The sequence below is a fragment of the Elephas maximus genome, chromosome 13 (assembly GCF_024166365.1).
Source record: "Elephas maximus indicus isolate mEleMax1 chromosome 13, mEleMax1 primary haplotype, whole genome shotgun sequence".
Lineage (NCBI taxonomy): Eukaryota > Metazoa > Chordata > Mammalia > Proboscidea > Elephantidae > Elephas > Elephas maximus.
In genome coordinates, this window is record NC_064831.1 from 41,588,722 (window position 1) to 41,660,810 (window position 72,089).

The 72,089-nt window shown below is 38.4% G+C and overlaps 1 protein-coding gene across 2 annotated transcripts; it reads right to left on the reverse strand.

Annotated features, from left to right (window-relative positions):
• Window positions 1-2,570: 2,570 nt before the first annotated feature.
• On the reverse strand, window positions 2,571-44,929 carry USP38 (ubiquitin specific peptidase 38). 2 transcript variants are annotated; one of them, XM_049905780.1, is made up of 10 exons: window positions 43,762-44,928; window positions 42,084-42,219; window positions 34,357-34,486; window positions 29,492-29,593; window positions 25,171-25,329; window positions 23,023-23,216; window positions 16,182-16,275; window positions 12,373-12,479; window positions 9,822-11,187; window positions 2,573-4,484 (listed from the first exon to the last, which is right to left on the reverse strand). In XM_049905780.1, the coding sequence occupies exons 1-10, from the start codon at window positions 44,441-44,443 to the stop codon at window positions 4,323-4,325; spliced, it is 3,132 nt and encodes a 1,043-aa protein (XP_049761737.1). In that variant the 5' UTR covers window positions 44,444-44,928; the 3' UTR covers window positions 2,573-4,322. The 2 variants fall into 2 exon arrangements, with proteins under 2 accessions (XP_049761738.1, XP_049761737.1); XM_049905781.1 differs by lacking the exons at window positions 16,182-16,275; window positions 23,023-23,216; window positions 25,171-25,329 and having other exon boundaries at window positions 2,571-4,484; window positions 43,762-44,929.
• Window positions 44,930-72,089: the final 27,160 nt, after the last annotated feature.

Consider the following 72,089-nt stretch of genomic DNA (forward strand, 5'->3'; position numbering starts at 1 on the left):
AAGACTTGGGTTAAAATCCCAGTTCTGATTTTACCAGCTGCATGATTCGGAGCAAATTCATTAGCCCAAATATTTCCTTTATCCATAAAGGGTAAGGAAGGAGATGGGTATGAGCTCACTTACAGGGCTCGCCTGAGATAAAAAAACATATAGCCAGTCTGCCAGCATCTGGCACATACTAGACACTCAACAAATACTAGCCCCCCTGGATAAAAGCCCTAGCCCAGATCACAGACAGCCCAGGCTGTGCATTAAAATCACCTAAGGAGCTTCAGAAACTACCCATGATCATTCCTACATAATTGGTCTGGGGTGGGGCCTGGACAAGGGATTTATTTTTTTTAAAGCTCTCCAAGTGACTCTAATGTGGATATAAGGTTGAGAGCTGCTAATTCAACCAGAGAATGCTAGCCTCATGCCTCTGAAATCCAGGTGTGTGTTTTTGTGTCTAGCACACAAAGTAAAATATGAAAACATTAGATCTATGAAGAATAAAACAACTGCATGACTAACACAGAGACACTGATGAGCACTGGCAACATACTTGGCTGACTTCTTAGGTTCTATTTTTAATGTTATATCCACACTGGTTATGTAACATTGAGGCTAAAGGTTTTATATAACATATCCCTTTTGAATTTGTAAAACCCAATGGGTGATTTTATTAAAATTTTTTATTTTCATTTCAAAATTATTTCTATAGCAATTTCTTTTCATATAGGGAAGCTGTAAGTTTACCAATTTAAAGTAGCTTCTAAAAATTTTTTTAATAGCATGCTGTTTGAGTTGTTGCATTTTATATAAATATCCTCCATCTATTTATAGTAATCCTCGAGGTTAACTCACTTCTAAAAAGGGCTCAATGAGAAAATTAACTTAGTAAAACAAAAATAAAGCTAACACTTCAAAGACATGAGTCTGTAAATGCTTAAGGATATATACATATGGATATATAAAGGGAAAGGAAGACCAACCAACCCAGGGTGGCACAGACAGTTAAATGCTCCACTACTAGCTTAAAGGTTGGCGGTTCAAATCCACCAGAGGCGCCTCAGAAGAAAGGCCTAACAATCTGCTTCTAAAAGGTCACAGGCTTGAAAATCCTATGGGGCAGTTCTACTCTGCACACATGGGGTTGCCGTGAGCTGCAATGAACTCAACAGCAACTAACAACTACGTTTATGTTTTAGACTTACTTTAAAGCTCCACTGGAATAACTTTTAATTCAAATTTCCTTGCTGTTGCACTTTAACATCTTATTTACAAATACAAAAGCACATTAGCTTAACCTCACTCCTCCAGAGGATGTTGCTGAATAAATAGTCAGTTAACAATTCTGATAAGTTTCTATAAAATGTAAAAAACCTACAGTTCTCTACTTCAGGGATGTTTAGTTTTAGAAAACTAAACTTTTTAGGAAAAAAAACTGGGTCAAAGGCTATACAAAATGTAGCATTCTTATAAGATACTACATATAAACACACAGAATCATTTCAACCCTCTCTTGTACGAGGCCCGCTGAGTTTCTTTTTTTTAAAGGCAGTATATGAAAAGAAGATAAGTACTTTTATAAATAACATTCATTACCATTAAAAGAAAAAACCAAATGAGAAAACAACACTCAAGACTTACTTCTGAAACATTTTTGTTCTTCTCAGATCTAATATTATATAGGCTTTCTAAACCTGTCACAAGGACCCTCAATCTGCTAGGCATCAGGAGGAACCTTTATCTCTAAAGCCAATGAATTCTCCTGGCATCTTAACTTATGGAGACAAAGTCAAGGATCCCTAGCCCAGTGCTGTTGGGCTTCTCTGATGCCAGAATGGAGAATGAGCTAGATTTCCTCCTACAACTTGAGATACGTACATGCCACGAGTCAGAGCTGCACAGGCATCTACTTGTGGACAGGTTACAAGGCTTGCATGACGATGTCACATATATTTCCTTCCTTGTATATCTCTCTTGCAAAAATTCTACTTTTCTCATTGTGTCAACAATAATCTTTGAATGGAACAGACCTGGATTTCCGGCTTTTGTCGGCAGAGAACCCTGATGTGCTCCTAATGCAGCAACAAATAACTTCGCTTAAAATTCTCACCTTGGACTGAACTTAAGAGAAACAACGAGAGGACTCTAGTCAGTCTTAGCGCAGAACCCCTCGTCACATTGGCAAGAGGCAAAGGAAAGAGTATCAGGGTCAGAAATACAGGAGAAAGAAGGCCCTAGTATGACAATTAAATACATCTGTACGATAGTTACTGAATTGAGTGAACTCATCAGAGCAATCATACTGACTACCTTATTAAAAAGTTCTGTTGGATGGCTTTTTGAATGAAGATTCTGATTATTCTGGTTCCACATCTTCCTCTAGGTATAAATACTGTCAATTCAGCAAATAATTAATGCTCTAATTTCAAGACTTTGGTAATGTCATCAAGTTACATTTTGAATAGTCTCAGTATTATATAACTAGAATGTCAACTTATCATTTTTAAAATTTAATGCATATTACCTTGACACATAAATCCTTGAATGACTTCATATTCATAGATAAAACAGAGTTGTAGGTTTAATAGTCTTTTAAGAAGTTCCTATTAATATCTTAGTCTAAAATCAATCCATCATCCACCCAGTATTAAATGACTTCACTAATTTCAATACATGCTAAGACTGATATAATCTGATTATAAATCATTACTGAGCCAAAAGATTAACTGTGTACACAGGGTAGCTTAGAGATTTTCCATTAGAACAAGAGGAAGTATAAGGGAAAGAAAGTGTGATTAAAACCCTTCTTGTTCACTCATTTATAGAGAAGTACTGATTAATTCTGCAAAAAATTTCCAGCTTTTAAATAACCTATCAGTTTTCCTAATTTTCCTAGTGACTGGAAACAGGTTAAGAGCAGGAGACGGTGGAATAAAGATGAGGAGCTTCTAACTATTGTCATAAAAGCCTGGGAAAAAGACAAAACCCAAAAAAAAAAAAAAAAATTCCTTCCTTAAAATGTTTTCAAAATAAATGAGACCAATCTTCAGAACAACACAGCAACTGTAGATAAGTTACAATCTTCAGGAAGAAGGATAACTGGTGTAACTCTTGAACGCTGTGTAATCCAGACCCAAGGGAAATAAGAGATTTTTGGTTTCCTGGCAAAAGAAAAAGTTGGATGGTAGGCTCTGGCATTTCAAGATTTTATCTGAAACTAAGAAATAGAAGCAACAGTGCAAAACATATGAGAGTCCCACAAAGCCAAAAAGTACCACTCTAAAAATAGGATATCAGTGTTTAATATTCTGGGCACTGTTTAAGTAACAAAATCAAAAAAGATTTTTTACTCAACTGGGTTCATTTACCCTGAATTCTTTTAAGAGTTAAAAATGAACAATCACACTTATTCAGAACCACCAGTTTTTACTTCTGGGAAATCTAGTATCTTCCAAAAAGTTACAATTTTAATCTTAACACAAAAAAATTACTTCCTAACATTTCATTTTTTTAAAAAAACTTTTCTGCGGCCAAAGATTCCTATATATTTTTGAATTACAGTACTGCAAGGCACATACAGAACTCACCTCCTTCAAAACACACAGAAGATATACTCCCTGAAATAGGATTTTAAAATTCTGCAACAATTAGAAATACTACAAAGTTAGCCATTTTTATGTAAAAATGTTGCTCTTACAGGATCATGCACCTTTCTTAAAATCAATTCTGCACATAAGTATGTTTGTTTTTAAACATTTGTACTTCAGATGCAGATACAGTGATACTGAAGACAGCACTAAACAAAAACCTGACAAGTACTACAGCTTGATAAATTTCATGTTATTGCCTGCACTAGAGACTTTATCATCTCTAGTATTTTCAAAGACTTGAATTTACTAATGGGTAACTACACGCGAAATAATTTCTTTAAAAAAAACATTTCTCTCACCTCTAATATCAATTCTTTTATAAAGGATGCTAAATGAATTGTATCTTTCATTCAGTAAAACTTAGGATAGAATCACTTGTACACCTCTATTAAATTGAATGCAGCTTAATTAGGGACCAAGTACATATTTTCCTCTGAAAATTTTTGGTCAAGCATGTCTAACCCTAAGAGAAAATGGAATTTTAAGAGGTAGATTTTTTTCCCATGATGCATTTTGTGAATAAATGTATTGTCAAGAAAATAAAAACAAGCACTGAGTGTGTTTTCTTAAAGTATAAGGGTCTAATAAAAAGAAAAATAAAAGGTATTTGTTACAGTCTGACATTTTAACAGTCATAGTATGGGATGTTTTGTGATCAGTGCATTTTGGACTCTTTCAGGATCAAAATACGAGTCGGCCAACTGTATTGAATCCTCCACCACCCCCTCCACCAGTTGGTCCACAGCTTCCTGGAGGGTCATTGTCATCAAATCCATTGGGCCGAAATGAACAGGAGGCAGAAGCAGCTTGTAGAGCCCGGGCTCGAGCATTCAACTCTTGTTCCTAAAATTAAAAAATAATTTTAATAAAATTAAAATACTACATACAATGGATGGAATGTAACACCTACAAAAATATTTTTAAAATGCCCCAAACCTTAATAAGGATCCTTCAAAACTCAATAACTTAAAATGCTGACCATACTTCTTGTTAGGTACCACTGAGTCAATTCTGACTCACAGTGACCCTATATACAACAGAAGGAAACACTGCCTGGTCCTCACAATTGTTGCTATGTTTGAGCCCATTGCTGCAGCCACTGTGTCAACTGAGGGTCTTTCTCTTTTTCACTGACCCTCTATTTTACCAAGCATGATGTCCTTCTCGAGGGACTGATCCCTCCTGTTAACATGTCCAAAGTTCATGGGATGAAGTCTCGTCATCCTCCCTTCTAAGGAGCATTCTAGCTGTACTTCTTTTAAGACAGATTTGTTTTTTCTTCTGGCAGTCCGGGGTATTTTCATTACTCTTCTCCAAACACCATAATTTAAAGGCATCAATTCTTCTTCCACCTCCCTTATTCACTGTCAAGCTTTCACATGCATATGAAGCGATTAAAAATACCATGGCTTGGGTCAGGTGCACCTTAGTCCTCACAGTGACATCTTTGCTTTTTAACACTTTAAAGAGGTCTTTGTAGCAGATATGCCCAATGAAATCCATCATTTGATTTCTTGACTGCTGCTTCCATGGGTGTTGATTGTGGATCCAACTAAAATGAAATCCCCGACTTCAATCTTTTCTCTGTTTTTCAAGATGTTGCTTATTGGTCCAGTTGTGAGGATTTTTGTTTTATGTTGAGGTGCAAACCATACTCAAGGCTGTAGTCTTTGACCTTCATCAGCAAGTGTTTCAAGCCCTTTTTGCTTTCAGCAAGTAAGGCTGTGTCATCTGCATATATCAAGATTGTTAATGAGTCTTCCCCCAATCCTGATGTTGTGTTCTTGACAGGATCCAGCTTCTGGAAGTATTTGCTCAGCATCTAGATTAAGTATGGTAAAAGGATACAACTCAAGGCTTGATTTTTTTTTTTTTCGATTCTTTCAGCTCAAGAAATGCGTGTTCTTCCCTTTCGGTTTTCTAACTCCAGGTCTTCGCACATTTCATTATAATACTTTGTCTTCTCAAGCAGCCCTTTGGAATCTTCCAATCAACTCTTTTACTTCATCATTACTTCTACTTGCTTTAGCTACTCAATGCTAAAGAACAAGCTTCAGAGTCTCTTCTGACATCCATTTTGGTCCTTCCTTCCCATCTTTTTAATGACCTCTTGCTTTCTTCATGTATGATGTCCTTGATGTTATCCCACAACTCGTTTGGCCTTTGGTCATTAGCGTTCAATGAATCAAATCTATTCTTGGGATGGCCTCTAAATTCAGGTGGGATATACTCATGATCCTACTTTGGCTCTAGTGGGCTTGTTTTAATTTTCTTCCGCTTCAACTTGAACTTGCATATGAACAACTGATGGTCTGTTCATCAGCTGGCCCTGGTCTCGTTCTGACTGATGATACTGAGCTTCTCCATGTCTCTTTCCACAGATGTAGCTGATTTGATTCTTGTGTATCCCATCTGGCAAGGTCCACCTATGTATTTGCTGTTTATGTTCTTGAAAAAAGCTATTTGCAATGAATAAGCCCTTCTTGGTCTTACAAAATTCTATCATGCACTCTCCAGTGTCATGTCTATCACCAAGGCCATATTTTCCAAATACTGAACCTTCTTCGTTTCCAACTTTGGCATTCTAATTGCCAGTAATCATCAATGCATTTTATTTGCATGTTCAGTCAATTTCAGACTGTGGAAGCTGGTAAAAACCTTCAGTTTCCTCATCTTTGGCATTAGTGGTTAGGGTGGAAATCTGAATAATAATCGTAGTAACTGGTCTTCCTTGGAGGGATATATTTATCCTATCACTCACAGCACTGTACTTTCGGGCAGATTTGAAATGTTCTTTTTGAGATGAACGTGACACCATTCCTCTTCAATTTGGCATTGCCAACGTAGTAGGCTATACGATTATCTGATTCAAAATGGCCAACCCTGGTCCATTTTGGCTCACTAACGCCTAGGATATCTTTATGTGTTCCATTTCATTTTTGACAACTTCTAATTTTCCTAGATTCATTCTTCGTACATTCCACATTCCAATTATTAATGGATATTTGTAGCTGTTTGTTCTCATTTGGAGTCGTGCCACAACAGTAAATGAAGGTCCCAGAAGTTTTAATCCACATCATTACGGTCGACTCTATTTGAGGAGGCAGCTCCCTCCCAGCTGTATTTGGAGTGCCTTCCAACCTTAGGGGCTCATCTTTTGGCACTATCTCAGACAATGTTCTGCTGTTATTCATAACGTTTTCACTGGCCCATTTTTTTTAGAAGTAGATTGCCAGGTCCTTCTTTTTACTCTGTTAACTCCTCTGAAACTCATCCACCATGGGTGGCCCCGCTGGTATTTGAAATACTGGTGGCATAGCTTCCAGAATCACAGCAACATGAAAGGCACCATGATACAGCAAACTGACAATGAGTAGTGGTGACCACATTAATCCTTATCAAAGTCTACGAGGGTACGTAATCATTTTACAGAGAAAACAAGATAGAGAGCAAAATCCTGGTTTAGCTGTATAGAAATACAGATCCTGAAAGTTATTCTGCTTCTTTATCCTCACTTTACAGATGACGAAACTGAAGTCCTGAAGTCATAAAATTTCTCTGCTGAAAATACTGCAGCTCCTTTAACACACATAAATAGAGGCATGGGTTTCTTTATTAATACACATATTAAAAATGTAGAATACTAAGGTTACTATGATGGATTATCTACTCTCTATCAACTGGGGTGATTTTGGAAGTGGGCGATTATAGTAAAAGTTCTCAACACTGGAAAAAGTGTGGATTTCTCTCTGCCCTTTCCTTAAAACGATTCCTAGTAAATAAAAGGCAGATCTAAAAAATACTGTGAAGTAAAATGAAGTCTCTCTCTTTGTCATACAACTTAAAACTTTTCCCAAGCAGATTATCAGAACTTTTATAAGGAATAAGTTATATTCATTTATGTGTCTGGACCATATTAGGTGCTCGATAAATCTTAATGACCTCAGAGTAGAAGGCTATTAGCCAAAAACAAACAAACAAAAAACCTAGTTGCTGTCAGGTGATTACAACTCATGGCTACCCCATGTGTTTTAGAGTAGAACTGTGCTCATAGAGTTTTCAATGGCTGTGAACTTTTGGGAGTAGATTGCCAAGCCTTCTTCCGAAGCACTTCTGAACAAATTCAAATTACCAATCTTTTGGTTAGCAGCTGAATGCGTACCTGTTTTTGCCATCCAGGGTCTCAGAAGATTATTACGTAGGAACAAATGTGAATAAATAATGGCAGATTCATTCGGCAAAGTATTAAACTGAATGCTTAAAACTGAGGGCCCACAAACTCCTTAAAAGAACGTGGAAAATATTCTGGCACGTGCCCATTATTTCTGGGAGAGGGTCTGTAACTTTCAAATGGGGTCACTAAACCAAAAAGATCTAAAAGTTACTGGTAACAGCATAACCCTTAATTTCTCAGGCAAAATCACCCTGAAAAACAAAACCTGTGCTGTACCCAATTTTTCAACTAAAAGTCCAGATACTTTGTTCCATCTGAGAAGCTAATCCTATTCTATAATTTCTAGCTAAATTTTTTAGTTAACCATTCTTCCCTTCACAAAATGCTGTTTTTCATCATGGTGAAAAAAAAAATTCTGGCTTACCCTGACTTCTATCCTTCACAGAATGGACACCTTACTTCTCAGTAGCACACAGTGACTGCTGTGTGACCCTCGTATACACAAATGATATGGAAACATGTACCTTTATGGCTGAAAGAGACTTCAGATAATAAATTCTCGTATGAAATGGCCTAATTAATTAATCTCTGAAAAGCTTACAGAAGCTTTTAAAACTTAATTTTCAGGATATTTCAAGAATCATGAAGATTAACAAGTGCTTATCTGATATCTAGCAAGAAGGGCATGGTTAAATACATTCTATTTTTATTACCTCAACCATAAGCCATCTAACCAGATGTTAGTCTTGGATAGCGAATCAGTTCTAACAAATACTCTGCATTTCTAATTTTTTCCTGTAAAGTTTGTTTTCACGTGTCACTCGTGAACATCGCTATACTCCTTTAAAAATGTATTGTGTATCAATCTTTGAATATTTTATAATACAGTAAATTTGTTAATTTTTGAGATATATCCCTTCTAAAGATCAGTACTATAGTGACCATTTCTTCTGATTCTATCTGAATCTTTTAGTTTTGTGACTTTCAAACACAAAATTTTTAAGTACTGCAACTCATAAAATCACGCAACTTGTTAATATACCTATAAATTCCTTTCCTACAATTCCATTTACAATTTATTGCTGATGCCTTATATTGACAGCTAGTTGACAGATTTCAAGGAAAAATAATTTCAGAAAGATCTTCATTACCTCTAATGTAATAAAATCACTAACTGCTTGTAAAAAGTATATTTATGAGTGAATCCATGTCATAAAAACTTTTACTCCATAGCTTTTATTTACTAATTGTTCTAGTATTGCCTTGGCTTTATTTCCCAGATACTCAAACAATACAAATATCCTGTCCTTCAGTATTCTACGTTTTAGTGCCCTTTATCTTATCTATCTGAATGCCAGTAAATAAGTCTTAAAATTTTTTATACAAAGGTCTGGAAGGAATAAACACCATATTTAATAGCTGTCTACCCTGGTAGGTGGGACTGAGGGCAAGAGGGAGATTACTTCCACTTTTTCCCCCCTTCAAGGCTTCTATATTGTATGATTTTTTAATGAGTGCATCTTTTGAAACTAAAAACAACAAAAAAGGTCTTCTATATTGCATTTACAGGAGCCCTAGTGGCACAATGGTTAAGTACTTGGCTGTTACCTGAAGGGTCAGCGCGGTTCAAACCCACCAACCAATCCAAGGGAGAAAGATGTGGCAGTAGGTTTCTGTAAAGTTTACAGCCTTGGAAAGCCTATGGGGCTGTTCTACTCTGTCCCATAGGGTTCCTATGAGTCAGAATAGACTCGACGGCAATAGGCTTGATTTACATTGCATTTATCTGCTTCTTTTCATAATGGATTCAAACATTAGAAAATAAGAATTTAATTATATATGATCAGCCCATTTCATATAAAGTCAGACTCATTTTAGAATTACTGCTCTGTATATTTCTAGGAAATGTAGATATTAAGTTGCATCAGAATTAGGGCACTCATTTAAGCACCTGTCAATTCTTTAAATACTCTGTACAAATGAGGACGCATGTATTCTCAACTTACCTGTAAATAGAGTTTATTATCTTTTGTTATAGCATCCATAAGTTCTTTCTGCAGAGGTGGGTCTCCATTTACCCAGAGTCCACTAGTTGTATTATTACCACTTAAACCATTAGTGTTGTTCTGTTTTTTATACAAAAGCACATAAGCTGTGTCCTTTGGAAACCTACTTGTAATTTTCTGGACAGACTGAAATGAGGTAAACGTCACTCTGCTGTCATTAAATAAAAACCACTCTTTTGACATTTCCTTATTTTCCAAATTCTGTTCAATAATTGCAGTGGGGCTATCTTTCCCCAATAAATGACTCTGGGGGGATGCTAAAGCCAGAGTTTCAGACTGGTGGTGGCACATCTGGTATGAAGAGTCTGTACCTGTGATGTTTCTTGCATAAGAATAGTAATGCCCACTTTCAGAGGATATGCCAGAGTGAACCACCACAGAATTTAGTAGATAGGGCACCAATTTTGGACAACAAGCTTCTTCAGTCCCAGAAGGCTTTAATTTTTTAGCAAGGTTCTCCCTAGTATCAGTGAAGTCAACATCTATAGACCAGCTTTCTGACAATGAAGAGAGAGTAGTAGTTCTTTTAACTGGCAACTCCAAAATCAGTGGTAGTGACACATTGTCTAAAATTTTTCTTCTCACATGATACTTCTGATCATATGAAAATCTCAGGAGAGTAAGAATAAGATACTCAGGTTCCTCCGTGATTTGCATAGTTTTCTCAGCGTTCTGCAGAGAGGCACAGTTTTCACAATAATATTGGTTGTCACCAGTAAGAATCTCTGGAGCTAAAAAATAATTTAGTAAGTCAGTCACGGAAGGTGTGGTTTCACCTCCTGGTTTCTGAGATACATCTTTATTAACAAGAATCTTGCTAGACTCATTAGGGACAGAAGTGTTTTCAGTACAGCGAAGCTCATGAGGAAGACTGTCTATAGTTCTTTCATTTACAACTGAGTCACAGACAAAAGCAGCTGCTGCTGGATTATAAACTACTGGTTCTTCTGACGGACCAGACACACTGGCTTGCATCAGACCATCATTGAGTGCATTAGGTGATGATACTGGTTCTTGAAAAGACAAGTGTTCCATAGAAGAGGAAGGACAAAAAGCAAGTGAAAGATCTGTGAAGGCTTCCACTTTTTGTGAGGTACTCCTACAGTTCAAGCAACATATGTGAGTTTGTAGTTTCCCGCCAAACATTTTTTCTATTAAAGTCTTCTCACCATCACTTGTGCAAGGTGTCTCTGTTAGTAGAGCTGCCTTACTAGCTACTTCTTGTAAGAAAGTTTCACTACACCCCAGACTTTCAGAAGGCTTGTGTGAGGACTGAACTTTCAAGATCTTCTCTTCTTCATGGAGCCTGCAGGAGAGTATATTGTTATAGAATAACTTCATTTATGTTTCAATGTCATTTCTATTTAAAAATACTGATGGCTTATACAAACAGCTAAATTATTTTCATCAAGCATAATGCTAAGTTTAAAAAATCTAATTTTCCCTCTTTTAATAAAGAGGAACATTGAACAATTCCAGACTGATTAGAAGTTTGTGGGCTACTATGACCCTATGCTCTCACTGTACGCTCTGAGCTATTTGATAGCACTTATTTTTATCACGTTATAGGTAGTTATATATGTCTATAAACTGTCTTGCCTATCTTTGGACACCTGGCATCTCATAGAGAGCCTGGCAGACACAAAGAAGACACTCACAGTACATCCTTGACTGAATGGAAGGAAGGTAGTACACGTAGAACTCAACTAACTTAACTGTTATTCACACAACAGAAGGAAGCAAAAATGGAGACACAAGAATATAATGGGTTTTACTGAGTGGTAAGGAGTCAGCAAAATATACTGAACTCATCTAATTATTAACTACTCAAAAGCAGTGGCCCTTAAACTTTTCAATCTCAGGACCTCTTTATACTCTTAAAAATAAAAATAACTGAGAAACTCAAGAGCTTTTGTTTATGTGGGTTATATCTATCAATATTTATGATATTTGAAAACTGAGAAATTTTAAAAATATGTATTAATTCATTTTAAAGCAATAATAAACCCACTGTGTAATATAAATAACATTTTTTAAATGAAAAATGTTCTAAAATAAAAAAAAATTAGCGAGAAGAGTTGCATTGTTTTACATTTAGCAAATATTTTAAACATCTGGCTTAAGCGAAGACAGCTGGATCTTCATGTCTGTTTCTGCATTCAGTCTACGATGATGTGATGTTTTGGATGAGGTATATGAAGAAAATTTGGCCTCACACAGATATGTAGTGGGACAGGCACACCCTCACAAACTCTCTGAAAGCATTTTGGGAAATCCCAAGGGTCCCTGTACCACACTTTTGAGAATAGCTGCTCTAAAGCAAGAAAATCCAAAAAAGAAATCAAACTAGAAACAAAACTTCAATAACACATATAATAAATACATTTTAAAGGTTAACACTTGAAATATATTTTTAAAGAAAAAAATTCTACAGAAATAAACAACTTTTATGAAAAGGTAATTCAAATGATAACTTTAAAAATATTTTTACCTGTCTAATAGAAACCTGAGGTACTCCGAACAGTCTTGCTGTGATCTAGGAGTAAACCATGGAGGTCTGGAAGCCTCAAAGAATATCCGAGGTGCATATGCTTCCCTCTGAAAGCAGTACAGAAAACACAAGGAAGTGATTCTCATGCCATGAATAACTTAAATCTCAATATTTAATGTTTAAAAAAGATTACTTAAAATTACAACTTTTCTCCAAAAAGTGCCAAACACAGGGACACCTTAAAAAACAAAAAACCTAAACCTATTGCTTTCAAGTCGATGCCAACTCATAGTGACCCTATAGGACAGAGCAGGACCATCCCATAGGTTTCTAAGGAGCAGCTGGAGGGTTTGAACTGCCGACCTTTTGGTTAGCAACCACGGTACCACCAAGGCGCTGTTCGGGGCAACTTTGACAGTTTACATTGGAAGTAAGTTTTGGTAACTGTTAGTCATTACTTCTCACATTGCAAATGAGAACTGAGATCTAGAGAAACTGTGTGGCTTGCCTAAGGCCACACAAATAAGTTAATAGCAGAGGAGGCTACATTAGAACCCCGTTTTCTCTCTTAACGCAGTACTCCTGGCGTTATTGCTTTATGACAGTCATGTACTTGAGTACACAAATTTTTTGAAAGACCAAATCTGAAAAAAATGATTATATGTTAGATAAAGTAATAAGGGGAATGCTTTACAGAGCTACGCATACATACTTGTGGTGAAATGAGCTCCTTTATGTGGCATTTCACCTGGGTTCTTTGGAAAAACAGCTTGAGAGATTTTTCACCTAAGCCCTGAGGCGTTACTTTTGCCCCAGTTTTCTACCCCAGAAGGTTTATCAGTTTTGTCCAGGTTGACTGACATTTCCTGGGCAAGCTGTAAACGACTAAGTTTCGTCTGGTCCTGGGCTGCAGCCTGCCCTGTGATTGGTATGCACATCGCAAGGATTGGTCAAGGCTATGTAAATGAGGTGAGTTGTAGCCCACTATGCAAATGAAGTGCCTGTGGCCTACTGAGAGGGGAGAGGGGATTGGTTAGTTTGTGGCCCTGGTGGGACTGCCATGCTTTCAAATTGACAAGGAGTTTGTATATTTAAGCAGCCAGCCCCAAAGACATTTTTTAGAGACAGAAAGCAGCAGGAAGAGAAGCAGATGGAAGAAAGAAAAGAGAAACATCAGACAGAGATAGGACAGAAGAAACCTCCTGAAAGAGCTGTAACATGGTCTAGGGCTTTAACACTGAAGACAGCAAGAGGCCCAGCAACGGAGCCAGTGGCAACAGGCCCAGAAGGGGCCTAGGGACAGAGTTGGAGGTGACAGACAGCAGAGCCAAGACGAGCCTGTCCCGACAGGGCTGAAACAAGGCCTGCATAGCCAAGAGGAGGTGAGAGAGCTGTCCTGCACTGAAGAAGGGAGACTGCCTACGTATTTCCTGATCTGATCCTGAATTGTTCCTCAATAAATCCCTTAACTATAAGCATGGTCTGTGAGTTCTTTGTGACCACTGCAACAGATTACTGAACCCAGAACAGAAGTAGTGCGTGCTATGGAAGGGACAGCTGGTGTCAAAATTGGTAAAAGGTTGAAGAGTGGAGGTATGTCTGACCTTGGGCTGAATTTGATCCTGGTCATTATTCCCTCTAAAGTTAGACAGGTTCTACAGCTGCTATGACTACTACTACCCCTTTACAGTTAAAAAAAAAAAAAAAAAAACCCTGCTGCCGTGAAGTCGATTCCGACTCATAGCGACCCTATAGGACAGAGTAGAACTGCCCTGTAGAGTTTCCAAGGAGCGCCTGCTGGACTCAAACTTCTGACCTTTTGGTTAGCAGCCACAGCACTTAACCACTACACCACCAGGGTTCCCCCCTTTATAGTACTTTAGATAAAATAGTCTTTAGTATTTAGTAGGGAGGCAGTTTAGCAATATAGGTTGAAATCCTAGATTCTGCCATGACAAAAAGAACTGAAAAGACGACATAATAACTTGAAAATTTAGAATTCTCCTGGTATTTTGAACATTGTGGCATATAAAAGTAGGGTACTCAGTTAAGATAAATCTTATACTCAAACGAGGGGTATTTATAGAATTTTGAAGGGGGGCAGTTTAGCATACTGGTTGAGCACAGGCATCAGAGTCATTTGGGTTCATATCCTAATCCTGCTCCTTGTTGTATGACACTGGGTAAGTAACTTAACCTCAGTTTCTTCATCTGTAAAATGGGGATATGAACTTATTAACTCATAGATTGGCTGACAGAATTGAGACAATACATATACAGCACTTAGCACAGGCATCAGAAAATTTTAAATGCGCAATAAATGTTAGCTTTATAATTTTAAGAAAAAGTCTTCTTGATTTTATAGGGAAATCTACCTACCTAAAACAATCCTTGCAGGTCTGCTGACAGTGTCTCAAATGTGACAAAACTTTAATTAGGTTCTTTTGTTAATTTCTTACATTCTTGGGCACAGAGAAACTTTTTTTTTCTAACAGCTCTGATTCAGTAAATTAACAAATATAAATTAGTGATAAAGCAAGTGCAAAAATCAATCTCATAGGAGACAATGTTTGGTGGGGGAGATATTTTCATTCCCCTTTGTCTACAGATGTTAAGTTTATTTTGTGAATATATTTCTCTAAGACAGAGAATAATAAAAATATATCTCTGACTACATTACTATTCACAGACCATCACTATCATCTCATATGTCAATCTTGTCTCAATTCTTTCTGCTTAAGAAGTTATACTGGAGATATTTTCAGCTGCTAGATAGAAAACAAGGAATTGCCATCAACTCAATCCCATCCACTCTGAATCTTCTCTTCTGGTCCTAACTACTGATTTAGATCTCTGCAAAACCAAGGCAATTAGAGTAAAATCCAGAAATGATATATATTATTTATAAATGATTACTATCATTCATATTTACATACTCAAAATCTAAAGTTTGGAGCCTCTGTGTATGAGCCACAAAAGCAAAAAGATGCTGTAACATTACATTAATGAATTGTACTCATTTAAAGATAATACCTGTCTCCTGGAACTGAAAGAGAATAAAATATGGTTCATGTATTCATGTGTACACACGCACATACATTTTTACTAAGAGCTAAAAGGAAGTCAATTGAAGAACTTATCCTCAAAATTCCCTGACTATAGGGATTCCTCTCTGAATGCTTAATACAGCCTGCAAATAATGTCTTTCAGTAAATGTGCCAGTAAATTCATTTGTTCAAATGTTTGTTGAATGAACGAATGAATTTTTTAAAACTCTATGTCACTTTCTCATCATTAGCATAAATTCATTTCCTTGGACTAAAGTATCATTGCAAAATTTTAAATTCTGGACTTTAATAGATTAACAGTCACAATGAAAGGATACATATAACAAAATGGAGGAAAAAAGAAGCTAAGGTACCACAATATCATTTTAATTGTTCATTACTGCGCAGGTTCATCAATTTAGTACCTGTAAACTATTAAAAATACATTTAAAAAGATTTCTTTGTGAAAGAGCTTATTTACTGCACAGAGTATCAGATTTTATCTGTAATAATTAGAACGATGGGGCAGCATTATAGCTACCTACAAGAATGGGAAGTGGAGAAAGAACAAAAACTTAGATCATAGCCTGATACCTAGATATTTTAAGCAGTTATCTCTGCAGCATTTTTAAGCAGCGTTATTGTTTTGGGTATGACATATATTATTTCATCAGTTAAAAAGTTCAAGTTTGGTATAATGTGAAGTTTAAAGAATATTATCAATGCAATTAATATATACATAATGCACACATACACACTCACCTGTGTATGAGCCAGAAAGGCAAAAAGATGCTGTAACTTTTTCATTAATGAATTGCACCCATTCAGATTTAAAGATAATACCTGTCTCCTGAAACTGAAAGAGAATAAAATGATTTATGTATTCATGTGTACACACGCACATACATTTTTATCAAGAGCTAAAAGCTAAAAGGAAGTTAGTTCAAGAACTTATCCTCAAAGTAAAACATCATTTACCTACTGGCCCGTTATCTAGCAAAGTTATCTTCCTGTAATACAGTGAAGAAGAAAGGGGAGATGACAATGAATGAACACTTACTATGTGCCTGGCACTGACGTATATACATTTTATTCCTATTGTCTGGGTTAGCAAACAGATATGATCAGGTATGCCCTACAAAATTCACGTACTTTCCCCTCATAATCCCTCCACTGACATAACTGGGAAAGATATCCTCAAGTCCATGTGTGAAAAATATGCACTTTATTCACTGTACGGTAAAACATAATGTTTCTTTTACCATACTATGAATACTGAATCACCAAACATTATCAAATCATGTGTTTGGTATTTGCTTTAAGAAGACAGGGAGTAACATGTATTAGAAAAATTCTACCAAAAAACCCTCAAGTTTAAGCTATAATCCAGTTAACCTGGAATTTTCAAATCCAGGATAAATGATATCTTGCTATGTAAATTTGTAATTATATCCCCAGGACTATGGCATTTATAAATTACAATGAAAAACAGTGAATGGTTTTTTCAAAATATTCTGTATATAAATTTAAAAGGTCATTAATATTGCCTTGGGTGTCAAGCACAAAACACTCACTCAACCTCTTTGCCCAAGAGCAATCAGCTTGTACTTCTCCCCTGTTATAGACTGGTGGAATGAAAGGGAAATGAGTCTTAGAAAACAAAGGATGAATATTTCATAGGTCTTGCCTTTTACTTAATTTTACTGCTCAATTTATAGTCAGAGTTCTGCAAAATGCAGGATTTAACACTGAAAATGTTTCAGTGTAGCTGAAAATAGGGTGGTGACTTTTTGATAATTACAGATGACTATAATTATCAAAAAGTCACCAATCTACTTTTTTTTGCTGGTGATTTTCTTGCTATTACTATACAACCTGCTACTTCCTGAAAATAGAACTATAACAGAAAAGCATCATAAAGGAAAAAGGAATTCACCTCAAGCAACTCTCTTACCTCAATAAATGGAGGCCTTAGATTTCAGTGTCTTAAGTTAATCTATAACTTAGACATCTGGAGAGAGAAACCTCTTTCCCTCTCTCTTTTTTAAATGCCTCTAGACCACAAAGTTGGAATAAAGTAACTGGTAGAGAAAAATACAAAGACCACTCACTGTGAGGTGTGAGTTTATTTGCAGCAATACCACGTGTGATTAAATACTTTCTTCATTAACCTGATCTATCAAAGTAGAGAGAGTTGAAAGAAGTGTTAACAATAGTTACCTGTTCTGATTCACCTTTGAGAGACTATTCCTGGATAAATTATGTTCTTGACTACAGCGGCTCCTGACTAAACTGTTTTCAACTTTTGTAACCAGGAGAGGCAACTTACTGATAAAATTCTGTCTTAATGCATGGCCAATTTTAGAATAACAAAACTCTCCAATAAGAGAGGAAAAGTTACAGCTGTACATACAATCTAGGATTCACATATAGGTAAATGCAGATGGGAAGCTGTACAGTTAAGCTGCTAATTTACATATAGGTAATCAACTTTTAAATTCTTTCAAATCTGCATGAAAGAAAAAAATATCTATCATTGTCTTAGTCATCTAAGTGCTGCTATAACAGAAATACAAGTGGATGGCTTTAACAAAGAGAAATCTATTCTCTCACAGTCTAGTGGGCTACAAGTCCAAATTCAGGGCATCAGCTCCAGGGAAAGGCTTTCTCTCTGTGTGGGCTCTGGAAGAAGGTCCTTGTCATCAATCTTCCCCTGGTCAAGGAGCTTCTAGGGCAGGGACCCCGGGGCCAAAGGATGCTTGCTCCTGCTCCTCTTTCTTGGTGACGTGAGGTCTCCATGTCTCTCTGCTCTCTTTTATATCTCAAAAGAGACTGACTTTAGTCACAATCTAATCTCGCAGATCTCATCAACATAACTGCCGCTAATCCATCTCATTAACATCATAGTGACAGCATTTACAACACATAGAAAAATCACATCAGATGACAAAATGGTGGACAGTCACACAATACTTGGAATCATGGCCAAGCCAAATTGATACATATTTTTTGGGGACACAATTCAATCCATGACATTCTACCCTTTGGCCCACAAAAATTCATGTTCTTGCCACATGTAAAACACGTCACGCCATCATGTCATAGCAAAAGCCTTAAATCAACTCCATGTCCAAAATCCAAAAATTCCTCTTCATTTGTGAAATCTAGAATACAAGTTATCTGCTTCCAAAGTACAATGGTGGAACAGGCACAAGGTAAACATTTCCATTACGAACAGGAGAAACTGGAAGGAAAGAAGGCATAACAGACACCAAGCAAGTTAGCAGAACATATTACGTTAGCTCTCAAGGCTTGAAAATAATCCTCTGTTCTCTGAGACCATTTATGCAATGGCCCTGCCCTCCAGACTCTAGGTATTGGCCACTCTTTCCAGATTCTGAGTGGAGGCCCCTTGGCCCTGGGCTTCAGCACCGCCTTCTAGCCCCACTGGGACGGCAACTCTGCTGCCTCAAACATCTTAGGCTGGGTTCTCTAGAGAAGCAAAACCAGTAAAATTTATAAATATACATATATATATAGAGAGAGAGAGAGAGAGAAACACTTATATCAAGGGAACAGCTCACACGATTGTACAGGCTGGAACACTCTAAGTCCGTGGATCAAAATAGAGGCTTCTCCTGATTCACGTAGTTGCAGGGGCTGGTGAACCCAAGATTGGCAGATTGGAGAACTGCGCTCTTGTTCGCAGACTGTGAAGATCTACAAATCCCAAGATTGGCATGCAAGACTGCAAAGCTTCTCCTGATTCACGAAACTGCAGGGGGGGCAAACCCAAGATTGGCAAGTTGGAGAGCAGGACTCTTGCTCATAGGCTGTGAAGATCGACAAACCCCAAGATCATCAGATAAGCTGCTAGCTCAAGTCCCCAGAACCAGAGGTAAGACAAACAGGAGCCAGCTGTAGGATCCAGAGCAGGCAAAAGCCAGAACATCCACTTATATTTGGATGCAGGCCACATGTCCAAGGAAACTCCCTTTCAACTGACTGGCTACTCACAGCAGATCCCATCATGGGGGTGATTACATATAAACACTGAGAATCATGGCCCAGCCAAGTGGACACACAATTAACTATCACAGCCCACTCCTTGTCAACTTGGCACCTGTACACATTTCCCCAAACCATACATAATCTCTGAATATAGACAATTCAAAGTCATACTTGTGCCTAACATGATACAACTAACATTTCTACAACTGAAAATGCACCAGCCCCGTTTACATCTTATATAAGTGAAGGAAACAAAAATATTTGATCCACACACACAAAGCAGAAATACCCAAAACATTTACAGTCCTCATTTCTGCAACTGGTCACGTGGATGTAACTGGTATTTAAAACTACCTTCTCCCACCATCCATTCCGTATTCCCTACGCCCTCAGCAAGCACCTCAGCTGGCTGTGGTTCTTTACCGCAGCGGGGGGGTGATCCAAACCTTCATTCCTGAAGTGTCTGGGCCATTAGTAGTCATGCCGGAATTGGGTTACTGTAGTTTTCCATCGACTTTAATCACGCAGCACAGTAATACTAAGATATGGGGCAACTCTGCTCCCTTGGCTTTAGATGCACCATTCTCCTAGTCCATCTGAGTGGCGACTCCACCCTTAGAAACACCAGAAGCCACGGCTCCACCCTTTGAAACCCCAGAGGTCGTGACCAAACCTTTTGAGACTGACGCAGCTCATCTTCTTGTGTTTCTTTTCAGCCTCTGCTTCCTGGTTTCTTGGCCTCTTGGCCCTTTGGGCTTCTTAGCCCATGTTTGCCCTGCTGGAACAGGTGTTCCAAAGCTCTGTAGCTCCACTGATAAGTGCTTGGAGGCACCCCAGTCCACCACAAAGGTACTCAGGTCTCGCGCTCCGTGGGTCAGCTCCAGCACTGTCTGGTGCTGGTCTCCTGGTTCTGCTGCTGCCGGTTCTCCGTTGCTGCCGCTCCCTGCTGCTGCCAGCTCTCTGCTGCTGCCCCTTACCATCTGTGCTGTCTCTGGTGCCAACAGTTCTCTTTGCTTCCCTAAGTCCTCCATAAATTCACAGTTTCAAAACCGCCTCTACATTTTAGGTATCTGTTAGAGCAGCACCCAGCTCTCCCGGTACCAAATTCTTAGTTATCTAGTGCTGCTGTAACAGAAATACCACAAGTGGATGGCTTTAACAAAGAGAAATTTATTGTCTCACAGTCTAGTAGGCTACAAGTCCAAATTCAAGGCATTAGCTCCAGAGGAAGGCTTTATCTCTCTGTTGGTTCTGGAGGAAGGTCCTTGTCATCAATCTTCTCCTGGTGGAGGAGCTTCTCAGTGCAGGGACCCTGGGTCCAAAGGATGCTCGCTCCTGTCCTTCTTTCTAGGTCCCTATGTCTCTCTGCTCCCTTCTCTCTTTTATATCTCAAAAGAGACTGGCTTTAGACAAAATCTAATCTTGTAGATCTCATCAACATAACTGCCGCTAATCCATCTCATGAACATCATACTGACAGGATTTACAACATACAGAAAAATCACATCGGATGACAAAATGCTGAACAATCACACAATACTGGGAATCATGGTTGAATCATATGACTGGAGGAAAGCATGTAACAAAGGGTTATCATCCAGAATATATATAAATCAACATTAAAAAGAAAAAGACCCAGCAGAAAGATTCACAAAAAGGAATAGGCTACTAAAGAGAGAGGGAAAAAAAAGTATATATATATATAAATGGATAAATAAAAACAGAGAAGGAAAAAATGGTCTGTAGTAGTCAGCAATATGCAAATTAAAACAAAAACATATTTTTCCCATATTAAAAAAAAATTTAAGGCAGCTTACATCAAGTGCTGCTAAAGGTATGGGGTCACAGGTACAATCATACATTGGTATGTGAATTCAAATTGCCCTATTCAAAGAATGGAGGGACCCTGGTGGCTGCTACTGAAACGTCAGTGGTTCAAACCCATCCAGGAGCTCTGTGGGAAAAAAGACCTCGCAATCAGCTTCCGTAAATATTACAGTCTAAAAACCCTATGAGGCAGTTCTACTTTGTCCTATAGGGTCACTATGATTCAGAACTGACTTGACAGCACACAACAACATTCAAAGAATATGTTCTATATCTGCACATGTGCAGGAAGATGTTAATTATGATTAAAATAATGTAATATTCATCAACAAGCTTACGGTTACATAAATTACGGCATACCTATCTACTCAGAATGAAATAGCTCTATATTGCCCTCCTGTGGAAATATTTTCAACACAAATCATTAGATGATAAAAGCAAGTAGCTGGAAAAGAATACATAAATTCTCTATAAATATTTTAAAAAGCCAATGCACTTGTTTTTGTACCAGACACAAGCTTATACAACTGCAAAAAAAAAAAAAAAAAGTTCTGAAGAAAGCACACAAAACTGTAAACAAGTTACCTATGGGGATAGGAGCTTTCAATTTTTACTCTATATACTTGTAGACTGAATATTTTTTAAACCATGAAGAATTCATATATTACCTAAGAAATAAATATGCTAAAAAAAAACAACTGAAACCCGTGGCCGTCGAGTCAATTCTGACTCATGGTGACCCTCCAAGACAGGGCAGAACTGTCCCACAGGGTTTCCAAAGAGTGGCTAGTGGATTCAAACTCTGGACCTTTTGGTTAGCAACCAAGCTCTTAATCACTGCACCACCAGGGTTCTATGCTATGCTACGTTATGGTATTAATCAAATTAACATACGTTTTGCCATATTTTTCATAAAATATTTGAACATAGAAAAAATATTCTTAAAGTTCTTTCAAAAGAACTATGCTTAAAAGTGGTAGAAAATTTATCTTGCGTGTGATATACAAAACTTTAAATGTATACACACTGCATATACTTATTTTTGGGGTCTCTGGGTAGTACAGTTAATGCACTTGGCTGCTTGGTTGGAAGTTCAAGTCCACCCAGGGGCACCTGGGAAGAAAGCCCTGGTGATTTACGTCTTAAAAATCAACCATTCGAAACCATATGGAGCACGGTTCTACTCTGATACATTGGGGGTTGCCATGAGTTGGAATTGATCAGATGGGGGATGGCAAAAAAAAATACATTTTTTAGAAAAAGTTACCAATTATTCAGCTTTTGTATCATGACTTTTAAACTTCTTAAAACAGTAACAAAGAAGCTGTTGATCTGATAATCACCAAAATACCTACAAGCAGTAAAACTAAACATAACCACTCAAAAAAAATATATGTTAAAAATATATATACTGTCTAATGGGATAATTTAAACTTTTTATAGGATAATAACTTAAAATCTTTGAAACAGGCTCAAACAACCTCCTTCTTATGCTAATAAAGATCAAGTCAGAGTAATTAAAAAGGTAATAGCATTCTGTATGTAATACATAACATAAATAATAAAACAGAATTTATGGAAGTTATAAACATTTTAATAGTTTCTGAGCACTAAAAGTTTCATTTCTGAATATGGCAATTCTGTGAAAATATTAGCATTTCTGCTATTTAGAAGAAATAATGTAAAGGCAAACCCACCATCTTAAATTTCACCTACATGCATCAATTTCTATAATTAAAACAAAAAGGTTGAAATTTGAACTTACTCTGTGGCCATAAACAAGGCTTGTATAACACTGTTCATATAACACGTATTTCCTAGGTTAATCAGACCAGTTTTCCCAGTTTCAGATTTTCCAGAAAGTCTAGACAAGCAAGATGCCAAAGAGTTGGATTGGGAAGTCCAGGCACTTTGGCTGAGAATCAACTTAATCTTCTCTTCACTGGGCTTAGGAAAATCCTACAGACCATAGAGGAAAAACAGTTTAGAGTAAAAACTTCCTTGGTTTTTAAATTAACTAATACCATAGTTACTAATACCACTGACATTTAAGCTTTCCCACTTAGTTTTGAAATCATCGACAGTACTTGGCCAATTATAAGAAATCAAATTATACTGCATGACAAAATTAAGTATCTCTTAAAAGCAGAGTTTATCCAGTTGAAAGATACTTCAGAGCCAGAAATCCAAGTCATATTTTGTCTATCTTATCTGTCAGCAAAATGTTTATGAAACTCTGAGATCAGAGAATATATTGCAGTGCTATTTAAAGGCAGTAGAATGAGAACTGAAATCAGCATACAAATAAGCTACACAATTTGCTTTCAAAATTTGTAGTAGAGGTAAGAAATGTCTCCTTTTCATTTATTACTAATATTTACTCAGTGTTAACCTTAGAAATACAACCCCCAAAGTGATTAGGAAATGAAAAATGCAACCATCGGAACACGAACTTCTGATTCTGAAAAATAAAACTGAATGTTTAATCGTGTAAAAATTACAAGATACAGATGTTTTCTGTACTTCGTGAAGCATGAGAAAATTTTTAGCGTAATTGATTTCAAGCATGAGTGGTGCACTGGGAGAATAAGGAAAGTTTATAAAACCATTAAGGTTTTTCTGAACTGCTAACTGCTTAGGCTTAGACCTTAGACTTTGGGAAACAAACACTTTCTGGAGGATTTTCAATCTACTAAAATTTTTGTTGACACTAATAGAAAGTGTTTCTATTGGACTAAGAGTGATCAATCCCCTTGCTTCGCCTACTTGAGTGACTAGAATTTTCAATATACAAAGTACTAAAGAACTCTAAGATGTTAATCTATTACTAACAATGGCCTTCATTTATGGACGTAGTGACAAATTAGAAACATATTAACATTACTGTTAAAGCCCTGTCTGATATAAAGACATGTATTTCTGAAGTGTCATGCCAGTGGAGACACACTAACTACTGAATAGTCTTGTGCTCTGGGCACAACCAAAATCAGGTTAATTTAGCTAATCATATAGTAAAAAAAAACACGTTTTTGATCCATTTCAGATATAGAAAAAGTAAAGGTAATGAGGCCTTCATATTGTATTTCAGACCTCAAAAAGGAACATTATTAATAGAACTGATATCTAATAATTTATGTTTAAGTCTGGTTCAGCCTCTTTTGATATAACTTATTGTGCTTATTTTAACTCATTCTTCAACATGAATAGAATCTGTGGTTTTAGGATCCACTGCCTATACAAAGTTGAAAAACAGGATAAGTGCACAAATAATCCAAATACAATTTTATGAAATATAGACATTCACAAACCACCCATAGCAAAATGGAATAAAAACAGGGAAAGAAAGCAAAATAAAATATCGCATTAAACTGAATTTCCCTGATTCTAAGGTATATTTTACGTATTTTAATACTTCTAAAATTGGAATGCAACTTTGATGTATGAATTCACTTAATGTAGCATTTTTAAAACAGCTGTTAAAAATTCAAACACATCTTATAATTGATACATTATAAAACTGAAGAAAAAAGGTTATTAATTTAGAATGGTAATAGCAAATAACAAAGGGATTTTGAAAAACCAAACCCGCTGCTGTTGAGTCAATTCCGACTCGTAATGACCTTGCAGGACAAAGCAGAACTGCCTCATAGGGTTTCCAAGGAGTGGCTGGCGGATTTAACTGCCGAGCTTTCGGTTAGCTGCTATAGCTCTTAACCACTACATCACCAGGGCTCCAAGAATGCGATTACCCCATAAATATTAATGAAACCTGATTACAACTGCATTTTTCAAGCAAAGAGTGTATGACCATAAAGCAGTAAGTCAAACCGCTGGCTTCAGGAAGGTTTCACTCTATCCATGCTCACACATCATGCTCTGCAGCACCACGGTATCTAAGAGCCTATCATCATACCTTTATCGCCTCCAGAATAGGCTCATAGAGGTCTGGAAATCCAGAATAATGGTACATCATACAGTGTATCAATTCTGTCAACTGCACTAAGAAGGCTGTACTGGAAGGCAGGCCATCACTTTTGAAAGAGTGAACCAAATCAACTACATGAGGAACAATCTGGAGAGAAAAAAAAGGCAGGTTTCTTCATTTTTACAGATTGGCAACAAATTCTCTAGCCCACAAATGGAACGCAAATATTATACAATCAGCAGATACTACGCATGTTCAGTCAGAGCTCTGCTAAAAAAGCTTTGGGGTTAAAAATTTCTAGAATACCAAGATAAATTTCGTTTTCAAAGTCACAGATACAGTGAAACTTATGAGGGCCGGAACTAGACGGGACTGCTTTGTTTTTCCAAGTTTTCTGCCATTGACAGGGTGCAGTCTTACCACTATTCTATAGCTTGCTTCAAGGGAAAACATTTGAGTTTTCCTCCTCTGACAGGTTTCCACCTTACACAGGTTCCGGCTCTCGCAGGTTTTACTACAATTGTAATTTCATATAGGATCCCTCTCCTCATCCTTATACTTCATCCAGAACAAAACTAAGGTACAAAATAGTAATCTTAGTCATTGCTGCTGTTCTAAGAAATGCTTTATGTTGAAAATGGGCTATTACATTTACCAGATCAGTCAACGAGGAACAAACTTAAAAGATGAACTTAAAATTAGCTTAAGAGCTCCATCTAGTGCGAATTTAAAATTTTTCACTTGAAAGAATTATACATACTTTGCACTTTAATTAAAGTCTACATTCAGAAAGTCTTAGAAATGTCGTACATTTAACTACAATTACAGCCCAGGCAAAAGGATTACCTTTCTCTTAGTTAAGTACAGGAGCTGCGTTTTATTCTAGAGTGATTATCTTTACCAACTACTCCTACTCTCTACCCCCAAAATGAGGAGATGGTTCTAAGAGTAAAGGGAATCAGAAACTTCTATTATTTTCAAGGCACTGAAGTTAAAAACAAAAAGGAAAATCTACTATGCACATTCATTGCTTATAAGCATGTAGAAAACTATTAGTAATGACAATCGGCACAATCTTCTTTCATTATAAAATTAGTCTAAAAAGTCACCTAATACAGAACTGATCATATATTTAAAAGGCATTTATAAAAAGAAACTAATTCTACTTTGCAAAAACGGCTCACTCCATTAGCACTGACTCTGCTGTATTTGTTTCAGCTTATTAATTATAATCTGATACTACACATTTACACTTATGGTAAAAGCAGGGCTTTGAACTGGTTCTTCCTGATTCGGTCACGGCCAAGGAAGCGAAACCGTAACAGACCCGAATTTTTAAAATTTGGGTGAGCTGGAATAATTGGAATGGAAAAAAAGACTAGTTGACGCCCCACTGGAAATCTAATCTCCCTTTTAGAAAACAAGGGCAGCCTACACATTGCACAGCAACCAAATCTCTTGCCCATGGAATTTTGAAGAGTCAGAAACAGTAGTGTCCCGGTCAAACATGGTGGCCGATCAAGCTGCTTTGAATGTGTGTCACTCTCCAGTCCTGCCAATAATCCAGTTTCATGCATCAGGCTCCTGAAAGGGCTCACAATGCCTCTTCTGCGTCTCCCATTCCAGGGCTTCGACCTATAATTTTTCCTGTTCCAGTTCACTCAAGTTATAAAAATTTGGGACTGTTCCAATTTTGCTTCATCAGCCATGACTGAACCGGGAAGAACAGGTTCAAAGCCCTGGGTAAAAGGCATCTGATTATGTTCTATTTGTAGAACATTTTCTGGTTATTAACTTACAGTAAAAGCAAAGTTATAGCTCCACAGTTGTACCACCTAACAGCAATTACTATAGTATCTCAATCAACTCACTCTCCTTCCCTCTAAAAGAATGATCATGTTTTAATTAATGCTACTATTCCCATTCTGCTTCTGTCTGGATTTACTTTAATGTTTGAGATCATAGATAAATCACATTTTGGCTTTTGCTCTACTTTAATGTTTGTTACTTCTATCAAATGTATTGATTTGACCACAAAACTAATAGTTCCTCGCAAATTCACTCTACTTGTCATCTCCACATTTCTAAGCAAATCAGAATTATAATTCTGTCCCATGAAGCCAAATTTATCAGATACTCTCCTTTTTTGCTAAAATACTCAGAAATCCACAATTTTCCTTCACTCAGAGTGGGGGTGGGAGGAAAAGAGACAGGAAAAAAAGAAAAAAAAAAACAATTATTAACTTTACAATTTCCAATCTCCCAAAAGCTCTCCTAGTATAGACTTGGTCTTTGTATTCAGGTTATATAGTTGTCTACTACTACACTCTAAATAGTTGATATTATCACTGATAGAGAAACAAGACTAAATTTTTAAAATCATACAGATCCACTTCCAAGCAGGCTGCTACTTTCTAAATGCTTGAAAGTTGATTTTTTTAATGAACAAATCTAAAATGCTTCCACACATTATTGTAATAGTGACTGAATTTGTTACTTTTTGAGGGAATGTGATTTATTTGATCAGAAGCTTTAATATTTTCTTTTCTTTCTCCATTATTTTTATCTTCTGTAAAATTCTGTAGCTTTTTTTTTTTAATTTTTTTTTCCACTTGTAAGAAGCATTATGAAAAGACACTTCATCCACAATAACACGCATTATAATATCGATCTTGGCTTGCTCTAAAATACTCTAAATATACAACGATTAATAATGCTGCTGATTGCAGACTGCTCAACCCCTTCCCTGAGTTATTTGGAGTTATAGGTGATTTCACTACCACATGATCTACCACTAGATGCCCAAGTTATTTTTAGTTAAGTAGCAGGTCATGCTACACACAGTATTTAGACAGTAATTAGGCGTTTGTTCTTAGGCTTTACTAAGCCAGATCACAGCTTGCAATTTCAGATCTAACTGTTCTTTAAAGAAATGATTTAATTCTTGTGTACTGAATAAGCCAATATTTCCAAGTAAATCATTTAATATTTCAACTACTTATTTCAGAAAAAAAGCAATACGTGGTAAGGACGTGTCTTCCACCTTTCAAAACAATTGTGAGCAAAGAGATAGGTGTGGCGTATAGAATAAATGACTAATCAGAGATTAAAGAATGCCCTCAGTGTGAGGAGCCATAAACCCAGGAATGGATGCCTAAATCATGTTAGAGAATCTCTTTCCTAGAAATTCTGAAAATAAGTCATTATTCTCAAATGGCCTCTACATGATGGTGTCTGAAGCCAGGAACAAACAGTTGATGCTTTTTTTTTTTCCTTGGATGACTTTGCTTTATTAGCTCATGTTTGAGTTTTGTTTGTATAAAAGGGTGAAATCAGTTACCTGCAGAACTCAGATATACAATGCTATCACTTGATGATCAAGCTCACAGAAATTAGACAAATCAACTGGAGAAATCACTCATTCTACGTGATAATGTCAGTAAGATTTGTTTACTAAAAAACCTGCAGGTTTTCCTCCAGTGGAAATGAAGCACTGAGCAGCCTATATAAATGCCTGGTTCTCCTAGGCTAACTAATATTTAACAATTAGAATTTCGAGGTTCTTCAGTCTCTTCTGAATTTTGCCATTGTGAGTCGGTATCCCTAAGGTTTTTATATTTTGGGTGTACTAGTAAGATTTTCGGAAACCCTGGTGGCGTAGTGGTTAAGTGCTACGGCTGCTAACCAAAGCGTTGGCAGTTTGAATCCGCCAGGCACTCCTTTGGAAACTCTATGGGGGCAGTTCTACTCTGTCCGATAGGGTCGCTATGAGTCAGAATCGACTTGATGGCACTGGGTCTGGGAGTAGGATTTTCTAGTCCTGCCTTCCTGTCATGCCCTAACAGAAAACAAAGTGGTTCCCTAAATAACATTCTGACATTCTCACCTTCAATAACTGATAATCAAATGCCAGTAAAAAAAAAAATAGGGCTATAAAGCAAAGACTGATGTTCTTTGTGCTTTACGAATTCTAAAGCAGTCAGTGGTTTTCAACCATTTTTTCCCTTCTGTACTCTTCATGCGAGCAACAGGCCGCTTCAGTGACATCTCATATGGAGAGCAGTAACTTTCAATTACTGGTAGTGCTTGCAGGTGGAGCAAGTTGGTGAGACACATAATATGGGGAAAATATAAGCCACAGAGGGAAATCCCATGACTTCAATTTTCTAAGAAATCATAAAGCTACATGAAAATAGTTAGATTTAGGACTAACCTACAATCTTTTCACTGTATATAAACGTGACTCAATATTGAAACAAACTTTTTTAAAAAGGCTTTTACAATGTAGAAAGAGTGTGTCATAACTCACCAAGTGGAAAGCCTCCGGAGAATGCTGAAAACTGAGCAGCATATGAGAAAGAACTGCAAGAGCACCAGGTCTCACAAGAGGAAACCAAAGTCGATTAAAAACCTTCAAAACGAGACAAGACATCCATCTTAGAATTTGTAGAGAAATCCAGTTCCAGTCAGTGGTTATTTTCCTAGGGCCATAAATTATTTATGTGAATGTCCCCCTTCCTGGATAGTTTTATCTAACATACACTATTAAACTTTGCGGGAGGGAGAAAGTTGGGAAATAACAACACAGCAGAGAACAAGAGGAATATAACGGCCAAACCAACCCTTAAAACTTGCTGATCAAATGAAAACCTGTCAAAGCATGTTTACAAAAGAGATAGCTTCCTGGTCCATTACTGATTCCATTTATTTGACAAAACATATTGAACATCTACAAATGCTGATTACTGCTATAAAAAACCGACTGCCGTCGAGTCGATTCCGACTCATAGCAACCCTATAGGACAGAGTAGAGCTGCCCCACAGAGTTTCGAAGGAGCGCCTGGCGGATCTGAACTGCCAACCTCTTGGTTAGCAGCCATAGCACTTAACCACTACGCCACCAGGGTTTCCCCAGGTACAGGGAATACAACACTAGATTAAAAAAATTTTTTTTTGATCTCACAGGGATTATCTTATGGAGGGTGGGTGGAGACAAAAAGTTATAAAGAAATATAAAGCAGGGCATGATGAATAGGGAATGCTGGCTGGCAAAAGAGTCTGCCATTTTAAACCTGTTGCCGTCGAGCTGATTCTGACTGCCCCATAGGGTCTGCAAAGAGCATCTAACCTTTCAGTCAGCAGCTGAGTTCTTAACCAGTGCCATTTAAAGTAGGGTGTTTTGTTAAAAAAAAAAAAAGAAAAAAACCCCACATGTCATGACAGGTGTCATCTGATTAGAGAACTGAAGGGAAGGGAGAGTAAGCCTGCCAGATACCTGGAAGAAGAGCATTACAAGCAGGGCAAAGAGTACTATGAAGGCCGTGAGGCCTCCAGCTTGGTGTGGAGACTGTCATTAAAGCACAAAAGAGTAGGGGAAGAACAGTCTAAGATGAGATCAAAGAAGGAGCAGTGGGCCAGATCCTATAGGGTCTTATGTGCTACTTGGGGCACCAATGACAGAAGCGGAAATGCTACACTATCAGTGAAGAGAGAGGTAATAACTTTGGATGAGGACAACAGTGAGGTAATGGTGAAAAGTGGTGAAATCCCGGATATATTTTGAAAATAAAGTCAATAGTATTTGTTGGATATGGGCTGAGTAAGAATGAAAAGTAACAACGACTCCAAAGTTTTGGGCCTGAGCAAGTGGAAGGATGGAGTAGCCATTTATCAATAGGGGCAAGACATTTATTAATATGGGACGGAAATAAATCAGAGGTTAGATTTTGGGTAAGTTGAATGCGTGATCCAAATACAAACCAAACCAACTCATTGCCATCGAGTTGATTCTGACTCATAGCGACCCTATGGAAGAGAGCAGAACTGCCCCAAAGGGTTTCCAAGGAGCAGGTGGTGGATTTGACCTGCCAACCTTTTGGTTAGCGGCCGAACTCTTAAACATTCTGCTACCAGGGTTTCCAATCCAAGTATGAACATCTAAATATAGGCAGTTAGGTACCTGAGTTTAGAGTTGAAGAAAAAGTAACAGACTAGAAATATAAATCTGACAATCATTAACTTAAGAAGTTATTTAAAGCCATGGGACACCTATACTGTACATACAGATTGAGAAGAAAGTAGTCCAAAGGCTGAATTCTAAGGCAATTTAAAGTTAGATCCACAGGAAACTGCGATGCCAATGAACTACAACAAAAATCAAGAGAGCATAGGGTCTCTTTAGACGTAAATCCCCAAGTCCTTCCTCCTGTAGTCTGTTTTAGTCTGGAAGCTCTGCTGCAACCTCTCCACATGGGAAACCCATGCAGGTATCTGAAATACCAGTGGCACAGCTTCCAGCATTACAGCACCACGCAAGCTGCCACAGCATGACAAACTGACAGACAAGCAGTTTCAAACTGATCAAACACAAAATCAAGATGCACTGATAATTACTGGTGATTGGAATGTAGAAGTTGGAACTAAAGAAGAAGGAAGAGTAGTTAGAAAATATGGCCTTGGTGATAGAGATAGCTTTTTTCAACAACATAAAAGGCGAGGATACACATGGATGTCGCCGAATGGAATGCACAGGAATCATATTGACCTCATCTGTGCAAAGAGATGATAGAGAAGTTCAATATTACCAGTCAGAAAAAGGTCAGGGGGCGACTGAGGAACAGACCATCAATCACTCACATGCAAGTTCAAGTTGAAGCTGAAGAAAATTAATACAAGTTCACGAGAGCCAAAGTACAACGTTGCGTATATTCCATCTGAATATAGAGGACATCTCAAGAATGGATTTGATACATCGAACACTAATGACTGAAGACCACAAGAGTTGTGGGGTGTCATCAAGGACATCACACGTGAAGAAAGCAATAGATCATTAAAAACACAGGAAAGAAAGAAAAAACCAAAATGGATGTCAGAAGACACTCCAAAACTTGCTTTTGATCTTTGAGTAGCTAGAGAAAGCAAACGGAAGAAATGATGAAGTAAAAGTAAAGCATAAATCTTCTGTTCTGTTGAGAAGATTTCCAAGGGTAGCTCAAGAAGACAAAGTATTATAATGACATGTACAAAAATCCTGGAGGTAGAAAACCAAAAGGGGAGAGCATGCTCAGCATTTCTCAAGCTGAAAATTTGAAGAAAAAACTCAAGTTTCAAGTTCCAGTATTAAAGGACTCTATGGACAAAATATTGAACGCAAGAAGCATCAAAAGAACATGGAAGGAATACACAGACTCACTGCACAAAAAAGGACAGGTCAATCTTCAACTATTTCCAGAGGCAGCATATGATCAAGAACTAATGGTACTGACGAAAAAGCCCAAGTTGCACCAAAAGCATTGTCAAAAATCAAGGCTCCAAGAATTGATGGAAAACCAATTGAGATGTTTTAACAAAGGAATGCAATGCTGGAAGCACTTATTCATCTACGCCAAGAAATTTCCAAGACGGCTACTTGGCTAAGTGACTGGAAGAGGCTCGTATTTGCTCCCATTCCAAAGAAAGGTGGTTTAATGGAATGTGGAAATCGTTGAACAATATCATTAACATCACATGCAAGTAAAGTTTTCCTGAAGATAATTCAAAAATGGTTACAGCAGTACATCAACAGGGGATTGCCAGAAATTCAAGCCGGATTCGGAAGAGGATGTGGAGCGAGGGATACCATTGCTGATGTCAGCTGGATCTTGGCTAAAAGCAGTAAATACCAAGATGTTTACCTGTGTTTCATTGACTATGTAAAGGCATTTGACTATGTGGATCATAACAAATTACGGATCACACTGCAAAAAAATGGAAATTCCAGAACACTTAATTGTGCTCATGCAAAATGTGAACACAGACCAGGAGGAAGTCCTTCAAGCAGAACAAAGGGATAATGAGTGATTTAAAATCAAGAAAAGTATGGTTAGGGTTGTATCCTTTCACCGTACAATTATATGCTGAGCAAATAATCCAAGAAACTGGACTCTATGAAGAAGAAAGCAGCATCAGGATTAGAGGAAGACTCATTAACAACCTGTGATATGCAGATGACACAATCCTGCTTGCTGAAAGTGAAGAGGACTTGAAGCACTTACTGATGAAGATCAAAGACTATAGCGTTCAGTACAGATTACACCCCAACGTAAAACAAAAATCCTTACAACTGGACCAATAAGCAACGTCATGATAACCGGAGAAAAGATTAAATTCGTCAAGGATTTCATTTTACTTGGATCCATAATCAACGCCCACGGAAGCAGCAGTCAAGAAACCAAACAATATAGTGCATTGGGCAAATGCAAAAAAAAAAAAAAAAAAAAAAAGACCTCTTTAAAGTGTGAAAAAGCAAAGACGTCACTTTGAGAACTAAGGTGCACCTGACTGAAGCCATGATATTTTCAATCACCTCAAATGCATATGAAAGCTGGACAGTGAATAATGAAGACTGGAGGAGAATTGATGCTTTTGAATTATGGTGTTGGCAAAGAATACTGAATATACCAGGGACTGCCAGAAGAACGAACAAATCTGTTCTCTAAGGAGTACAGCCAGAATGTTCCTTAGAAGCAAAGATGGCCAGACTTTGTCTCACATACTTAGGACACGTTACCAGGAGTGACCAGTCCCTAGAGATGGACATCACACCTGGTAAAGTAGAGGGCCGGCACAAAAGACAAAGACCCTCAACGTGCTGAACTGACACAGTGGCTGCAACAATGGCTCAAACAGAGCAATGACTGTGAGGATGGTGCAGGACCGTGCAGTGTTTCGTTCTCTTGTACTGGGGTAGCTATGAGTTGGAACTGACTCAATGGCACATAATAACAAAAACATAGTGTCTTAGAAACCAAGTCAGGAAAGTGTTTTAAGAGGGACTGGACAATTGCTGTTGACAGGCCTTAGAAATGAACCCCGGATTAGCGATGTTAGAGAGCACTGGTGTCAAAAGTAGTTTTGGTAGCATGATGGTGGTCTAAGTTTGATTATGGGCAATTAAAGACAGAGTGAGTGGAGTATGTTTTTATGTTCAATATGTGAAAACAGTCCAAAATTATCTTAATTACCTATACTTCAGTGGCATTTTTTATTTCTAAATCCCATTTAAATTATTCAAAACAAAAATACAAGAACACATTCAAAGTTAGATGTATACAGCTTTACCCTTAACAACCTCAAATTAAAAAGACTGACTACTTGAGTCCATATATTCTAATAAATTTATACATCTCCACTTACCAGTTCTATTTTCAGCAAAGTAACATCTATCAAAATAGTAAACTTCTGGACAGCTGCCAGTCCTTTCAGTAGTGCAACCACCCATGTATCCACATGCTGAGCCAGTGGCCAGGACAGCCAGTCAATCATTCTGAAAATTGAAGGAAAACAGAACTATCAGTATTGAAAATATTTTCAACATTAGTTAGGAATAGCAAGAGTTACAGTATATCATCACTCACTTTGTGACTCAATATTTACTGACTTTGCTTGTAAATGGCACTGCCCAAGATGGAAAAATCAGTGTGATGGGTGCTTGTTTCTCAAGGAATTTCCGATTTTGAGAGTTGATTGTCTCTTATATTTAATATATTTCCATCAAAAAGGATTTCTGATATATCATGTTGCAGAAACACAAAATTTAAAATTTATGCTATACAGTCATATCAAGAACTTATTTAGGCAAATTTACTCTAAGAAGGCCAGATCAAGTGTAGACATTTGTAATAACACATAGATAAGATTCAAGATTTCTCCTTCCTAGAGGGTGAGAGTCTAATACGAAATACACTATTAACAGACTATATTTTAAGTTGTGAAACAGGTCTCTATCCCTTTCAAAATCTTATTATACGAAAACAACAAATGGCAACTTCAAACACAGAAAGGGCACTAAGTGTACAAATACCCTGATGGCCTCAATTTGCATTAATGAGTGTTTTTCTTCTTGAATATCAACCCAGTCTAACGGAAAAAAGACAAAGTAACATGGGGTCTGATGAAGACTGTCCCTAAAATTAGACAACCACCACAATGATGACTGGTATAACTCTTCTGGAAAGCAACTGGGTCAAAATGCTCATATTATTTGATTCGGTAACCTAATTTTTAAGATTATATACTAAGAAAACAGTATAACTATTATTGTATCATATTCTATATTCTATTAGATAAATACATAGTCCATTACTTAAAAAAATGGATTTTTGAAGTCAGAGTAGTCTGACCTTAAAATCTGAATTCCTCATTTATTAGCTTTTTGTTGTGTGCCATCAAGTCGATTCTGACTCACAGCAACCCTATATGACAGAGTAGAACCGCCCCATAGGGTTTCCTAGCCTGTAATCTTTACGGGAGCAGGCTGCCAGGTCTTTTCTCCTGTGGAGCCTCTGGTGGGTTCAAATCTCTATCTATCAGTTAGTAGCCTACTGCTTAGCTGGGGTACCCTAAATATGTATGCAAATTATTTAACCTCTCTGTATCCCAGTTTCCTCATCTGTGATTACAGATAAACATGGTTATTTTACAGGGCTGCCATAAAGATTATATGAGCAAATACAGAACACAGAAGTACTCATTATGAATTCTTCTCTTCCACCAAATACTAACATATTACAAGAAACCCCTTAACTGTACAAAATGTCAGATATAAATACTACATAAATATGCTATCAAAAGAGCAACTACCATGTTAAAAGGGCTGGCTTCTAAAAAATTGATGTTTTTTCCCCCACAACAGCTATGTTATAAGTATCTACACAAACACCAGGGTATTACCTTTATTTAAGTTTTTGGTTTTACAATTAAATTGTTCCATCAGATGTTTAGAGTGGTCCCAAAGTCCAAAATGCATGTCAACTAAAAGTTATCTGTATGTTCCCTCCATTCACCACCCAATTTTTTTTTTCTTGTTTTTCTGGCCATCTCCCAACAGTGGTTATAATTCATTAAAGTAGTCCCCGAGAGCTGTTCTACATTTTCCAACTGCTAATGGTCATAAGGTTGTGGCCACTATATATACATGGAATAGGAAAGTAGAGGTATACTTGCTTATACAAGGAATATATTCACTGCAGCATTGTTTCCATACGGAAAAACTGCAAACACCCTAAATGCCCATTAACAAGAAAACTGCTAAATATACTATGATACTGACTCTATGGGACAATACATAAAGTTTTAAAGGCTGAGGTAGGTCTATATGAATCTACATGAAAAGATATGAGATGTTGAATTAAAAAAGAAAAAAAAGTAACAAACCACTCAACATTGTACTATTTTTGTTTAAAAGAAAATAAATAAACATATACAGAAACGATGTGGTCTAGAGGAGGGGTATGCATGGGCACATCTTGTTCTGTGAACTCTCTGTAATGTGGGGAGTGGCACTATCAGAGGCCAGAGTCTCCTTTTTGCTCAGGTCTAAGGGAAGCACTGGTCAAGGGTGTCAGTAGGCACAGCGGAAATTTCCATTTGGCTATGGTTTTTCATCATTCCTCATCACCCAGCCAGCCTTTTCCTCTATCCTCTCCATTTCTGGCTCCCCATCTCATATGCCTCCATTCTTTCCTCATTCCATGTGAACCCAATCTCAAGGCCACCTTGAAGCAACATCATGTTAGAGATAACACAAACTTGAGGCTCTTCACTCAATAAATATTTGAGTCAGGGCTTCAAACCAGTTTAATCAAGACCGAGGAAGCAACACGGGAAGAAACCCAAATTTTTAAATTTGGGTGAACCAGAACCATAACCAGAATGGGAAAAATTACGGGGTCAAGCCCTGCTAGAAACCTAATCTCCTTCTTAGAAAACAAGGGCAGCGTACTGCTTTGAATGTGAGTCACTCTTCTCAGTCCCGGCAATAATCCACTCTCAGGCATCAGGCTCCTGAAAAGGCATACCACGCCTCTTCTGAGTCTCCCATTCTAAGGCTTCTAACTGTAATTTTTCCCGCTTCAGTTATGGTTCCGGGTCACCCAAATTTTAAAAATTCAGGTCTGTTCCAGTTTCACTTATTAGCAGTGGCTGAACTGGTTCACAGCCCTGATCTGAGTACGTGTTATATACCAGGTACTGTGTTAAATGTATGTGGTGACCCCAGGTATTGCAGAGTAGAACTGCGCTCCATAGGTTTTTCAAAGCTGTGACCTTTTGAAAGCAGATCACCGGGCCTTTCTCTCCAGGCGCCTCTGGGTGGGTTCAAACTGCCAACCTTTTGGTTAGTAGTTGAATGCTTAACTGTTTGCACTGCCCAGGAACTCGATGGGTCGGAATCAATTTGACAGCGACTGGTTTGGTTTGGGTTTTTTGCTGTGTTGGGCAATGGGAATGTAATGGCTAGTAAGATAAGTTTTCTGCCCTCAAACTGGCAAGAAAAGTTAGAAAATTTTTCAAAAGTCATGTAATTAATAAACCAAACCAAAGAACCAAACCTGTTGCCATCAAGTCGATTCTGAGTCACAGCGACCCTATAGGACAGAGTAGAACTGCCCCATAAAGTTTCCAAGGAAGGCCTGGTAGATTCAAACTGCAGACCTTTTGGTTAACAGCCGTAGCACTTAACCACTATGCCACCAGGGTTTCCGTACAAACAGTGGTACTTTATTTTAACTAAGGTCTGACAGAATGAAATGCAATGTAATATTTTTTGGTACACTTGAATTATGTTTTGGTTCTGCTTCAGTTTGATTGGGTTTGAGTATGTTCAAATCTTTTCAGGCACAGGCATGTCACAAGGATTTATATCTATGATCATATAGTAATCATATGTACTGTATTCCATACAATAAACTATGTATTGATTCCTACTAGTTTGAATTCTAAGAACACTTTACTTAACTCTGATGTACTAATTTATTTAAAGAACACTTAATTATAGTTGTAATTTATCTACTTTTTTTGTCTTATCTGCTCCATAAGACTGTGAGTTCAAGAGCAGTGATCTTGCTTTCCTTACTTGACTTGTATTTGAATCCCCAGCATTTGACAAAATGTCTAGTTAGAGGGAAGGCACCCTGGTGGTGTAGTGGTTAAGGACTCAGTTGCTAACCGAAAGGTTGGTGGTTTGAACTCACCAGTCACTCTACGAGAGAAAGATGTGGCAATTTGCTTCCGTAAAGATTACAGCCTTGGAAACCTTCTGGGGTGGTTCTACTCTGTTCTGTAGGGTCACTATGAGTCAGAAGCAATTCGATGACACCAACAACAACTAGTATTAAGCAGTTCATATTTGTTGAATAAATGAAACCATTTCTTTCTGTAGTTAAGAAACTGCATACAACTTTAAAACCTTAACATTAAAACCGGCAATATTATAAAAAGCCACAAGATGGATTTAATCTTAATTTATGGAGAATAAGACCAATTTTCACTTTTAGATGGCAGATTCAGGGTTGATCCAGCCTAGTCTTATTTGTCCCAGTGTTTTAAATATTGAGAAATTTCAAGTAGAAAACTAAATTTCAGCTTCTTTTAAAAAATCAGATCAAACAAAACTGGGATCAAATTCTTCTGTGGCAGTAGACATTTAGAGTTGGGTATAAGCTTTGTATTTTAGAAGGCGCTTGTATGCCTCAGTTAACCACATTCCCCACTATTCTCTTTTCCTATTATTTCACTTACACCAGGCCTTATTTCATTTATTAGTGTTACCTGCCTGGACCCCATATGCATACGCATTTGTGGTCCTCTGGATTATAGCATGGAGAGAGTATAAACAATCAAAAAAAAAAAAAATGACAGTAAAGTGTAAGTGTTTAGTTTGGGGAATACAGAGTATGGGAAAGTATAGGGTGTGAGGATGGTAAAAATAAACACTATTATTTTGTAACAGAGACCCCGTTTGATTACATTTTCCATGTAAGTAAGAATACTTACTTCAGGCACATATAGGTTAAACAGGATTATGTGGACTAAACTGAAAATGCAATACAAACTGGATCACATCTTCCCATGAACACAAACAGGTAAAAATTAATTTCCAAGTACATTTTGAAAACAATATAAATTCATAAGTAAGGGGATATGACAGTTTTTTAAAAAGCTGAAAAAGTTAAGACTACTTAAAGAGTGCTGAATGCCAAGAAGTGGAATTTGCACTTGATTCATGAAGCTGTGGAAGTCACTAGTCTTCTTGATCAGAGGAGAAAAATAAGCAGGTCAGGATGACTTTCAAAGAAGTGACATAAGTCACTGCTGGCAAAAAGACCGACTGGAAAACTCTGTTAAAACAATGAATGTCTAACTTTGAGGTACTTGGACAGAAAAGGGTCATTTTAAGAAATGTCTTAAAGAAAGAATCCAAAGGCCCTATTAATTATGTTAATTCACTGGAATGAAAGAAACGATGGAGTTGAAAATTACTTACATCTGTTTGTGCTGTTGGGAGGCCAACAACAGTACCTACCTCAGAAGTTTGTGGTGAGTATTAAATGACTTATGGCATGGGAAGGGAAATGTTAGCTATTATTTAATCCCACTTTCAGCTATATCCACAGGAATACAATTTCCTATGACATATTCAACCCAAAGAGAAAGAAACGCAAGCACTGTTGCAGTGATACTGACAAAGTAGTGCTGCTGCTACAGGGCATAGAAGGAGTTTCATTATGGAGAGATGGGTAAGTGTGCTTCTTAAGAGTAAACGAAGGATAAGAACTTCATATAAAGACTTGGAAATCAACCACATATAAATCAGAATTGATAAGGTGATAGTTAAGGGAAAAGGGAAAATAAAAAGAACATGTGTAGGAAGAAAATCCTAATAACATAGTGCCATAGGAGTTCTAGAATTTCTAGAACAGTGAATACAAAGATATAAAGATGAAAATAAAAACATATGACACCAGATATGACAAGATCACCATAAACTGAAAACAGAAGGGTTAGGAGCCACACACAGGAACAATAATACCTGTTTATATAGCCATTTCTCCAATATACAAAGCACTTTCACAAATCTCTGGAATTTAACGAGAGAACGAGCAATAAGATATTGCAACTACAAGTTACAGGCAAGTTGATTCAATTATGTTTAGCAGCAAAAGGAAAAAGAAAGAAAAGCTAGAAGAGAAATGGCTTTTAAATTTTGGAGCAAAAAGGGCAAGAAAATGTGGGAAAATCAAAGTCCCTACAGTTTGTATTATAGACAGTGAGAGTATACATGTATATTAGAGAGTATATGTGTAGCTTTCTGAGAACTCAACATAGATACTTACCTCATAACCATAATTTTGTAATAGGTGCACAGAAACCATTTTGTTCCAAATCCTTACATTTTATGTAAATGTACTATACATGCACACACGCATGCACGCACACACAGAAAAAAACAGGAAAACAATTACCCAAATATTACAAAAAAAAAAAAAAAACTGGCAGACAGGAGACAAAGGACAGGTAGACAGGGAAGTCTCAACTAGAAAAATACAGTCACTGAAATAAACTCAGTGGGATAAGCTCTATAGATGGGCATCTTTGAGGAGAAAATCAGTGAGTTGTAAGACATAACTGATGCTCTTCCCCTCAGAGAGCTACAGGGTTTATTTTTTATTTTCTTCACGTCTTTACTGTATAGTCACCTTCTCAGTGAGGCCTTCCTAAACCACTTTATTTAAAATTGCAAGCCACTGTCCCACTCCAACAATCTCTATCCCCCTTTCAACATACTCCATTACTTATTGTATTAAATCTAAAACAAAATCGAATTTAAGATGCTTAATCAGTTTCCATAAACTACCACTAAGACAGGAAAAGTCCTGCCAATTAAACTAGGTAAGATAACAACGACTGCATTTCCACATTTTCACACTTCTGAAATGAGGATGCATCTTCAAAGCAATGAAATCTATTAACTTATTGTCCTCTCACTAGAAAATAAGCCCAACTGGGCAGATATTCTTACTTGCTTTGTTCAAGGATGTTTTTAACACTGCCTTGTTCAATACATGTGATTTGAATAAATGAATGAATGATTGAATTAATGAAAGCAAGCAAGTGCAAAGTATAATAAGTTTACACCTAGAAACGTGAGAATAAAACTGCAAAACTTCAAGGATAAAGAAAAAAATATAAAAGCTACCAGAAAAGCTGACTACCCCAATCAGGCCTTCGAGCTGCTTCATGAGTGCTGAGAATTTGCATTTCTAACAGGTTCCCTGCTGAGGATTTGCATTTCCACCCTAGATATACCAAATCAGAATCTACATTTTAGCAAGATCCCCAGGTGATTCTTAGGAATAGCCTCCTGGACACTTGTTAGAAATGTAAATTCTCAGTGGGGAGCTTGTTAGAAATGCAAATTCTCAGCAGGGGTTCAAACCAGTTTGAAGCCCTGCCCACAAAAGAATCAGAATCAGATTGACAGTCAACTTCACACCAGCAACAACAGATGTCAGACAAAAAACGCACACGCAGTACTGCTAAAAGAAAATGACTATCAAATTGGAATTCTGTACCCTGCCAAATTATCTACTTAAGACTCTGGCGGGTGGGGAGGGAAAGACATTTCAAAAAGGCAAGGGCGAAGAGTATATCACTCACATATCCTGGTTGAAAAAGAAAGTAAAGCATGTACTTAGCTAGGAAAAAAGTGAGCCCAGAGGGAAGAAACAGGGTTGCAGGAAACGATAATGCGCAAGAAATTAGTAAAATATTATGATAATCCAAGTAACTCCTGAATGTACAGTAAGTGTATATGTGTGTTTTTTTTCAGAATTAAAAAAAAAAAAAGCTAAATTGGAAATGGATTTGTGAATTACTCCGATGCCTTATCAGGGAAATAATAGGGTGAAAAACCCATTCCAATTGATTTGAAAAATTCTTATGTATCCTTAGACAGTTATATATTTGATTTTATGATTTCAGTTTTAAATATTCCACTAAGTCTTTCAATACCCACAAAATATAACTGAAAATATCTCCTCCCAAATCTACAAATTACCATTCATAGTGCTATGAAGAAGTACCTGCAAAGAGCTTGGGTCATACTTGCATCTTTTACATTTGGATCCGTAGTAAGGCTCCTGATGAGAACTGTAATCATCTGTAGAGGAATATGCTGCACAAGGCTTGCCAATGCTACAGAAGGTTCAAATGACGCATCTGTTTTTTAAATTAAAAAGAAAAAGGAATATGGCAAGGATGTTCAAGTATTGAGAGAAAACACTTTACCAAAAAAAAAAAAAAAATTTTGCAGCAAAGGTATTAGTAACTTAGGAAGCAGTTATACTACACCTCATGGCAGACTCTAACTTATACAAAGAAAGTAAAATTACAAAAATGATAGACTAAGAGTAGCAATAACCACTCGTTCCATGGACAGAACTATTACAATATAAAAACTATTTTTCACTATTGCTATATTTAGTACATGTTACTTTATTTTTTGCATTTTTTAATATTGTGTTATTGTTGTGCTAAAACATTCATCTGTAAAACAGAAATCAGAAAAAAATACAAAGTATCATTTCAATTTCCACTTTAGACCCTCCAAAGGAATTTATAACTATTAACTACAGTAGTCAGGTTACACTGTCCTAAAGAAGACTTTTTAAATCTCTTCGACAAAAAGAAATTAAGGTGAATATTTTCTGGGACTTTGTTTAAACTACATAAAAAGTACAGAAATCCAGTATTAGAGCCTTACTGCTACAGTTGAAAAGGTTCTGGGGAAACTTAACAGCAATGACAAGATAGGTAACACAAAAAAAAAATTACAAAGAAAAATGTAAACAACAAAACCTAACTCAGACATCGCGTATATATTGTTGGTAATTCTTTCATAAACATATTTAATTCATCAGAATGCATGGAGCTTGTTAAAATATCCGTATTTCTGGTTCTCACGATAAAAGTCCCCACTGGTGGTTAATCAGGGAGACCGGCTGTACCAAGTGACATAGAGGAGGTAGATATGGTTTTGGACCGATTCCTCACAACTTAGAGACTTGGAAGTTCCAAGGTTGAACAAAGACTGTAGATTGACTGATAAAATTTCTGGGTTGGAAAGTATTTTCTTACCAAGTATCACTTGCCCTCCCTCCCCCTTCTCAGGATGCAATTCACAGATGCAATTGCTAACACATAAAAACACTTAAGACCTCATATTCCTCCCTTCTCTCTCATTCTGCCACCTGTATCCCCTTCCACACACACTCTCGTAGACAGAAAACGTCAATGCACTGTATAGTTAACTGGGATAGTCCAGTAATAAAACCAACTGCACAGTCTGTGAATACAAAAACTGGAGAATTCAAAACAGGGAGAAAAACCTGATTACACAAAACGATAAGAGTCACTACAATAATAATATGGGAAACACTATTACGCTACCATTAGTCACTAGTAAACCGAAGCTTTATACAGCATGTCATCAAAGCATTCAATAACTTCCGCAGAGGCAGGGTAATTAAGCAACTTTAGTGCCAGATCTTAGGCCTTGACGTTCTCAATCTTGCTGATGGGAACGCTGCCTGTTTTTTAAGGTATTTAAGTCACTGCCTACAAAGGATGGGGAAAATTTTGGCTGAGCGTATCCATTATCAATATCTTCAAACTAGAAAAGCAATCATGGCTTGTATGCGTGTGAAGGTGCGGCAATACTGCACTTCCAAGAGGTATTCTCTTGAAACACAACGGCCTTACCTGTGGAAGAGATGCTTGCAAAAACTTCTTGCAGGGAAGGCAGCAGTGTGGAGGGCTCGGCCTTCCAGATGTTCTGCAGCAAGTTACTCACTTTTGTCACCTGGGAGACATATTCCCGCAGCTCCTTCTCCTGGGTGGACACACACTGGAAGTGGCCTATCGTCCGAACCAGCTGCTGACAGAAGGTGATCGACAATTTCCCCTTGGGGATGCACTGCACGAAGTCGGTCAGGAGGTCACTCAGGCGGGCACACAGCTGCGGCTCTGGCCTCTCGCACACCATCCGTAACACCTCTACCTGCAGCAGGCTGAAGAGGTCCAGCACCGATGGGCAGCTGATGATCAGCTTCAGGCCGTTGTGAATGTAGTCCAGGATGGCTACGTCCTTCCTGTCCAGCGAATGGTAGCCCTGCTGAAGTAGGCCCAACACAAAGGTCTTGTTGAAGAAGGACTCGAACTCTGGTCGGTGGTAGCGTGCGTAGGCCTCCAGCACCTGGTGTCCCACCTGCCGCTGGAAAGGGTCCTGGCCCTCCAGGATGAGCCGGGTCGTCAGGTCAAACATGGCCTCGCACTGCGCCTCGTCCAGCCAGTGCTCCGCCGACTCCACCACCTTCCGTATAATCATCCGCTTTAAGGGCAGCGGGTGCGAAGAGCTCACCAGGCCCTCCAGGATCTTGTCCATTGTCGCTGCGCCGCAAGGCCAGGGCCAGAGGGTACGGAGAGGGCGGCGGCAGCCCCGAGAAGCGGCAGGAGAGCCCCGGGACCGAGGCGAACTTGGCGCGAAGCAGCAGCGGAACTGGCCACCGCCAATGCTGCCTCAGCAGCCACATTTATCGTGCAGGGGGACCCATCCAAGTCCGAGCTCGAGCTGGAGAGCGTGGGGCGCGTAAGGAACAGCACTGCTCGCCGTGGCCCTAAGGAGCCCCAGGCTTAAACGCTGCGCCTCTCCTCGGGGCAGGTGTGGGTGTCCAGGCTCCGGCAGGACGGGGGTAAAATCCGGTCCTGGGCTAAGTCAGGAGTCGCTGACACGAAGGGTGCCAAGAGGAGCAGCCGGCGAGTGGAAAGCAAGGCGAATACCCTTGACCCGGATGCAGAAGACCCAGCAAACAGGAAGTGAGGGACGTAGGAACCTCCGGAAAGGCCCGCCCCTCTGCGCTCTCCTTACTCCGACATTCCCAGCTCAGCACCCCTCCTCCGCCTCCACTCGCAGACTGCCCCCGGCTGCGCTCGGACCCACCCCTCGCTTTGCCCCGTCGCTGCCGCGCAGGCGCGGCCGCCTCCAGTGCCGGCGTGCGGCGATGCTCGCGTCACTGGGCCGTGTGTGTCGAGTCATAGGTGGGCTCGCGGTGGAGCAGCCCGGGTGGGACGCTCTGGAGGTGGTCACCGCCGGCTGTTCTGTGTTGGTTATGTCCGGGTCCGGCTTCTCGTGAAAGCTCAAGAAAGACCTATTTGTATAAAATCTTAATTAAAAAGTGTCGAAAACTCGAGAAGAGGGAGAAATTAAGGAAAAGAACTCAAACTAGTACCGAGGAGAAATTGTTTTATTGTGCCGGCTGGTGCCTGAAGAAATCGGCTAGGTTTTCTGATCAGTTAAGAGTTCATAAATCCGACTGTCCTTCGTTGTGGTTATTAAAGTAAGGTTAGTACTGGTTGCGGCATACTTTTTTTTTTAAGGAAGAGGTAAAGGTATCTTTATTTGTAGATAACAAGTTCTTATATGTAGAATATTCAGTGGACACAACCAAAAACTTGTGAGAATTCGTAAACAAAGCTTAGCCAAATAAATATACAAAAACCAATTGTATTTCTACACATTAAAAAAAAAAAAACACATTAGCAGTGAACAATCAGCATCAAATACTCATTTGACCAGTCCTCTAATGAGTATTCAGTTAGTGATGCTTTGTATCATGTCGAAAATTTATATGCTACCTCAGAAATGGATCGAAAGTAAAGAAAATGTCAGGAGAGAATGAATGAAAGACATAGGCCTGTCCCATATGAAATAGTACTTTGAAAGTTGAAAACCAGTGAGTATTTCACAAAATTTAATACATATATATGCTAATTGAAGATGGCTTACAGATTTGGTAATCTTATTTGTACTCTTTCAAGTTAAATTTCAAAGATTCACAGTGAGATTTAAGCTTTAATCAGAGGTCTTTACTTAGGAAAATATTCCTTAATATAGCCCCCTGGATTGATAAGAATTAAAATTCAGGCTAGGTTAATAAACGTGAAATTGGACATCATTGTGGGTCGTTGTCGTCTTCACTGACCCTCTACCAAACATGATGTCCTCCAGGAACTGGTCTTTTCCTAATAACATGTCCAGAGTACTTGAGACCAAGTATGGATATCCTTGCTTCTAAGGAGCATTTTGGCTGTACTTATTCCAAGACAGATTTGTTCATTCTTCTGGCAGTCCAAGGTCTATTCAATATTCCTCCTCAACATCATAATTCAAATGCATCAGTTGTTCCCTGGTCTTCCTTATTCCTTATCCAGTATTCACATGTGTATGATGTGACTGAAAATTCCATGGCTTTGGTCAGATGCACCTTAGTCCTCAAAGTAACACCTTTGCGTTTTAACACTTTAAAGAGTTCTTTGGCAGCAGATTGGCCCAATGCAATGTATTGTTTGATTTCTTGACTGTTGCTTTCATGGATGTTGACTGTGTGTCCAAGATAATGAGACCTTTGACAATTTATGATGTTGCTCATTGGTGTAGTTGTGAGGACTTTTGTTTTCTTTATGTTGAGGTGTAATCCACACTGAAGGCTGTAGCCTTTGATCTTCACCAATAAGTGCTTCAGGTCCTCTTCACTTTTGGCAAAGAAGGTTGTGTCATCTGCATATCACAGGTTGTTAATGAGTCTTCCTCCAATCCTGATGCCACCTTCTTCATATAACCTGGTTTCTCAGATTATTTGCTCACCACACAGATTGAATAAATGCGGTGAAAGGATACAAACCTGACGCACACCTTTCCTGATTTTAAACCATGCAGTAAGTATCCCTTTTTCTATTTGAACGACTGCCTCTTGGTCTATGTACACATTTCTCATGAGCACAATTAAGTGTTATGAAATTCCCATTTTTTGCATTGTTATCCATAATTTGCTATGATCCACACAGTTAAATGCATTTGCATAGCCAATAAAACACAGGTAAACATCTTTCTGGTTTTCTCTGCTTTCAGCCAAGATCCATCTGCCTTCAGTGCAGCTTGGACTTCTTTCTTCAGTACCATCAGCTCTTGATCATATGCTACTTCCTGAAATGGCTGAATGTTGACCAGTTCTTTTTGGTAAAGTGACTCATTTCATCTTCTTTTATGCTTCCTGTGCTCTTCAATATTTTGCCCATAGAATCCTTCAGAATTGCAACTCAGTGCTTGAATTTTTTCTTTAGTTCTTTCAGCCTGAGAAATACCGAGTGTGTTCTTCCCTTTTGGTTTTCTAACTCTAGATCTTTGCACATTTCATTATAATACTTTACTTTGTCTTCTTGAGTTGCCACTTGAAATCTTCTGTTCAGCTGTTTTACTTCATTTCTTCTGTTTGCTTTAGCTACTCTACATTGAAGAGCAAGTTTCAGAGTCTCTTCTGACATCCATTTTGGTCTTTTCTTTCTTTCCTGCCTTTTTAATGACCTTTTGCTTTCTTCATGTGTGATGTCCTTGATGTCCCACAACTCACTTGGTCTTTGGTCATTAGTGTTCAATGCGTCAACTCTGTTCTTGAGATGTTCTTTAAATTCAGGTGGAGTATACTCAAGGTCGTACTTTGGTTCTTGTGGATTTACTCTAATTTTTTTCAGCTTCAACTTGAACTTGCATGTGAGCAATTGATGGCCTGTTTCGTAGCCATCCCCTGGCCTTGTTCTGACTGATGATATTGAGCTTTTCCATCATCTCTTTCCACAGATGTTGTCGATTTGATTCCTGTGTATTCTGTCCAGCACAGTTCATGTGTATACTCACCTTTTATGTTGTTGAAAAAAAGTGTTTCCAACAAATAGGTTGTTGTTCTTGGAAAATTCTGTCATGTGATCTCTGGTGTTTCTATCACCAAGGCCATATTTTCCACTACTGATCCTTTGTTTCCAACTTTTTGCATTCCAATTGCCAGTAATTATCAATGCATCTTGATTGTATGTTTGATCAATTTCAGCCTGTAGAAGTTGGTAAAAATCTTCAGTTTCTTCGTCTTTGGCGTTAGTGGTTGATGTATAAATTTGAATAATAGTCATATTAAGTGGACTTCCTGGTAGGCATGTGGATATTACCTATCAATGACAGCATTGTACTTCAGGATAGATCTTGAAATGTTCTTTTTATTGATGAATGTGATGCCATTCCTTGCCTAAGGTAGCTCTTCCCCAGGCATTTTTTGAGTGCCTTCCAACCTGAGGGGCACGTGTTTCAGCATTATATCAGACAGTGTTCCACTGCTATTCATAAGTTTTTCATTGGCCAGTTTTTTTTAGAAATAGATCTCCAGGTGCTTCTTCCCAGTCTGTCTTAGTCTGGAAGTGCCGCTGAAACCTGTCCACCATGTGTAACCCTACTGGTATTTGAAGTACTAGTGGCATAGCTTCCAGCATCAGAGCAACACGCAAGCCACCGTGGTATGACAAACTGACAGACAAGTGGTGGTTTGAAAATTTACGGGAGCAGATTGCCAGGTCTTTTGTCCAGAGGGGCTGCTGTTGGGTTTGAACTGCTGACCTTTTGGTTAGCAGCTGAGCTCTTAACCATTGTGCCACCAGGGCTTCTATCAGGTCGCTATTTCTAGTGCTTCCCGTCTTATTTAGAATAAAATTCAGATGACTTCCATTGATAACAAAGCCCTACTTGAAGTGGTTCCTGTCTATCTCTTTTTGTGCCACTTTCTTTACTGTGTCAGCCACAGTGACCTTAGGGTTCTTCCTCAGGTCAAGCTCCTTCTGGTCTTTAGGGCTTTTACACCTTACTGCAACCTTTTTCTCTAACTCCTTTATTTACATCTCTGCTGAGAAGTCTTTACCTCAGGGAGTCTGCTCCAGGCTATCTACCCCTCTGGTATGTTACTCTGTTAATTTCTTTGTAGTCCTTAACCACTATTTGAAATTATCTTATTTAATTGCTTATAGTCCTTCTCTGTCCCCTAGAATCTAAACTGCATGAAGTCAAGAAACTTATTTGTTTCACTCACCTACACACCTTGCAATTAAAACAGTACCTGGCACAAGTAAGAAATCTAACAACTCGTTGAATGAGTGAATTTTATTTTTTTTAATGAAAGGAAAAATGTTTAAAAATCCTAAGGAATCTAAAAAATAACTTCTAGAATTAATAAGTGAGTTCCGCAAGATCTTTGGATATAAGGTGACAGACAAAAATCAACTATACTTTTATGTACTAGCAATAAACGCATGGAAACCAAAATAAAAAATAGAACATTGGCAATTACTCCAAAACAAAACTTAGGTAAAGATCTAGTAAATCTAACAAAGCAGATACAGGACTTGTATGCTGAAAATGAGAAACACTGAGGAAAGAAGTCAAAGAAGATGTAGATCAATAGACGTACTATGTGCATGGATTGAAAGAATCAACATTTAAAAATCAGTTCTCCCCAAACTTGTATATAGATTTAACATGGTTCCTATTAAATGCTTTTTATAGATACAGACAAGATTATTCTAAAATTTATGTGAAAAGGTACAGGTACAATTTTGAGAAAAATAAAGAATTGAACAGGAGGAATCACAGTACCCAAATTTAAGACATTATACAGCTAACAATGGTGATGCAGTAGTTAAGAGCTAACCAAAAGGTCAGCAGTTCAAATCCACCAGCTGCTTCTTGGAAACTATGGGGCAGTTCTACTCTGTTCTGTAGGGTCAATATGAGTCGGAATAGACTCAGTGGCAATGGGTTTGATTTTTGGGTTTATAGCTAACAATAATCAAGGCAGGTGGTATTGGTGGAAGGATACACATATAAATATATGGAACAGATTAGAATATCCAGAAATAGATCCACACAAATATGCCTATCTAAGTTTACAAAGGTAAAAAGTCATTCAATGAAAGAAAGATATGTCAACAAAAATGTTGACCTCAACCTCATAATTAATACAAAAATTAACTCAAAGTGGATTATAGATTTAAAAAATGTAAAACATAAAACTATAACACTTTTAGAAGAAAACATAGGAAAAAGTCTTTGGAACTGAGAGCTTGGTGAGAGTTCTTAGAAATGGCACCAAAAGCACAGTCCATAAAAGAAAGAATCAAATTGGACTTCATCAAAATTAAAACTTTTGCTTTGTGAAAGACCTTGTTAAGAGGATGAAAAGACAAGTTATAGACTGGCAGAAAATATTTACAAACTATACATCTGACAAAGGACTTATGTCTAGAACATATACAAAACAACAAAATTCCAATTAAAATGAGTAAAAGACATGAAGAGACAAAAGGGTATATAGATGGAAAATAAACACATGAAAAGATGTTTCACATCACTAGGGTTTCCAAGGACTAGCCATTAGAGAAGTGAAAATTTAAAACCACGATAATATTACATACCCATTAGAACAACCAAAATAAAAATAGTGACAATGCCAAATGCAGGCAAACGTGGAGAAATTGGATTTCTCATACATTGCTGATGGGAATACAAAATGGTACAGCCACTATGGAAAATTGTTTGGCAGTTTCTTTAAACATGTAATTACCATGTTGTTAGGTGCCATTGAGGTGGCTCCGACTCATAGCAACCCTATGTAAAACAGAAGAAAATGTTGCCCAGTCCTGTGCCATCCTCACAGTAGTAGGTATATTTGAACCCATTGTTGCAGCCACTGTATCAATCCATCTCACTGAGGATCTTCCCCTTTTTTACCCTGTTGTACATTACCAAGCATGATGTCCTCCAGGGATTGGTTCCTCCTGACAGCAAAGCAAGTGAGACAAAGTCTCGCCATCCTCACTTCTAAGGAGCATTCTGGCTGTACTTCATCCAAGACAGATTGGTTCATTTTTCTAGCAATCCATAGTTTATTCAATATTTTTGTCAACATCATAATTCAAATGTGCCAATTCTTCTGTGGTCTTCCTTATTCATTGCCCAGCTTTCAAATGAATGTGAGGCAACTGAAAACACTATGGCTTGGGTCAGGTGCACCTCAGTCATCAAAGTGATATCTTTGCTTTTTAAGACTTTGAAGAGGTCTTTTGCAGCAGATTTGCCCACAGCAGCACAGCCTTTGATTTCCTGACTGCTGCTTCCATGGGCGTTGATTGTGAATCTAAGCAAAATGAAGTCCTTGACAACTTCAGTGTTTTCTCCATTTATCATGATGTTGCTGATTGGACCAGTTGTGAGTTTTTTTTTCTTTTTTTTTTTAATGCTGAGGTGCAATCCATACTGAAGGCTATAGTCTTTGATCTTTATCAGTAAATGTTTCAAGTCATCTTCACTTTCGGCAAGCAAGATTATGTCATCTGCATATCCCAGGTTGTTCTTTTTTTTATTTTTTTGTTATTATAATTTTTTGTTGTCTTAGGTAGTTAAGGAAACTCTGGTGGCGTAGTGGTTAAGTGCTACAGCTGCTAACCAAGAAGTCAGCAGCTATAGGTGCTCCTTGGAAACTCTATGGGACAGTTCTACTTTGTCCTCTAGGGTCACTATGAGTCAGAATCAACTCAACAGCAGTGGGTTTGGTTTTTTTTTGTTGGGTAGGTTGTTAATGAGCCGTCCTCCAATCCTGGTACTGCATTCTTCTTCATATAATCCAGCTTCTTGGATTATTTGGTCAGCATACAGATTCAATAAACATGGCGAAAGTATACAGTCCTGCTATATGCCTTTTCCAGTTTTAAACCATGCAGTATCCCCGTGTCCTGCCCAAGTGACAGAGCAGGTTACACAACAGCCTGGATCTTTTGCAGAACCTTCTCTTATTCTGGCCCACACTCAAAACTAGCAGCTTCTCCAGTCACTCGATAAACAAAGGAATATGTCGGCTCCAGAATCCATTAGGCATTGTGCCTCTTTTATGGCTGTAGGGGGAGCCAGATGCACCTACTTATCCTTTACCTTAGAAGGAATATTGCAACATGAGCCACACCATTGAACCCCTAGAAATTTCAGTGAGGTGGAAGGCACCTTAATTTTTCTAGAATTTATTTCCTATCATGTGGCATAACTACGTCGTTGTTGTTAGGTGCCGTCCAGTCGGTTCCGACTCATAGTGACCCTATGCACAACAGAATGAAACACTGCCTGGCCCTGCGCCATCCTTACAATCGTTGTTATGCTTGAGCTCATTATTGCAGCCACTGCGTCAATTGAGGGTCTTCCTCTTTTCCGCTGACTCTGTACGCTGCCGAGCATGACCTACTTCTCCAGGGACTGATCCCTCCTGACGATATGTCCAAAGTATGTAAGACGCAGTCTCGCCATCTTTGCCTCTAAGGAGCATTCTGGCCGCACTTATTCCAAGACAGATTTGTTCGTTCTTTTGGCAGTCCATGGTATATTCAGTAGTCTTTGCCAACACCACAATTCAAAGGTGTCAACTCTTCTTCGGTCTTCCTTATTCATTGTCCAGCTTCCACATGCACGTGATGTGATTGGAAATACCACGGCTTGGGTCAGGCACACCTTAGTCTTCAGGGTGACATCTTTGCTCTTCAACACTTTGAAGAGGTCCTTTGCAGCAGATTTGCCCAATGCAATGCGTCTTTTGATTTCTTGACTGCTGCTTCCACGGCTCTTGATTGTGGATCCAAGTAAAATGAAATCCTTGACAACTTCAATCTTTTCTCCGTTCATCCTGATGTTGTTCATTGGTCCAGTTGTGAGGATTTTTGTTTTCTTTATATTGAGGTGTAATCCATACTGAAGGCTGTGGTCTTTGATCTTCATTAGTAAGTGCTTCAAGTCTTCTTCACTTTCAGCAAGCAAGGTTGTGTCGTCTCCATGACTCAGGTTGTTAATGAGCATTCCTCAAATCCTGATGCCCCATTCTTCTTCATATAGTCCAGCGTCTCGTATTATTTGTTCAGCATACAGATTAAATAGGTATGATGAAAGAATACACCCTGACGCACACCTTTCCTGACTTTAAACCATTCAGTAACCCCTTGTTCTGTCTGAACAGCTGCCTCTTGATTTACGTAAAGATTCCTCATGAGCACAATTAAGTGTTCTGAAATTCCCATTCTTCGAAGTGTTATCCATAGTTTGTTATAATCCACACAGTCGAATGCCTTTGCATAGTCAATAAAACACAGATAAACATCCTTCTGGTATTCTCTGCTTTCAGCCAGGATCCATCTGACATCAGCAATGATATCCCTGGTTCCACGTCCTCTTCTGAGACCGGCCTGAATCTCTGGCAGTTCCCTGTCGATATACTGCTGCAGCTGTTTTTGAATGATCTTCAGCAAAATTTTGCTTGCATGTGATGTTAATGATATTCTATAATTCCACATTTGGTTGGATCACCTTTCTTGGGAATAGCCGTAAATATGGATCTGTTCCAGTCAGTTGGCCAGGAAGCTCTGTTCCATATTTCTTGGCATAGACGAGTGAGCACCTCCAGCACTGCATCTGTTTGTTGAAACATCTCAATTGATATTCCATCAATTCCTGGAGCCTTGTTTTTCACCAATGCCTTCAGAGCAGCTTGGACTTCTTCCTTCAGTACCATCAGTTCCTGATCATACGCTACCTCTTGAATATCGACTAATTCTTTTTGGTATAATGACTCTATGTATTCCTTCCACCTTCTTTTGATGCTTTCTGTGTTGTTTAATATTTTCCCCATGGAATCCTTCACTATTGCAACTTGAGGCTTGAATTTTTTCTTCGGTTCTTTCAGCTTGAGAAACGCCAAGCGTGTTCTTCCCTTTTGGTTTTCCATCTCCAGCTCTTTGCACATGTCATTATAATACTTTACTTTGTCTTCTCTACAGGCCCTTTGAAATCTTCTGTTCAGTTCTTTTACTTCATGAATCCTTCCTTTTGCTTTAGCTGCTGGATGCTCAAGAGCAAGTTTCAGAGTCTCCTCTGACATCCATCTTGGTCTTTTCTTTCTTTCCTGTCTTTTCAGTGACCTCTTGCTTTCTTCATGGATGATGTCCTTGATGTCATTCCACAACTCGTCTGGTTTTCGGTCACTAGTGTTGAATGAAACTGAAGAAAATAAGAGCAAGTCCATGAGAGAGGGCATAACTATAGTTATTTGTAATGACAACAGTTGAGGTATGACCATGATAGGAAGTGGCTGTAGTTAGCTGGAGGACAAAATCATTGAAGGAGTGGAGGTCAAGGCACTGAGCATCAGAGTATTGGAGGAGTCATCTATTTGGATATCGAAGTCAACTGATGATTATGACAAGAACAAGGTTTGAGACTGTCAGAATGTCAGGAGCTAATATATTCAAGGGATGGAGTGGAAGGGAAATGTTAGAACACTGCAACAGAGGAAGGTAGTGCTGTAGTTTGATGTTGTAAAATTTAAATGAGTGGTTTATGGAGAAGAATAGAAATTCCAGAACACTTAAATGTTCTCATGAGGAACCTGTACATGGATCAAAAGGCAGTCTTTTGAACAGAACAAAGGGATACTGCCTGGTTTAAAATCTGAAAAGGCGTGCAGCAGGGTTGTATCCTTTCACCATACATTTTCATTCTGTATCCTGATCAAATAATCCAAGAAACTGTATTATATAGACCATGTCAACATCAGGATTGGAGAAAGACTCATTAACAACCTGCAATATGCAGATGACACAACCTTAGTAGCCAAAAATGAGGACAGCTTGAAACATTTATTGATGAAGGTCAAAGACTAAGCCTTTTGGTGTGGATTATACCTGAACGAGAAAAAAATAAAAATCCTTACAACTGGACTCAAATAACATCATGATAAATGGAGAAGAAATTGAAGTTGTCAAGGATTTCATTCTGCGTGGATCAACAATCATTGTTCTTGGAAGCAGTTAATAAAGAAATCAAAGGACAAACTGCATTGGGTGAATCTATGGCAAAAGACTTCTTTAAAGTATTAAGAAATAGAGATGTCACTTTGATGGCCAAAGTGTGCCTGACTCAAACCATGGTCTTTTTAATCACCTCATATACACATGAAAACTGGACAATGAAAAAGGGAGACAGAAGAAGAATTGATGCATTCAAACTGTGGTGTTGAATAAAGAATATTAAATAAACTGTGGACTGCCAGAAGAATGAACAAATCAGTTTTGGAGGAAGTAGAGCCGGAATGCACATTAGAAGCTAAGATGGTGAGACTTCGCCTTGATTACTTTGGACATTTCTTCAGGAAAGACTGATTACTGAAGAAGGATATCGTGTTTGGTAAAGTGAAGGGAAACCCTCCATGAGATGAATTTACATGGTGGCTGCAAAAGTGGGTTCAAACACACCAAAAATTGTGAGGATGGCAAAGGACAGGGCAATATTTTGTTCTGTTATATGTAAGGTTGCCATGAGTTGGTGCTGACTTGACAACTAACGACAATGTGAAGGAAGGAGGGAGAATGGTCTGGAAGGAGTAACAAAGAGCAAGAAAGTCATCTTCTCCGCCTCAAGGCCCAGTAGTAGTGAAGTTTGGGAGAGAGAACATCTTTCTTTTGAGAGGGCTGAAGAACCAAGTTTTAGAGCAAGAGGGTGAAGAAAATGTTCAGAGAAGGTGATTCTATTAATGACTGAGTTTCAGAGGGCACAGGTGGAAAGATCAGGAGTTGGGCAGGGATGAGAAATGGGGTCAGAAAAGATGTTCAGAGTCTTATGGTAGTTAGAATCCCAAGGATGAGCGTTGACTTGGGCCTTTTTTTTTTTTTTTTTGACTTAGACCTTTTGTGGTATCTAAAATCAACAGGCATGAAGGGCATAATGAAACTAGACTTGATAAAAGTCTTTAATGAAAACTTTGAGTTCATAATTGAAGCTATCTATAATGAAACAAATGTAAAACTTCATGCAGATTCAAGGACAAGTTTAGGCTTAGACTAGTCATGAGCGAAATGCCTGTTGGCAAAATGTCTGCCTCGTGAAGGGCATAGAGTGGTAATATGAGGTTATGAAGGAATCTGAAGACCTTGCAGATTATGAAGGCTTATTATCCATTACTTTGATTTACATCATAAAACAATTATTGCTGCTACCTCAAAGACTTTCATTACCATACAGGATCTTAAAAGGCTAGGCAGTAGGTTTCTGCCCACTTGTCTGGTAGCTTCTTGTTGATTTATGTAGCCCTGGTGGTGCAGTGCTTAAGAGCTACAGCTGCTAACCAAAAGCTTGGCAGTTCGAATCCACCAGCCACTCCTTGGAAACCCTATGGGGCAGTTGTATTCTGTCCTACAGTATTGCTATGAGTTGCAATCAACTCGACGGCAACGGGTTTGGTTTTGGTTTTCTTGTTGATTTATGGACATTTTACCTATTGTTACATCCAAACAAAATTTGAAAATTGAAATTTGATTTAAAAAAAAATCCCCAAATAGCAAAGCAGTCATAACTGTATAAATACAGGAATTCAAAAAAAGAAATGGAGGAGGGGGATGTTAAACCTAAAAAATTGACATAAATATTTATGGGCACATTAAAAACAGTAACACTTTCCCCTGTGCTGCCTAAAATTATCAATATGTGATACAGGAAAAACAAGATGGAAATATTAATTTTTGTCAAATTATTGTTTTGGTCAACCTACTTCTCTTCCTCTTGTAAGACTAGACCTGTGTGCCTGCTCTTCACTCATTTGTAACAGGCACTCAGAGCTGTTGTGGTTGTTGATGAACGTTGTTGTTGTCAGGTGGCTTAGAGTCAGTTCCAACTCAGCTATATTATGTACAACAGAAAGAAACACTGCCTGGTCCTGCGGCATCCTCATGATCATTGCTATGCTTGAACCCACTGTTGCAGCCACTGAGTCAATCTATCTCATGCAGGGTCTTCCTCTTTTTTGAGGACCCTCCACTTTACCAAGCATGATGTCCTTCTCCAGGAACTGATCACTCCTGATAACATGTCCAAAGTGTGTGAGATGTAGTCTCGCCATGCTTGCTTCCAAGGACCACTCTGGCTGTACTTCTTCCAAGACAGATTTGTTCATTCTTTTGGCAGTTCGTGGTACATTCCACATTCTTTGCCAACACCATAATTCGAAGGCATCAATTCTTCTTCAGTCTTTCTTATTCATTGTCCAGCTTTTGCATGCATATGAGGCAAATGAAAACACCATGGCATGGGTCAGGCGTACCTTAGTCCTTAAGGTAACATCTTTGTTCTTTACCACTTTAAAGAGGTCTTTTGCAGCAGCTTTGCCCAGTGCAATCTGTCCTTTGATTTCTTGACTGGTGTTTCCACACGTGTTGATCGTGGTTCCAAATAAAATGAAATCCTTGATAACTTCAGTCTTTTCTCTGTTTATCCTGATATTGCTTATTGGTCCAGTTGTGAGGATTTTTGTTTTCTTTATGTTGAGGTGTAATCTATACTGAAGGCCGTGGTCTTTGATCTTCAGTAAGTGCTTCCAGTCTTCTTCGCTTTCAGCAAGCAAAGTTGTGTCATCCGCATAACGCAGGTTGTTAATAAGTCTTCCTCCAATCCTGACGCCACGTTCTTCTTCATATAGTCCAACTTCTCAGATTATTTGCTCGGCATACAGATTGAATAAGTATAGTGGAAGAATACAGCCCTGACCCATACCTTTCCTGACTTTAAACCACACAGTATCTCCTTCCCCTGTTAAAACACTGCCTTTTTGTCTATGTATGGGTTCCTCATGAGCACACTTAAGTGTTCTGGAATTTCCATTCTTCGTAATGTTATCCATAATTTGTTATGATCCACACAGTCAAATGCCTTTGCACAGTCAATATAACATAGGTAAACATCTTTCTGGTATTCTTTTGGTTTCAGCCAGGATCCATCTGACATCAGCCATGACATTTCCGGTTCCACGTTCTTCTGAACCTGGCTTAAATTTCTGGAAGTTCTCTGTTGATATACTGTTGCAACTGCTCTTGAATGATCTTCAGCAAAATTTTACTTGCATGTGGTATTAATGATGTTGTTCGATAATTTCTGCATTCAGTTGGATCTTCTTAGGAATCGGTTTCTTTCAAAGAGGTAGTTGTCTTCCAAGTTTCTTGGCATATACGAGTGAGCACTTTCAGTGCTACAACGGTTTGTTAAAACATCTCAGTTGGTATCCTGTCAATTCCTGGAGGCTTGTTTTTCACCAGTGTCTTCAAATGAATGTTTAGAGTTCAGCTTTTTTCTTGTCAGAGACAACCAGGAGATTGAATGGCTGGAAGAGGGGCATGTCAACACAGGATGGTGTTAAGTTGGAATGAAGTGGAGAGCTAAAGAATTTCAACAGTGGAGGTTGCCGTGGCATAGTTAAACATTTGCTTGTTACATGTCTAACATGAAAAATCAGGTTTGCCAAAACGAGAGAGGGGACTGGAATGAATAATAGTGTAATATTTGTATATAGGTGTATTAGTTTCCTAAGGCTGTGGTAACAAAGCACCAAAAACTGGGTGGCTTCAAACAACAGACCTTTATTCTCTGACAGTTCTGGAGGCTGGAAGTTTGAAATCAAGATGTTGACAGGGCCACGCCTCCTTTAAAAGCTCTAGGGAAGAATGCATCCTTACCTGTTCCTGTCTTCTGGTGGTTGCTGGAAATCCTTGGTGTTCTTTGGCTTGTAGCTGCATCATTCCCATCTTTGCCTCTCATCCCATGACCTTTTCTCCCGTGTCACTGAGTCCAAATTTTCCTCTTACAAGGACGCCAGTCATTGAGCTAGTGCCCACCCTATTCCATTATGACCTTAACTTGATTACATCTGTGAAGACTCTATTACCAAATAATTGTCACATTCACAGGTTCCAGGGGTTAAAAAATCCAACCCATTGCCTTCGAGTCGATTCCAACTCATAGCGACCCTATAGGACAGAGTAGAACTGCCCCCCTAGAGTTTCCAAGGAGCAGCTAGTGGATTCGAACTGCTCACCTTTTGGTTAGCAGCCAAGCTCTTAACCACTGTGCTCCAGGGGTTAGGATTTGAATATACCTTTTTTGGGGGGGCTATGATTCCAACCCAGATTTAGATGAAAGGCAAGATAGAGAGCTTTATGATTTACTGTTTAGTTTTTTTTTTTTTTTTTTCTGCTCTGACGGTGTGCAGGACACACTTTGGTACAGCAAATTTATAGGCAGATAAAATCAAGATCTGTCAATAGGTATCTCATAGTTGTAAAAGTAAATAAAATCAAATTTGTAAGATACATAGTCCAAGGCTTGGCTTAAGTTGCCTTTTTTTCTTAGAAGTTTCCTGAGAAATTATCCTCTTAATTCTGTTACAGAAATAAAGTAATGATAACGTTAAATGGTTTCTAGTTGCAATGACTCTAGCTATTTAGATAAGCTCTTTTATGTGGTGCTAGCTATATGCATACTTTTTATTTATTTATTTCTAAATCACAGTAGATCTTCCCTGCCATAGGAAGATCTTTTCCAGCCCCACTAACTTATTCTTTCAGGTCTCAGCTTAAATGTCCCAACATCGGGGAAACCTTACCTAACTTCACGAAATAGGTCAACTATTCCATCAAATATCCTTTTAGCATCCTGCATCTGTCTGTAGTGCTTAGGAGAGTTATAATTATTTTTCCTGTAATTATTGAATATTTTTATTCTAGACTAGGCTACAAGTTCTATGAGGGCAGGAATCAAGTTTATTTTCCTTTCTGCTTTTTACTTACCACCCAGCACAGTATTTCATAGTAGTCAGTACTCAATAATTATTAAATAATCTCATTTTCAGTAAAAATCGTTTTTGGAACATGTGATATCTCAGTTATCTAGTGCTGTTATAACAGAAATACCACCAGTGGATGGCTTTAACAAAGAGAAGTTTATTCTCTCACAGTCCCGCAGGCTCTAAGTCCAAATTCAGGGCACTGGCTCCAAGGGAAGTCTTTCTCTGTTAGCTCTAGAGGAAGGTCCTTGTCATGAGTCTCCCCTTGGTCTGGGAGCATCTCAGCACAGGAACCTCAGGTCTAAAGGACGAGCTCTGCTCCCGGCACTGCTTTTTTGGTGGTATGAGGTCCCCATGTCTCTCTGCTAGCTTCTCTCTTTTATGTCTCAAAAAAGATTGGCTTAAGACACTGCCTAATCTTGTATACCTCATCAGTATAACTGCTGCTAATCCATCTTATTACATCATAGAGATAGGATTTACAACATATAGGAAAATCACATCAGAAGCTAAAATGGTAGACAATCATACAATCATACAAGGGAATCATGGCCTAGCCAAGTTGACAGATATTTTGGGGGGACACGGTTCAATCCATGACATGTGGGTTTGGCATATATCAATATTTCTTTTTGAGAGAGATTTAACATGAAAAAGTTCTTTCATGGTATTATACGTGTTAACTTCCTTTATTGTAAGCAGAAAAAAAAAATCTGTTGAAGAGTTTTCTTCAGATGTGTTGGACATTATCAGCCCAGGTTTTTGAAAATAGGTCATTAAGTATTTCAGTAATTTTTACTGCCTTATTTCTGAGGTTTTATGCATCCTTTTCCTCAAAGACATATCACCAGGGAGCTTTCTTTCTTGGATAAAACAAGATGCGATTGTCTGTTATTGGCTGAAATGTATAAGAAATATTTGTATTTTAGGTGGATGGTGCTTGAGTCAGCTTCAGCTATAAAGCCCTTTGATGTGAAGAGCAATTCAGAGTGTTTATTTGAAATGTTGCTTCTACCTCTAAAAATAGGCTGTGGTGGTGGTAACTGAAGAACCATGGATTCGAGAACAAAGCAGGCCAAATTATCTTGATGTTTTTTAATATGTTGTATATTTTTTTGCTTTCATTTGCAGATTGGTGACAAAGGAACATTATTGTTCTTTCAAAACAGACCAAACTGGATTGACTCTATTCCCTCTTTTATGTTGTGGCCTTTGGGAAGTTACATATGTGGACCTCAGTATCCTCATCTGTAAAATGAGGATGAAACCATTTATCGTCAGATTCTGACTCCTGGTGACCCCATGCGTTGCAGAGTAGAACTGCACTACCTAGGGTTTTTAAGGCTGTGACCTTTCAGAGGATCACCAAGCCTTTCTTTCAAAAGGTGACTCTGGTTGGGTTTGAACCACTAACTTTTCAGTTAGTAGTTTAGAGCTTAACTGTTTACACCTCCCAGGGACCTTGAAAACCCTACGGAGGGCAGTTCTACTCTGCAACACATGGAGTGGCCATGATTTGGAATTGACTTGAGGGCAACTGGTTTGGTTGGCAGCTCAACGCTTAACCGTTTGAGCCGCTTAGGGATTCCTGAAATGAGGATCGTTGTTATTATGTTATTGTTAGTTGCCACTGAGTTGGCTCAGACTCATGTCGGCCTTATGCATGACAGGATGAAACATTGCCCAGTCCTGCATCGTCCTTACAGTTGTTGGTATGTTTGAGCCTGTTGTTGTAGCTGCCGTGTCAATTCATCTTATGTAAAGAGTCCCTCTTTTTCACTCACCCTCTACCGAGCATGGAGCCCTTCTCTGGTCAGTGGTCCCTCCTGATGACGTGTCTGAAGTAAGCTAGATGAAGTCTCACCTTTCTTGCTTCTAAGGAGCATTCTAGCTGTGTTTGCTCCAAGACTGATTTGTTTGTTCTTCTGTCAGTCTAGGCTATAGTGAGCACTCTTTGCCAATACCGCTACCCTCATTTTTTACTTTCAGAATATTATCAAAGATGGGGATGTTGTTGTGTGCCATGGAGTCAATTCGGACTCATAAAGATGAGGATAAAACCAAAATACCAAGCTCGTTGCCATCGAGTCAATTCCGACTCAGAGCAACCCTATAGGACAGAGTAGAACTGCCCCTTAGGGTTTCCAAGGAGCGGCTGATGGATTCGAACTGCCAACCTTTTGGTTAGTAGCCATACCTCTTAACCACTGCACCAAAAGATGAAGATAGTATTGCCTTATTCCCGACAATGTTCTAAAGAGTAAATAATCTGATACCTAAAGTTTCTGACATATAATGGGCACACAACCAGTGTTGTTTTCCCTTCTTTTGTTAGTTGGCACTTCACTGAAAAGAAAAAAAAAAAGGGCAACGTAGAATTTTATTGAACCGTAACCTTTGAAACTTCAGAGGTTCGTCCCTCCTTCCCTCCCTTTTTTCTTCTTATCTGGAAAGGTAAACTTTGTGCTCTGAACTCTCGTTGTAATCATGAGGAAGGTCATTAGTGGGTGATGAGGACAAGGGAGGGTACATACCCTCTCAACTATTTATGTCTAGATCTTTGGTTTAGAAAGCTCAGAAAATTGGGGAGTTGTGGTAAGTATAGTGGGAAGATTTCTAATAAAAGCATTGAAGAAAACAACTGAAGAATTATTAATAAGTTAAAGGTATTTATAACTCTTGACTATTTGCATAATGTAGGCTAAATGCTAATTAAAGAGCTTCTGTATTATAAAGGGGACCATGAAAGGAGAAAGGAGCCCTGGTGGCCCAGTGGTTAAAGCACTTGGCTACTAACCAAAAGGCCAGTGGCTTCAAACCACCATTGGCTTCATGCAAGAAAGATGTGGCAATCTGCTTCCATAAAGATTTATAGCCTTGGAAACCCTATAGGGCAGTTCTGCTCTGTCCTATGGGGTTGCTATAAAGTGGAATTGACTCAATGATACTGGGTTTGTTCATGAAAGGAGAGGGGTGGGATTGGTGGGAAAACTACAAATTGTTTTATTGGTTGTTTATTGGTTTGCTTGAGATAATGAGGTTTTTTTTTTTTTTTCTTTGAATGTAATCCATAATTATATCATTCTGAAGTTAAAGAAAGACTGTCTCCTTTTAGTGGCATTTACAGGATAAACTCAGTGCTATTGTATTTATCTAAATCCCCCTCCCCAACAACAACAAAAAAACCTTTCTGTCTTAATGTATCTCATAATTAGGTTCTATATTATATGGTTCTATGGTGCTCTGGGGGCGCAGCGGTTAAGAGCTTGGCTGCTAACCAAAAGACTGGGAGTTCAAATCCACCAACTACTTCTTGGAAACCCTATGAGGCAGTTCTACTCAGTCCTGCAGGGTCACTAGGAGTAGGAGTCGACTTGGTGGCAATGGGTGTTATGGTTCTGGTCAAGTCATATGGAAGTGATAGACCACAAAGTTAAACAATCTGTTTAGTTTCACTTATGACAGATGTACTTTCTAGTTATTTAAATGATTCCTTTTTTCTAATCCAAGATTTTTTTGGTCCTTATCAATGATACGTACCACAGTAGCTTTAACTCCCTATAAATTACTGTAAGATTAATAGAAGGCTTTCCTTTCTGAAAGGAAAGGATTTTAACTAACCGTTCCTTAAAGACTATACACATTACCTAATTCAGTTACATTTTTATAGTTAGATTCAAATGCTGTGGCAACCCTATAATTCAGTTCTTCTACTCGAGCTCCCAGATTGCTAAAATATATTTACTGCATCAGAAACCAGGCTAATTGATTACACTGCTACTTCATCCTATTCACCGTCAGCTGAGCTTTCATTGCTGTTAAACAAATTTTATATTCATCCCTAAATATTTCATATTCCCCAACACCCCTGTACCGTATTTACACACCATTCATTCTTACTCCAAGGAAAACATTAAGGGCCATTACATCAGCTCCCTTAAGTTCCCTCTTCTCCAATGGGTGGGTGGGGGGGGGAGGGGGCAGTTTTTATATTTTAACACATACTTCTTATCTTTCCAGAGAAGAAAATGTCTTTCTTTCTCCTTTTTGTTAATCATGATGTTTGTGCCTTCCCTCCCTTCCCACCTTTTGTGACATTTTGTTTCATCGATCATAACCTTGTATCATCAGTTTCTCTCTCCACTTCCATCACTTTACCTTGACAGTCACGCATGTTCCTTTCCTAAGTCCTGGTATCATCTATTTGCCCTTGAAAAGATTATAGTATTTTAACAACACTTTTTATAAAGTGGCAGGTACCTCACACCATCTAAGTTGTAGGAAAAAGAATGTTTACTTGACTCTTGTAGCTCAAGAGTCCTGCCACTTATCTGTGGTAATTAATAACACAGTTTATGTGTTTGCTTTAATATTCTAACTTTCTAGAGTTAGTAAAAATTGTTAGTAAAACCAGCATTGACCACGTGGTTCATGTTGGTATATGCACTTTTAAATGATTGTAAAATTCAGAAGGGTTTGTGAATTATTCATTTGACTAGAAGTATAATCTCATTTTAGCAACTAACTAAACATAAAAATTTTCTTATATTCACATCTCACTTAGGAGTGATCTGATAAAAAGATTGGTATCATATACCAGGGCACATTGGATCTTATTATTCTTGCTGGAAGAACTGTCCCCTCTTGGGTCCTTTTATATCTCCCTGGGTTTATCATTTTCTGCCTTGAAAATTATGAAATTTCCAGTTTGGAAAGGAAGAATTCTTTATTTCAGTGACTATTTTAAATTAAATATCTACTGAAATAACTTTCTGCTCCAGAAAATAATCAAGGCCAACCCTACCCTACTAAAGCTAGAAGATCAGCATAGCCTTTTGAAAATAACTTAAAAACTACTCAAATTGCTCATATCACCTTTAAATATCACCATGCCACAATGAGGAGCCCTGGTGGCATAGTGGTTAACAGCTTGGCTGCTAACCGAAAGATCAGCCGTTCAAATCCACCAGTCACTCCTTGAAAACCCTATAGGGCAGTTCTACTCTGTCTTATAGGGCCACTATGCGTAGGAACCAACTCGATGGCACCTAACAAAACAACAACATGTCACAATGAAATAGCCAAACAACTATGTTTTTATCACATGGCAAAGCATCTATCTCATGAGATTGTTTGTTTACTTAATAGAACTCTTATAATTGGAATATTTCAGTAACCCAATCAGCAAAGCATGATCACCAAGAGACATCTGTTAATATATTTAAACACATCTTTTTATATAGAACCAGATAGTAAATTATATTTGGGTATTGTCTTGAGCTGGCATCTCTAGAGAAGCAAAACCAGTGATGCCTATATGCGTGTATATATATATACATATACATATAAAAACAGAGAGAGACAGAGATTTATCTTGAGGAAATGGCTCACACAGTTGTAGAGAGAGGCTGGCAAGTCCAAAATCTGTAGGTCGGGCATTAGGATGGAGGCTTCTTCTGACTGACATAGTTGCCGGGGCTGACAAACCCTATATTGGCAGGTCAGACAGCAGGCTGTTGGCTCACGGGCTGTGGAGGCTGATGAATCCAAAATTGGCAGGCAATACAACAGGCCACTGGCTCAAGTTCCAAAAGCCAGAGGTCAGATGATGACAAGCTAGATGCAGGATCCAGAGTGAGCAAAACCAGTGGGTTTTGCCAGAACGTCTATATACATTGGATGCAGGCTACACCCCTGAGGAAACTCCTCTTACAACTGATTGGCTGATCACATCAGATCACATCATGGAGGTGATTACATTATATCACAAAATAGAGGATAACTGTATCATTACATAACTGTCAAATTACATCATTATGTAACTGTCAAATTACAACATTATATAATTGCCAATTGCCAAACTACATTATTACATAACTGCCAAACTACTGAGAATCATGGCCAAGCCAAGTTCACACACAACCTTACCATCACAGGTATCGAACTCTAAATGTGTGCTTTCAAGGGTTAAACAGATACATATTTCTATTAACACTATAAACACTCAGCGTGGGAATCTGTTGCTTTTGTAGCATGCAGTAAACAAGCCTGCTTTTTGTTAGCGGTGGAGATATTATCTAATCCCTCAAGGTTGCTTGCTGCAAACACAACTTTGAGAAATGGCCTGGGAAAAGAGTGGTCAGGGGTTTGCATTCTTGGCACACCCTGTAAGCATGTGCAGGGATGCTCAGGGCGCCTGGCAGATTGCCTCTCCCAACAGGTCCTTTCAGTTCTGATATTGTTTTCTAACAACACTTAGGGAAGAAAATTCTTTACATTAGGACTTCTTAAAAACATCAAGTATGTGCTTTCATCTAAAGTAGACATACGTATAGAATATAATATAGATATAAATTATTCAAAAATGAGATATTGACCTCAACTTCCATTTCCTCTTGAACAAGCATTCATCTTCCTTCTTGCCCAATCTAGATTTATTTTCTTCCAAGTCCTTCTAATCTTCACGTGGAGGTTCTTATCCCTTGCACATCTGCCACAGAATAGGCATTTTTTTCAAAGCCATTATTACTATCTGCAGAATTTTTTTTTTTTTAACCTCTCCATCTGCAGTTCTGTGGAAACCCTGATGGTGTAATGGTTAAGTACTATGGCTGCTAGCCAAGAGGCCGGCAGTTCAAATCCGCCAGGTACTCCTTGGAAACTATGGAGCAGTTCTATCCTGTCCTATAGGGGAGCTATGAGTCAGAATCGACTCAACGGCAGTGGGCTTGATCTGCAGTTCCTAAGAGTTTACTTTGAATATAGTCTTTTCCTTACATGACTGCTGTGCACCTTGTTTTCTTTCCCATGTCCTGTTATCAGCAATGGCAAAGGCTATGGTCTACTCCTTTACGCAGGAAGAGTTGCTTCCTGACTGATATCCAGGCTGAAAACAGAGCCACAGTGGGCAGAAGCATGGCTACCATAATGCTTTCTGGATAATGTTATTAGTCAACCTTCTTCCACTACACGCAGCAGCTCATGTGGTATTGCTGTTTAATCGTTTCAATCTCAGTATTATGTAGGGTGTAGATATCCATGGAAATATGATTCAATATCGAATTTACAAATTTTTTAAAAGAATGTCCTTAAAAAATAAAACAAGATTAAAATAAGTGCCTATAGCTTATAACTACCATTTATGTAATAAATTCTGTGGAATGCCTGTCACCTATAATTTCAGATCAAACACTCTTATCTTCCAAAAGATTTTATTCATATATGTTGATGTAATTACTGTTATTGAAAAGATTGATAGAGTTGACTCATACCTCTTATTTTTCTTTGCTTTGCTTATCCCTATCATAGTTTATAAGAAAACAATGAGCAGATGAAATAACGTATAATCTGTGAGCACAGAGGAAAAAAAGAAACTACCACAACCCTTACTAATTTTCCTGAAACTCCCGTTTTATTTCATTGTTTCAGATTTGACCAGCCCATGCCCCTTTTCAGGGCAGCATGGGGGTTGGGGAGGTGAGGGAGGTTATGCTCAGTGTAATATCAAAGGTTCATTACATTCAAAGCGATAGAATTAAAATAATAGAATGATAGTTTTCCCTATTTTTCATTTGTTCTGATGTTGGTAATTCCCTGGGTGCAATGTATATTTAGAAATATACATTCACATTTTATAGAAATATGCATTGCCATTTTAAGGCTATTCAGGTGCTAGTTAATAAACTAAAATTTCATCATACTAAAATAGCACCGGAATGGCCATTACCTCAGACTTTCAGAGACAGAATAGTGTAGCAAGGCAGTGTTATTTGGAATTAGGAACAAGAGCTCAGCTGGGGCAGTTAGAACCCAGTGCAACCATTTAATAGCTATATGACTTTGGAAAAGGAACCTTAGTGGCTCACTGGCTAAGTGCTCATCTGGTAACTGAAAGGTCAGCAGTTCAAATCCAGCAGCTGCTCCTTGGACAAAAGGACCTGGTGATCTGCACCCCTAAAGATTACAGCCTAGGAAACCCTATGGGGCAGATCTATTCCAGTCATACACGGTCATTACGAGTTGGAATCTATCAATGGTACACAACAATAATGGAAACAACATGACCTTGGAAAAATTAATCTATAGGCTTTAGGCACCTCATATACAAAAAGGTAAGAAAATAGGACATAAGATTGTTTAAATGATTAATTGAGATAATCTGTGGAAGGCCTTGCGAAGAATGGGAACTCCAGAACACTTAATTGTGCTCATGCGGAACCTGTGCATGGATTAAGAGGCAGTTGTTCAAACAGAACAAGGGGATACTGTGGGGTTCAAATTGGAAAAGACATGTGGCAGGGCTGTATCTTTTCACCTTATTCAATCTGTATGCTAACAAATACTCCGAGAAGCTGGACTATATGGAGAGGAATTCGGAAACAGGGTTGCAGGAAGACTCATTAACAACCTGCAATATGCAGATGACACAACCTTACTTGCCAAAAATAAAGACAACTTGAAGCATTTACTGATGAAGGTGAAAGACCACAGCATTCAGTATGGATTACATCTAAACAGGAAGAAAGAAAGAAAGAAAGAAAAAAAAATCCCCACAACTAGACCAATAAACAGCATCATAATAAATGAAGAAAAAATTGAAGTTGTCAAGGATTTCATTCTACATGGATCAATAATCAATGTCCATGGAAGTGGTTGTCAAGAAATCAAACAACATATTGCATTCAGCAAATCTGATGCAAAAGATCTCTTTAAAGTGTTAAAAAGCAAAGATGTCGCTTTGATGACAAAGGTGCGTCTGACCCAAGTCACGGTCTTTTCAATCACCTTCATAAGCATGGGAAAGTTGAACAGCGAAAAAGGAAGAAAGAAAAATTGATGCTTTTGAATTGTAGTGTTGGAGAAATATATTAAATATATCTTAGAATTCCAAAAGAATGAACAAATCAGTATTAGAAGAAATACTCCAGAATGTTCCTTAGAATAGGAGTCCTAGTGGTAAAGTGGTTAAGTGCTTGGCTGCTAAGGAAAAGGTTAGTGGTTTGAACCCACCAGCAGCTCCGTGGGAGAAAGTGCGGCAGTCTGCTTCCATAAAGATTTACAGCCCTGAGAACCCTATGGGGCAGCTCTACTCTGTCCAATACGATTGCTGTGAGCCAGAATTGACTCGATGGCAATGGGTTATATTCCTCAGAAGCAAAGATGGTCAGATTCTGAGTCACTTAATTTGGACATGTCATCAGGAATAATAATGTTCTAGAAAAGAACATCATGGTTGGTAAAGTAGTGAAAAAAAAATTTTTTTTTTTTTTAAAGTAGAGGGCCAACAAAAATGAGGGAAACCCTCAAAGAGATGGATTGACATAATAGCTACAACAATGGACTCAAACATACCAATGATCATTACGATGGTGCAGGTCAGGGCAACGTTTCATTCTTGTGCACATACGGTCACTATGAGCTGGGGCCGACTTAGTGGCAGCTAACAACAACCACGAGTCGCACGATATTCACTCTTATTCTTCCTTGGAATTATAATAATGTACTAGTAACAGCTAATATCTAATGACTGTTTACTATAAGCTTGGCACTGTTTTAAGCTTTTTCACATGCATTAACTCATTTAATCTTTGTAGCATAAAGGATTTGACTGTCAAATCCGACACACAGAAACAGAGATCTTATCCAGTATCAAGCTTTACTCATGGTGACCCCACATGTGCAGAGTAGTACTCTATAGGGTTTTCAAGGCTGTGACCTTTCAGAAGCAGATTGCTAGACCGTTGGTGTCACCGCCCCTACCTTGCCCCATGGACCTCTTGCTGTACCAGACCACACAGAATCCTTAGTAATGTTTTTTGTGATAATGTTATTCGTAACTCTCATATATCACTCCTCCTTTTCCTGTAATTACTTCATTCTCAAAAAAGTTATTAATATAGGTTAACAAATGGTAATTATCATAATACTGTAGCTAAAACTCCACAAAATTTGACAAAATCAACAACTATAAAAACACCAGCAGCAATGAAAACAACAGCGTATGCTTGTAGTGCATGCAGGCGAAACCACGTGACTCAAAGCATCATGGTAATTGGGTAATAATGGCGGCTCTGACTGGAGTGCACTAGAAGGTTCAAAAAATAAATTAGCATAGAATTTTAGCCTTGTAGGTATATTGATACATGTAAGCTGGGCTTACGAAAAATGTTTTTGTTATAACTAACTGCAGTGATATTTTTATAGATGGTCATTTTGGTGTCACCCTGTCTGAGTGTCACCCAGTGTGGTCCACTGTCCCCACATCCCACTAGTGACAGCACTGTGCTAGCCTCTGGTAGGTTTGAACCACCAACCTTTTAGCTAGTAGCTTAACCATTTGTACCACATATGGGATTGCCATGAATCAGAATAGACTTGACAGCAACTAACAACAACCTCAAGCTTTGCTAATATTCAATGCATGTAATCATATAGCACAGGTTTATCAGGGAGAGAGGTCTGTAACCACATCACAGCTCCTCATGTCCTTTCTTGCTACATCAGCATACACTCTAGCCCAGATTAACATATGACATCTCTAAGTACTGTATGCAGCTGCATTACTTACACAAAAGGTAGCTTTTTAAATAATGACACATTTCCATTTTATACTCAGTTATTAGTTACATGACTTTTCCAGGACCATGCCCTGTAAATTCAGATTCCAGGTTTGGTTACCATAAGCAATCAATATAGACCAGGTATACATTGTTGAAGTCATTTCATAGACAAGGACTCTCTCATTTGCAAATACAATTAGTGTGTTTGCCAGGTGGTTTGTCATTAGCATGTTTATGAAGAGGTTTGACCAGGTCACCATGCTGCTAATTAATTTCTTCCCAGGCAGGCATTATTATTACTCCCATTTTGAGGATGAAGAAATTGAGGTACAGTGAGGTTAAGCTACTTGCGTGAAGCCAACCAACTAAGACATGATGGAGCATGGATCAAAAAGATTATGGTTTATTGGATACCCACATATAAAGAGGCACTAAATTGCATAAAAAATCCTTGACTAAGCTCATATTTAATCTCTCAATAACTTAAATACATGAAATATACAAATATATAGCAATAAGTTGAGAGAGAATGGTCTGAAAACCTGGAAACTAGTGTTCCCTTTCTCAGGGATGGGAACCACCTCTAGTTAAACAAACCAGAAATCTAGGAAGAGCTGCAACAGTTTCCTCCTCTTCACCCCCATATCCAATATCCTCATAACATTCCGTTTTCTCTACTTCCTCGACAACTCTGTAAGTCATTCAGTTGACACCACTCTTCCACCACCCCCAATCCAAGAACTCTCTCCTCTGTCCTGGACTCCTGGAGATTGCAATCATCAATTGCCAAGTGAGAAAATCGCCTGTACCAGCCACTCTTAAAAATCTAGTTTCCACCGCTTACAAAATGATCTTGTCAAAAGGCAAATCTGATCACATTATTCCCCTACTTAAAATCTATAAAAGACTCCCATTCTTAAAATATGAACAGAAGCCTTTCTCATGGCTATTAGGCACTACATGGCCTAGCCCCTGTCTCTCTAGCATCTACTCATACTACTCTCCCACCATTGTTCTCTGTACTCCAGCCACCCTGGCCTTTTTGAAAATCTTTTTAATTTCCGTACTTCCTTCTTCCACATGGCCTTCTCACATCCTGGCCCTTTGGCCTGGTTATTTTGTATTTTCCTTCCAACTTCAGTTCTGTTCTTTTTTTCCTCAGTGAAGGCTCCCCTGACCTGTCTGACTAGGCCAAATTCCCGTGTTACAAGTTCTCAGAGCATGGGCTCTAGGCAACTTCACTGAGAAACAGTTCACTGAGAGTCAATTCCATGAATGACCAATGCTGAAAACAAATTTGGCAAAAGTCAATTTGCAGAAGATCCATCCGTCACCCTGTTCTAGGATGGTTCCCTGTAGCTGTCTCTCTGGCAGTGGCAAAGATGGGCAGAAGCATAAGCCTGAAGACAGTAAACTGCATTTAAGGAGAAGCCCACTGTTTGCTTACACTGAAGTACTGAATCATTGGACATTAGAGAAAAGCTTAGCATCCGAAATGTGAAAACATGAAATTGGCATTCAGCCCAGACCGACTGTCAAGTTCAGGGTTAAAGAGCTGTCATGAAAGGACGGCATCAACTTTTCTGTGAAATGAAGACTTTAGAAAATCCTCAGTAATTCAGTGAGTTGGTCATTTGGTGAACTGACGATGTGGCAGATTACTTTTCATCAAATAGGTTATTTTTTCTAGAAATTGGCTTTTGGCAAATGAGCTTTCAGTGAATTGGCGGTTAGGGGAAAAAGTGAATTGGTCATTTGGAAAATTGACTTTTGGCAGATTGGCTCTTTGCAGATTGATTTTTGGTGAACTGGCCTTCTGACAGCATCACGTACCTCACCTTTGTGGCATTTTTCATAGTTAATGCCTTGCATTTGCTTTATGATTATTGAGTTGGTAGCATTTTTCCTCCACTGGAGGTAAGTATCACAAGGGGAGTGGCAATATCTGGTTTTATTTACCATTATA

What these genes read in the sequence shown, in the direction of transcription:
- USP38 (XM_049905780.1), bottom strand. Translation starts at nt 44,443, where the DNA reads ATGGACAAGATCCTGGAGGGCCTGGTGAGCTCTTCGCACCCGCTGCCC. An exon ending in CTCCGGAGGCTTTCCACTTG is followed by an intron (nt 25,330 to 29,491) that starts GTGAGTTATGAC and finishes TTTTCTCTCCAG; the next exon opens with ATTGTTCCTCATGTAGTTGA. An exon ending in CTCAGGTTTCTATTAGACAG is followed by an intron (nt 11,188 to 12,372) that starts GTAAAAATATTT and finishes ACTCTCCTGCAG; the next exon opens with GCTCCATGAAGAAGAGAAGA.